Source organism: Neofelis nebulosa, chromosome 5 (assembly GCF_028018385.1).
Source record: "Neofelis nebulosa isolate mNeoNeb1 chromosome 5, mNeoNeb1.pri, whole genome shotgun sequence".
NCBI classification, from domain to species: domain Eukaryota; kingdom Metazoa; phylum Chordata; class Mammalia; order Carnivora; family Felidae; genus Neofelis; species Neofelis nebulosa.
Window position 1 is genome coordinate 38,233,970 of NC_080786.1, and position 72,089 is coordinate 38,306,058.

Consider the following 72,089-nt stretch of genomic DNA (forward strand, 5'->3'; position numbering starts at 1 on the left):
TGCGCGTGTGTATGTGTGTGTGTGGTGAAGGCATGGTGAATTACAGTGTGCAGCTCCCTTCCCAGAAGGCCCTTGTGGCTCACCTCCACTGAATTGTTGCCAGACTCCCATTTTTCAAGAAAAGCCGGAAACCCTGAGTATAAAAGAATAATAAAATCTCCCAATTTGAAAATGCTAGCTCAAATTTCAAAGAAAAAATCTCCTTGGTTGAACCAAATAAAACACCTCTGTGGACGGCATCTGGCACTATTTTGGAATCTCTGTTGAACACAGCTGCAGGGAGAACAGATGACAGGTGTGGGACTAGAGACCGAACACAACAGCCAGAGACAAAGAGCCTGGTTTTAGTGTGATTGTAAAAAAGCAGTACTAATTGTAGTAAATTCTATGATTTTCTTACCAGTTATGTGTTGTCCCTTGGCAATAGTAATTGTGAATCTAAAAATTTCAGATTCTGTAAAATTCTATTTGTATGATTCATGCTGTCATCCTTTTTAATTTGTGGTTTGAGTAATAGGGCCAACTTCATGACGTATATGTGTGGAGGACAACTTTGCTCATAACCACGATTGTGAGTTTTTTAAAGTGTACTTAATTAGGCCTTAATAAAGGCCTATGTATTACTTCCTGTCAGGTCACATTTGTCTGGCTTCCTCTGGGATCTTACTGTATGAAAAAGAAGAGAAGGAGGAGGTCTGTGTTCCCTTACTTCTAACTCTTTAGGAGTAGAAATTTGGCAAAAATTATTTTTGTGAGAAGTAGAACTTTGAGGATTTTAATGAACAGCATGCAGTTATTCACTTTATAGTGATAAAGTCAGCCTGCAGCATGTCAGAACATGATGAGGTACAGCCAATTCCAATCCTTCTTTCATTTCAGCTGATTTCACTTTCTAACCCTAGACTGTAACCAATTAAGTGTGATGAACATTTGGGGTGGGAAAGTATAGATTCCTATGGAAACAGAATCAGAGTCTCTATCTTAGGCTTGATGGGGAAGGGAGGTCTGTGAGACTTCTTGGAGGAAGTGACATCTTCAGTAAGAGTGTAAAATTGATTCACTTTCAATTAGAGGCCAGGGTGAGGGTGGGGGAAGTAGAAGCCCAGAATTAAAAAAGTGTGACAAAACCCGAGATTGGAAATAAATTCAATTGGACTGGAGGTTGCAAATCATTCCAATTTAATTTCAAGGCATAGCACTTTTCACTTTCTGATCATGTCTTGTTTGCTCATTTATTTACTGTGTGTTCTGCCACCCCCATTCACCCACCCAGAACAGGAGCTCTAGCCTGCTGATCCCTCAGTGCCCAGCTATACGACAGTTAATCTTTCCTGAGGCCTGCCATGGGTCAGATCCTGTTCTCAGTGCTTCCCTCATGCACCCTACCAACCTCCCTTCCCTCTCCCCCCAACACCAACCAGCAGACAAAATTTTACTTCTTCAGAGTTGGCTCAAATGTTCCCTTCTTTGTGAAACCTCCCCATCTCTTTACAGCACCCTTACTCTCAGAATTACTGCTTTCAAAGTTCCCACAACTATTGATCCTTCCTTGTGGCATCAGTTTAATTCTGCTCTTTCTCTCTCCCATTCGTCATTAAGTTTTAAAATCATATGAAGACAGTGATTTTTACTTGTCTCTTTAAACCTCTCAAAACTTTGGGCAGGATTTTGTACACAAAATTGGGCTCAAAAGTATTTCAAGTAAATGAATTAAGGAGAGAAAGTGATGACTCCTTCCCTTCCTGCAGTCCTAAGAGCAATTTTTTAAAACTTAAAATCTGACACCACAGCCCTACCTAACCCTTTTGAAGCCCACTCTTCATCTTCAGACTAGAATTCTAACTCCTAAGCATGCCGCTCGCTTCAGGGCCCTATGTGAAATTGCTCCCACTCATCTCTCCAGCCACAACCCTCTCTATACCTCTTCTAATAAAACTTGACTGCTTATGGTGGCTACACAACGGGCTGTACTGATTCATGTCACCAGGCTTTTATTTCAACTACTCCCTCTGCCTGGAATGCCCTTTCCATTTTTCTTGACTGGCTGGGTTCAGGCATGACCTTCTCAAGCAAGTTTTCCTTCTTTGAATACAGATCCTATTAAGAACTTAAAGAAAGGAGGCGCGTGGGTGGTGGAGTCCGTTAAGCATCCTACTCTTGATTTCTGTTCAGGTCATGATCTCACGGTTTGTGAGTTCAAGGCCCGCATCAGCTTCCGTGCTAATGGTTTAGAGCCTGCTTGGGAGTCTCTCTTTCTCTTTCTCTCTCTCTCCCCCTTCCCCACTTGTGCACACACGCTCTTTCAAAGTAAATAAATAAACTTAAAAAAAAAAAAAGAACTTTAAAAAGATATTAAGTACAGAAAAGTTTACGGTCTCCTCTCCATTTGTGATTAAAAAGGAAAAGAATACTAAACCATGAAATATTTTATTTTTAATTTTTTTTGAAGTTTATTTATTTTGAGGGGGGCAGAGAGAGTGGGAGACAGAGAATCCCAAGCCGGCTCTCGCTGTCAGCGCAGAGCTACCCGGGCTTGAACTTGCAAAACCCCCAAATCATGACCTGAGCCAAAGAAACCAAGTCGTGTGCTTAACGGACTGAACCACCCAGGCGCCCCCATGAAATGTAATTTTAAATGACACACAGCTTACATGTATGCTAGATTTAGAATACTGTCTACTTATGCTTTTCTCTCACTTTGCCTTTGTCTGCATGTACCCAATTGTAGATACCTCCAACAGTCTATGGGATAACTCCACTGTCAGATTCTCAGTTTGCGTCAAATGCTCTTTTTCTTCGCTTTCCAGGCACCGTTCTATCTGAACGTAACGTGCAAATTCCAAGTTTGCCTTTCGCACTGTGGTGTAAGCTCCAGAGCTGGCGCAAACACCGTCTTTGGCCAAGGAAAGCGAGACCCCCCCTGGCCCCCCAGTCAGCTCCCTAGCTGACCAGTGCACATCTTCTTTAAGGAGCCGTTCCCTCCTCACCCACGAAATTCAACTGGCTCGCACCTACTAAGGGCTGGCGCCCGGAGGACAAATGAAATATCAGCCAGCCCTGAAAGTTAAAAAAAGGAGATTCTCTAAATTCCTGGACCGTGATATACGACGGGCAACCGAAACTCACAAAATTCAGCGGAGTGGGCGGGGCCGGGGAAATTACTGACACCGGAAGTCAGGTGGCACAGCTCCGCCCGAATTCCCTATCTCGGCAGTCGACTATTCAGCCTTGAAGGCGCCTCTGGCGGGCTCCGCTGAGATCCACTGTTTCGGCGTTCGACTCGCCCGTGCTGCTGCGGCCGCCGAAGGAGGGGCAAAACTCAAGATGGCGGACAAAACGCCAGGCGGATCTCAGAAGGCCAGTTCGAAGGTAATTTCTTAGAGGACTTCATAAGTCAGTGAGTTTATCACTGTCATCTGGGGCCTACAGACTCTTCTGGCCAGCGGGAGGAGATTGGGGTGGGAGTCCGCGTTCTGGTCACTACGGTAGGCCCGGGCGCCGACGCACTGTGGTGCGCAGGTTGAGAGGCCTGGTGTCTCCCCTTAGTCCTAGCCTGGATTTGGTTGGAGGCTGGCGGGCCCACGGCGGGTGGCGGGAGTAGTTAGGCCTGCGTTTGGCACTGGAGGGAAATCCGGGATTTAAACTGAGGTCTGAAGCCGTGAAAAAGCGCCCCTGTATCCCTGTTTGTGGCGCTCTAAGGCCGCCGGACAGCACCTGGGAGAGGCGGGAATCTCTTCCCGGTGCTTAAGTGTTTGCCTCTCTGTCCTCGGTTCTTTGGTCCTAGATTTCACACGCTTCCGGCTTCTTTCAGTTTACCTCAAACCCTCTCCAGGGAATAAATAACATCTAGGGCTGCAAGTTGTGAGGGGAGGACCAATGGTGGAAGGACGCGGGGTGGGAAGTGCAGAGGCGGGAGCAGTTCTCCTTTGCAGAGCTGCCTCACCAAGGTTAACGCTACGCTCTACACGTGGTCTTGTATCACTTACGAGGAAGTATAAAATGAGCGCTCCTTTTGAGGGTTCACTTTCAAGAGCTCGGGATCCCCTGCATCTCCATGTTGTGTGTTCTTCCTTCCATAGACTTGGAAGCCACTTTAGATTATTAAATTGATTTTGAGTTAACAGGGAAACGTGTGCACATACTGTGAAACCATTGAGCTGTACAAGTAGTTTAGCAGCAGTTAGGTGGTGGTTACCATCAGGTCTTAGTTGCCGTCTTGGGCCGATCACTGATTGTTTTTTTGCTTTGAGTTTCTCAAGTCCAACACGATATTAAAAGTAGTAAGTACTGCCTGAAGTAGTTCTTAAGCTTTTGATGCCAATACAATAAGTTGTGTAACAACACTTAAAGGTTCTAGGGACTGTTATATCTTGCAGACGTGTATGATTATAAGTTGGTTATTAGGAAATTAAATTTACGGTAGACGGGGCGAGCCTTAGTTCTGAGAAACATAACCAGCACATTTTATACCTGCTTTATCAGTTTCTAATAAATAGAATCTTTGTGCCATTTTGTGGATGATGTTTGTAATTAGCTCGTAACTAGTAATGGCTTTAACGGTCAGCCTTTAATTTTGTAGAAACTATGGTTAGAGGGCCAGTTTTGGCTGTTTTACATCCCACTTTTACTCCTTGTCAGTTTCTTCCTTCCCCAGTACGTTTCCTGTCGGTGTGGAGGGGAATAGTTGGGTACATCACTCGGGCCACTTAACAGATTCACAAAAACAGGCCTGCTGTTAGGGAACTATTGGGATAGTTCGAGCATAAGCTTCATGATTTTAGTTTGTTTTCAAAGTCGTATTTTAAGTATCTCCTATTTGAGGTTTTGGATACATTGAAAACATTTTAATGTGTATGTTCAGGCTTCCTCCTAAAATAGCACTTCTCATGGTTGTGAGGGAGTAGCTGTTTCTATAAGTAAATTGTTGGATCTTCCAGTAATAAATCTTTTCAGTTTATATATTGCTTTAGGTTATCATTAGTTCATGCTATTACGAGATTCTCTACCAATGTCTGTGAAAGGAATCAGGGTATCTCAGGACTCAAAGAATATCGGTGTAATTTTCCCCATTAGTATGGAGGGCTGTACGATGCAGTTAAAGATTATGGATTTTGATGACAAGCAAAAGACCTTTGGGTTCAAATCATGACTTCGTAATTAATTGTATTTGTCTTATTAAGGCAAATTGCTTAAACTCTTGCACTTCATTTTTCTCATTTGTAATATGGATGTTATTTTTTACAGAGTTGATGTAAGGATTAAGTGAATTACTGTCAATAAAGTACATAATAAACCTTAGTTCCTTTTTCCCCTCTCCTTTTTGTCCTTAGAGGAAATAGAAAGTACTTACTTTTCAAAATGTTGTATAGATTCGAATCCTAAGATTTTAGAATCTAAGTCATCAACTATCATATAATGATGCCCAGATTGCTGCTTTCTATTTCTCACACAAGTGCTGAATTTATTGGAGAGAGTATCAGATCATTTTGGCTAATACTGTAGTATTTGGAATTTCTAGTCTTGATCTCTGTGGTTTGGTTTTCCTTCCTCTGGCAGAGCAGATGAGTGACCCATTCTACAGTACAAATGGAACGTACAGCTTCTTCTGTTTCTTGCTCATTCTTTGGTAGTTAAATTCCCATTGATATAGTTCAGGATGCCTGTTAATCATGTTTCTACACATCGAGGAGAGTGTTAATTCAAATATGTACAAGGGAACGGAATGTACAGCATGGTAACTATGGTTAATACTGTATTGCATATTTGAAAGTTTCTAAGAGTAGATCTTGAAAGTTCTCATCACAAGAAAAATTATGCATGGTAACATGTTAACTAGGCTTATTGTGGTTATTAAGTTGTATATCTGAAAATAATATGCATGTCAATTGTACTTCAATAGAAATAAATTAAAATGTACGATATGCAGGATTTTGATGGCAAATTATTTGATGTATCTTAATTGTTTCCTATGCATTTATTTCTGTTTATCACCAGATGAAAATACTGCTTTAAAGGAGAGGGGTGTTGGTGCCATGTTGTAGCTTGATTTTGGGAGGAGAGACCATACTCGTTTCCTTAGAAAATTGTTAGACGCATTTCCTTGGACTTTAGTTTACAAAAATTAGTGTATTATTTTGATTTTAAGGATTTTGTTTGCTTGTTCAGCAAAATGAGGATAGGCAGAGAATGCGGTATTTTCTTTCCTTCTGCATTTCCTGTGCTGGTTACACTTGCTAATATAGTGCAATTATGCACCCTTTTATTTCCCTCTGTGACAGGTTTTTTTTTTTTTTTTTTTTTTTTTTTGCCATAGTGTAAAAAATTGGGTTAGGTAAATTGAGCAGGTAGAGCATACTTCCTTGGACTTCCTTGGCTTCCTTCGACGTTTACTGCTGAATTGTTTAGAAAACTGTTAGAATTGCTGATTAACAAAAGTATTTTACTTCTTTTTTTTTTTTAAACTTCTTTTTTTTCTTTAATTTTTTAAAAAATTTATTTATTTATTTTGAGAGAGACAGACCACATGAGTGGTGGAGGGCTAGAGAGAGAGAGACGGGGAGAGAGAGTCCCAAGCAAGTGTCCACACTGTCAGAGCAGAGCCTGATGTAGGCTCGAACTCACAACTCACAAAACAGTGAAATCATGACCTGAGCCGAAATCAAGAGTTCGACACTTAACTTAACCAACTGAGCCTCCCAGGTGCCCCAAAAGTATTTTGCTTCTAAGAAATGAGTAAAATGAGATTACATTAAAGGCTTGTGACCCTTAGATATTTATTACTGTCTGTGTTCCTTTTTTTTTTTTTTTTTTTTAACACTCTTTTTGAGAGAGAGAGTACACGTGCGAGCCAGGGAGGGGCAGAGAGAGAGGGAGACAGAATCCCAAGGAGGCTCCAGGCTCTGAGCTGTCAGCACAGAGCCCGACACAGGGCTTGAACTTGTGAAGGGTGAGATCATGACCTGAGCCAAAGTCGGATGCTTAACTGACTGGGGCGCCCCATGTGTACATTCTTTTGATGGTATCTGAAAATATGTAAGGTTTCGATATGGTAAAACATTCCAAACAAAACACAAACCTTGAAAATTATGTTCTTCATGGTTTGCCATTTTTAGTTTAGCGTGAAACTTTATTATGTTATGATTGTAACTTTATCTTAAAATATAAGGTGGATAGTTTAATGAGTGGAAGGTTGTCTTTTTGGGGGGAGAGTGGAATTATGAACTTGCATTTTCTTGGTTGGTGCTCTTTAGAAACTTGAGTATTTGCAGCTCTGGTGCTTGAATATGACTCGATACGGTTTTTAAAAATTCTCATCGGATTGATTTCTGAAAGTCCAGTTTTAATTTTCTTTTGGTTTTTATTCCTGAAGCTTTATTCTTCCTGGAATGTAAACTTAGGGAAGATACTCATTTGCCTTAGAAAGAGAGGCTCATTTGGTATGCAAGTTGAAGACTCCTGCCTCTCTACCACTTTTTAACAAAGAGCATCATTTTTTAAAAATAAAAACAAAAACTTGCTACGGGATATTAAACTTGAAAACACTAATGTTATAGATAACTTGTCTCTTATACTATCATTAAGCTTTAACATTTTATTGCAGACCAGCCATGTGTTAGATATTTTGTGAAATAACTTTTCAAAAAGGAAGATGGTATTTGCCAGTAGCATTTGATGCTATTTGGTCCTGTTAGATGTCTCTTCCTTGAGTTAAAATTTTTTACTGGCCTTTCCTCAGTTTGGCCTGATTACAGGACATTCAAAATGTTCTTAAAACTTTTCATGTATTGATATGGTTTTGGATGTAATTTTAAAGATCATTTCATGGGGTACCTAAGTGATCCAATCCGTTAAGCCTCTGACTTCAGCTCAGGTCATGATATCACGGTTTGTGGGTTCAAGCCCTGTGTCAGGCTCTGTGCTGACAGCTCAGAGCCTAGAGCCTGCTTCTGATCTGGGTCTCCCTGTCTCTCTGTCCCTCCCCCACTTGCGCTCTGTCTCTTTCAAAAGTAAATAAACATTTAAAAAATTGTTTTTTTTAAATAAAGATAATTTCAGGTTTGTTATTTAACTTTATCATATGTGGTACATGTCTCAGTGATCTTATGGTGTTTTTTGAGAGGTAGGCCTTAGTTTAGTTAGCCTTGGGAGAGCGATATTAAAATAGGTAGTTGCTACACTTGTTAGTGAGTGGACAGCATAGTATGTTGACAGTGGAGTGTAACTTAATTTTGTTGGGTACGTACTTGTTCCTGCAGGTTAGGTCAACAGGTATATTGAGGCTCTGTCACTTGGCAGATCTTGTGCTTGACTTTGAGGAAGAAAACTTTAAGTAAGACTATACAAACTGGGGAGCATGCTGTTTAGTGAAAAAAAGTCAACACATAATAGTACAAAGCAGAGGTACCTAAAAGTTTAGAGACAGAAGTGACTGCTGGTTAAATGGAGGGTGGCAAGGAGGAGACTTGAAGAATAGAAGAATTTGTGTTCTTTTGAACAATAAGCAGAGGTTATAAAGAGATGGGTAAGGTAAAGAAAAATCCAGGAAATAGATTCGTAAATGGTCTCTTATTTAGCCAGTGCATAGGGCACTTGCATAGGGAATAAAAGTTGCTAAGATGCAAAGGTAGGTTTGAGATAAATAGTGGAGATTTTGAATGCTGTGAGTAAAATTGGAAAGCCATGGAAAATTTGAGGCAGGAAAGAGATTATTGGGACATACTTTAACAAGGATCTGGGAGTGAGGAGGACCAGTTTAAAGATTATTGCAGTGCTCCTGATAAATTTTGAGGATTGTTTCAGAAATCTCACCTCAAATCTTCTCTGGGAAGCTTTTCCTAACAACTTCGCCACTCCCATTAAGATTTACCTTGCCCCTGGGGCGCCTGGGTGGCTCAGTTGGTTGGGCGGCCGACTTCGGCTCAGGTCATGATCTCCCTGTCCGTGAGTTCGAGCCCCGCGTCGGGCTCTGTGCTGACCGCGCAGAGCCTGGAGCCTGTTTCAGATTCTGTGTCTCCCTCTCTCTCTGACCCTCCCCCGTTCATGCTCTGTCTCTTTCTCTCTCAAAAATAAATAAACGTTAAAAAAAAAAAAAAAAAAAAAAAAGATTTACCTTGCCCCCTGTGCTTTTGTGGCCATTGTTTTACTTGAGTCTTTTATTAGCTCCTTAAGACAGGAAGTATGTCTTATTTTACTTTATAATATCTCTACTGTAAGACATAGTACCAGTAGATAGTTGAATTAAGGGAAGATCTAGACCATAATGGTGTGTTTAGAAAGGAAGAGTCCTGGGGCGCCTGGGTGGCGCAGTCGGTTAAGCGTCCGACTTTAGCCAGGTCACGATCTCGCGGTCCGTGAGTTCGAGCCCCGCGTCAGGCTCTGGGCTGATGGCTCGGAGCCTGGAGCCTGTTTCCGATTCTGTGTCTCCCTCTCTCTCTGCCCCTCCCCCGTTCATGCTATGTCTCTCTCTGTCCCAAAAATAAATTAAAAAAAAAAAACGTTGAAAAAAAAAATTTAAAAAAAGAAAGGAAGAGTCCCCATGGGAGAGCTGTATTAGAAGTGGGATGAACAGAATTTGACTCACGTGATTATGAGGGGATAAAGGAGTCCAGGATGATTCTGTTATAGGGCTGTTGCTGGCCAACACTTATTGAACAGTTATGCACCAGGCACTGTTCTAAGTATGTACTTTACCTGTTTTTGTCCTTCACAACAATCCTGTGAGGCAGGGTGCTCCTCATTTTACAGATGAAGGAAGTAGGGCCAAGGTTACAAAACTGGTAAGTGTTAAAACCAGGAAGTCTTATTCCAGAAACTGCTCTTAAAAACATTTTACTACTTCCATATTATGAGTGATTGAGAGATACAATCCAGTATCAGACATAAGGCTGATAGGAGAAGCTAGTTTGGAAGGAATTTTAAATATATTGGGTTTGAGGAGCTTGCAGACATTCAGGTGAAAATAACCAGATGGTAGTTTGAGAACAGATTGGAATCCACCCGAGGTACTAAGGTCAAAAATAAGGAATTAGAAGTCATCTCAGTGCAATAAAGGTGTTGATATGCCACCTATGGAGAGATTGTTAAACTTGTGGAGATGCAAGTTGTTGCTTTAGAAGATGAGAGGAGAAAAGACATTTTAGGAGTCAGTAAAGGGAATGGAAAGCTCAAGGGGCAGAATGGCAGTGTTGGAGGAGTGTTGCTGTGGCTAGCCTGCTGAGTTGAACCAAGTTTTTATTCTCAGCCACTAGGATGTAGTGCCATATGGTATAGAATAGTTGGTTTCACCTTTTAACTCCTTAGCAATCATGAGAACAAATGATCCTTTTTACTTTTGGGTGTTCTTGCTGTCTTTCATCATATCTGTACTATCTGCTTTCTCTATCCTGAGATAAATTTCTCCTGTGTCTGCTTCTTTATTGTCTCAAGCTTCCCTTATTATGCCCTTTGATTTCTTGCTTTTGGGTCTTTTTCATTTGGATAAAGAATTGTGCTGTAGACCTCGGAAGATCTTGAAGCATCATTAATTTGTTGTTCTTCAGTTAAAAAACATAAAAACCAAACTCAGGACAAATGGTAGTCAGTTCTAGGTTAGGAAGAGGGAAGGTCAGCTTCTGTAGTAGCATTACATTTACTGTTTACTAGGACCATTAGCTTTAGAAGTTGGTTATTCTTTTTAAAATCTTATTAAGTACTGTTTGTATATCTCTAACTCTTCTTAAGTCTAAAGAAGTTCCAATCTGAATGCAGTGTAGTTATAGCTCCATATCAGTGGGAAATATCTGGTTTGCAGTAAATGTGACCAGTGCCATCTTAGGTTAATTGAAATCAGCTAATGCGTCTTCCTAAGCCATGCTGTTATTTTTAAGTCCTAGAAATGATTTGAATATGGTGGCATAGAAGTTTAAATAGCGCTGTCTTATAAGGTCTTGAGTGTTTACTTATGTGGGTGAACTTTAGAATTATTTTTGGTAACTTTGTCCGAATGCAAAGATTTCCCTTTGGGGTATTGAGCTGTTGAAATTGCATTAAATATATAAATAAATTTGGTTATAATTGACTTGTCTTAATAATGTTTATTCCCATCCAGGAATATAATGAGTCTTTTCAAAAGGTAACTTGAATAATTGAAGCCTTCTATAAAGTTTGTGTTTTCTTCACCTGGGTTGTGTACATTTCTTTAGTTGGTTTCTAGGCGTTTTCTGCTTATTGTTACTATTGTGATTAGGATACTATTTTTGTTACCTACTAGGTTAATATAGTATATTGGCAAGCAGATAAATTTTTTTTTTAAATGTTTATTTATTTGGAGAGAGAGAGAGAGAGAGAGAGAGGGAGAACTAACATGCATGCTCTCACATACCCGTCTGACTCTGCAAGGGCCAGAGAGAGGGAGAGGGAATCCCAGACAGGCTCCTACTCAGCACAGAGCCTGATGTGGGGTGTGATCTCATGACGATGAGATCGTGACCTGAGCCAAAATCAAGTCAGATGCTTAACTGACTGAGCCACCCAGGTGCCCCTCTTGGTTTCACTTTAAACGTTTAAATACATATAGAAATAAGTCAAATCTCATTACCTAATACCTCGCAAAATAAAAACAGCTCAGTGACAGAGTTAAATTCTGCGACTCCTAGTAAAAATTTCAGACAGATATCACATGTTATTTAGTTAATAGTCTTGCAGCTTGGCTTTTTTGTCTTTACATGCATAGTGGAAAAAAATAATATTGTATGCCGTATATAATTTGATCTGTAGATCAGTTAGGAAAAATATGAAATTTTACCAGTTGCCATTGTCAGGAAGTGCCATTATTTGAAGACTGAACTCCTTCTGTGCAACAATCAGCAACAGTGGCATGCCGAATTAGGAGCAGCCCCCATAAAACCAGTTGTAAATGGTGGCCAATTGTGGATTTGATAATAGGGTTTTCTTTTTCTTGAACTATTTGTGCAGTAGCATTTGTACCTTTTACATTCAGGGTTTATGTGTGGATTTTCTTGTTATTAGAATCTGCTCCTTAAATGACTGGGTAGTTGGAAGGAGGGGAAGTTTCTTTGCTGTATAGCAAGATGTTGCTGTTCTGTCAGTGTTGTGGCAGTAAACAGTGTATCTTATGACTTGGGAAGAGCTTTTACACAAAAATTCTGTTGTAAAATAGTGGTTAGTTTTCCAGTCTACAGTTTAAAAGGTTTAACTATGCTTCAGAGATACCCCACTCTCATTTACATATTTTGGCCCATATGCTTCCTCAATTTTAAAGAATTGACTTGCACATTTATTTTGGGTCACAACCTTTTTATAAGTCATAGATTGCCTTTGGTTTTATTAGCTGAGGAGAAATTGCTACAAGTTTGGGAAGATTAAGTCTGTATAACCTGAGGCACCCTTGTTTTGTTAGCATAATATATTTTAGGATCATTTAAATACTGACTTTCTTTTGTAATAATTGCAGACCAGATCATCAGATGTTCATTCATCTGGATCTTCAGATGCACACGTAAGTGTAAAAGGTGATCTTTGTCTTCTTTCTCTTTTCCTTCCTTCCTTCCTCCCTTCTTTTTTTCTCTTCCTCCTTTCTTCCTTCCTTCCAGCTCTATACCCAATGTGGGGCTCAAACTCATGACCCCCAGATTAAGAGGTACATGCTCCACCAGCTGAGCTAGCCAGGTGCCCCTTGTCTTTTTCTTTAACATTTAATTTCTCTCTGTGTATATTCCTACGTTTATGATTTTGCTTGATAAATAGATAACAGTTATATTCTATGTGTCCTTTTCTATCATGTTTTTAGCTAGGTGCACTCTTTTTTGTGTGTTCTATTTGCACAAGTTGGCCCCCACAGACCATGTTAGAAACCAAGTATATATTGCACAAGTATATATATGTGCTTATAAAGTTCTGTACATATACAAATGTGTGTACTTGTACATTGACTATGGTTTGCATTATACACACTTGTTCTTTTCTCACTGCACAATAAATATACCTATTGGAAATCCCCGCAAGTCAGCAGTCACAGCTCTAATCTGCTGGCATCATTCCATAGGGGAAGGTACAAATTATTAAGCTGTTTCTCTATTGATGAGCATATACCTGTTGAAAAGCTTTTTGATACTTTGAATAATTCCTCAGTAAACATTCCTTTACATGTTATTACAGCAGTGCTCAAAATCTGGTTTCAGACCCTTGGGGGTTACTGAGAATTTTCCAGGGGCTTTGTGAGTTCAACTATTTTAAATAATACAAAGATAATATTTGCCTTTTTCATCATGTTGACATTTGCATTAATGGTGCAAAAGCAATTGATAAACTGTTGGCATCTTAGCATGAATCAAGCCAGTGTTGTCAAAGTGGACCAGTAGTCATTGTATTCTTCCCCACCTGGCACAGTAAAAGTAGAAATATGCTAGTTTCACTTAAGAATGTTCTTGATGAAGCAGTAAAAATTATTAATATTTTGTCCTTGCGTATGGGTCTCTGTAATGTTCTGTATGATGAAATGGGAAGTACATATAAGGCACTACTGCTTATCAGAGTGTGATGTTTGTCTTGAGGAAAAGATAATTGCCAGATTATTTAAGTTGAGAAATGAAAACTGGCTCCTTTTTTCATGGAATACCGTTTTTACTTGAAGGAACAACTGACAAACTGGTTAATCAGACTTGGGGGTTTAGCAGATATTTTCTTGAAAACTTAAGGGAACAGATCTGTTACTTCAAAGAAAATAATTATTTGTTGCTGATACAAAATTTGAGCTTTTGGGTCTAAGTTAGAATTTTTGGAAACTTTTAAGGACTTTTCTGATAAAATCAATAGTGATATTAAGGGATGAGAGTTTTGATAGTGTATAGTGAAATTTGTCACTATTTGGACATTTGGGTTATTTGTACTTTTAGTACTACATATGTGATTTTTAAAAACTCGTTTTACTTTTCCTGAAGATGGATGCATCGGGACCCTCAGATAGTGACATGCCAAGTCGGACACGACCTAAGAGTCCAAGAAAACATAATTATAGGAATGAGAGTGCCCGTGAAAGCCTTTGTGATTCTCCTCATCAGAATCTCTCAAGAGTAAGTGTTGATAAAGATGAGAAAAGATTAATGATTTTAATCTGCTTGATCAAATTTGGTAGTTGAATATTTTGGTACTGGTTGTTTCATCTTGCACTATTTGGAAATAGCATTCTTTGTTGTTTTTGGGTTAATGATAAACAAGTTCATGTAAGGAAATGTTTTTTGTAGCTAATATGTGAGCTAGATTTCACTTAAAATTTAAAATTTTATTGAAAAAACCAGAGTGTTTTTGATATAAAATGGTTAATAGTCAGATTTATTGTTCCTCCCTTATAACATTTACTGAACCAAGTGCCACATGACAGTCACTGGAAATAAACAGATGATTAAAACACAGTTCTTGCTCTTGGAGAGCAAATAGTCTTGCCCTGGGAAGTAAACAGGAACAGGTACTGTTCACTCTGGTTCGTGTAGTGCCCAGGGCAATATGAGAACCCAGAGAAGGAACTTCTTTACTATATGTATCTGCAAAGTGTTCTCATGCTCTTAGTCTTTTCTATTTCAAATAATTTTTCTTGTGATTAAATTTGGGATGCTAATATATTAATAAAAATAAATTTGGAAATATAATAAGACAGTTATCACCAGCCAATATTAAAATTCGTAACACTTAATTTTTCTTGTTTAATGTTTTTAAGCATAAATATATTTTCATGGATGATTGTATTTCTTTGTGTAAACATTCCATAATTTCCTTAACTATTTTTCTGTTAAGTGTGTAAATTTAGCTCTTAGGATATAAATAAAATTGGAACCCTTCCAATTTTTTTTTTGTAAAATTATGGTTTTCATTGAATTTGTATGTAATTTTGCTGTTTGAACTTCTTTTTAAATGTTTATTTATTTTGAGGGGAGTGAGAGAGCGTGAGCAGGGGAGGGGCAGAGAGAGAAGGAGATAGAGAATCCCAAGCAGGCTCACTATTGTCAGTGCAGAGTCTGATGTGGGTCATGAACTATGAGATCATGACCTGAGCTGAAATCAAGAGTTGGACACACTTAACTGACTGAGCCACCCATGCACCCAACCATTTGTGTAAACTTTTGAAGTTAAAACCATAGATGCTGGGGTACCTGGTTGGCTCAGTCGGTTGAGTATCCAACTCCTGATTTTGGCCCAGATCATGATCCTAGGATCCTGGGATCAAGCCCTGCGTCAGGCTCCACACTGAGCATGGAGCCTGCTATGGATTCTCTCTCTCCCTCCCTCCCTCCTGTCCTCCCTCCTGTCCTCCCTCCTGTCCTCCCTCCCTCTCTCTCCCTGTCTCTCCTTGTCTCTCCCTCTCCCTCTCTCTCTCTTCCCCCTGCCAAAAAATTAATAAATTTTTAAAAAGTGCCAAAAAAGAGTCCCCAAACAAATCCAGAGATGTTGAATGATGAGCAAACATTTTTCTTTCTACTTTGGGGAAAAAATTTAGTTTGAATCTATTACTGAAACCTCTTTTTGACTTTGGGGTTATAAACGGTTTTATTTTTTTCAGTGACTTTAATGTAACTTTAAAATAGTTTATAGCATTTTACTCTTCCATTTTGCTTCTCTCAAGGTCAAGCCTATTTAATAATCAGGAATTTGATAAAGTCTAATTTGTTATTGGTTAACTTGTCATTTTGGTAGGCAAGAGTGAAACCTTTGGATTTTAGTTACAGATTGATATTTTAGGTTGTATTTAATAGACATTCCTCTTAAGTTTATGAATCAAAGTCTAACATTCAAATGAATAACTGAACAGCTAAAGGTCAACAACAGTTTTACTTCTGAAATCTGAAATTCTGTGATTATGTTTATAAAAACAGTGTTGTTGATGAAGAATGAGTTAATTTACTGAATTATAAAAGGAAGTGATGTGATGTAGTACCTGAAATGGGGGTTATAGATGGTATTTAGATTCTTGCTACTGAACTTTGGAAATATATGCTGCCTTCTCCCTCTTTGAATGTCTGTTTTCCATCACTACTTCTTTTCCTCAGAATCATCTGTACTTTTTCTCAAGTGCTTTTCCAGCAAGTAGGTTGACTGAGTCATAAGCCTTGGCGTCTCCCTCTCTGCTTTATTTTTACCTTTTTAAAAGAAAATGGCTTTTGTGTGTTACTGACCTTGAGTTAGCCAATGAAGACATACTTTAAGGAATAATTTACATCAGAATCAAGCCCAATGGAGGCACTTGATGCTTAAGAGTAGCCTCAGCTTTTCTGCTTTACAGTGAAATTTCTTTTTTAAAAGTCATCTAATCTGAAGACTTGATTACCACTTGAGAGCTGTATCAGTTAAGTTATAGGTAGCATTAAGAATGTGTATGTAGTAAATGTATGCTTTTTACTTCTTTTCACAGCCTCTTCTAGAAAACAAACTTAAAGCATTCAGTATTGGAAAAATGAGTACAGCTAAGAGAACTTTAAGTAAGAAGGAGCAAGAAGAATTAAAGAAAAAGGTAATGTTTAAATTGCATTTTGAGTTATCCTTGGAAATGTGTCTAAATAAGTGCATGTACAAATAGAGAAATGCTTTTGAAAGTTTCTTGACCTCAGGGTATTCTCAGTTCCCACCACCAAGTCAAGTCTGTAACACAGGGTACGTTCAGAGGAGTCTAGTTTGTATCCCTGTCCCCTCCACCATTTCTTATATGTAAGTTTTGGTTATTCTCTGGTCTGTTCTTTTTGTATAAGTAACTCTGTATAAATATATACTGTACTCCTCTTTCCTAGACGATCAATAATATGCTATATACAGTGTACTTTTTGCATTTTGCTTTTTTCACTTAACATATCTCAGAGGTTACTGCAGGTATATTGAAATAACCTTTTTAAAAAAAATTGTTTTTAATGTTTTTATTTATTTTTTGAGAGAGAGACAGAGTGTGAGTGGGGGAGGGCATAGAAAGAGAGGGAGGCACAGAATCCCAAGCAGGCTCCAGGCTCTGAGCTGTCAGCACAGAACCCGATGCAGGCTCAAACTCAAAAGCTGTGAGATCATGACCTGAGCCAAAGTCAGATGCTTAACTGAGCCATCCAGTACACGCCCCCCCCCCCTTTTTTTTTTAATAATACCTGTGTAGACATACATTAGTTTGTTCATTAAAATTCTGTTGAGGGCATTTTTATTTTGGTCTTTTGCCATTACAAATAGTGCTGTTAATGGATACTGTTATGCATGTGGGTTTTTTTGCTAGTTTATCTTTGGGGTATATACGTTTAAAGTTCATATATTTTGAGAGAGAGAGAGGGAGCGTGTGCATGCACACTGAATGGGAAGGGGCAGAGAGAGAATCCCAAGCGGGCTCTGTGCTGTCAGCATGGACTCTGTGGGGCTTGATCTCATGAACCATGACATCATGACCTGAGCCAAAATCAAGTATCTAACACGTAACCAGCTGAGCCACCCAGGCGCCCCATTGGGATATATTTCTATAAGTGAAGTTACTGGGTTGAATGGTAAATGCCTAAATGTAGCTCTGTTGGGTATTGTCAGATTGCTCTTTATAAGGGCAGAGCCATTTTGCATCTCTGTCCGTAATGTATGAGAGGTTGTGTCCCTATAGCCTTGCCAACAGCGGATGTTTTTGAAATTTTGCCAATCTGCTAGGTGAAAAATGTTATCTCAGTGTAGTTTTAAATTTTTATTTCTCTTGTATAAGTAAGGTTGAACAGCTTTTGTGTTTGTATCTGTGAACTATCTGCCTGTATCTCAACCAGTCTTTCCAGAGATTTGTAGGTCATCTCTGTTTTAAAAACTTCACATATTGAATATATTAACACTTCGTGACACAGGTGCAGTGTTTTTTTTCCCAGTCAATTGTCTCTTTATTTTGTTTCTGGTGTTTTTCGGTGTAGAAACTGTTTATTGTTAGGTAATCAGATTTATCAATCTTCCCTTATGATTTCTAGTATTCCATTATTGTTCTCACTCCTAGCTTATAAAGGAATTTCCTCATTTTTTAAATACTTTATATACAGTTTCATTAAAAAAACTTAAATCTGATTCATTTGCAGTTTCTCCTAGTATGTGTTGTGAAGAATTGGCTCATTTTTATCTTTCTTTTTCAAATAGTTATCAAGTTATCCCAATATCATTCATTGAAAAGTCCATCTGTTCTCCCTTGAGTTGAGCTATTCCTTTTATTGAATACTAAATTTCCGACTGTTATTGGATTTATTTCTTTGTTTTCTATTCTCTTCCATTGGCCTTTGATGCATACATATTTTGGGGACATTGTGAAGAGTAATAACTGCAATTGTCAAGGTTCTTTTGAGATTTTTTTTTTTTTTTTTTTTTTTTAACATTTTTTATTTATTTTTGGGACAGAGAGAGACAGAGCATGAACGGGGGAGGGGCAGAGAGAGAGGGAGACACAGAATCGGAAACAGGCTCCAGGCTCCGAGCCATCAGCCCAGAGCCTGACGCGGGGCTCGAACTCACGGACCGCGAGATCGTGACCTGGCTGAAGTCGGACGCTTAACCGACTGCGCCACCCAGGCGCCCCGAGATTTTTTTTTTTTTAATGCCGGCTGTGGAGATATTGCTACTTCAGCTTGTAATACTCATGTCTTTGGTGGTTTGTAAAGGAAATCTTTATAATCACTGAATTAAATCATCGTGCTTTGGAAATGTTAAAAACATTAATAGAGTAATATATTTTATATAGTTGTCATACAGTTTGACTCCTGCTGTCTCTTTTTTAATTTTTTTTTTTTTTTTTAACATTTATTTATTTTTGAGACAGACAAAGCATGAACAGGGGAGGAGCAGAGAGAGAGGGAGACACAGAATCTGAAACTGGCTCCAGGCTCTGATCTGTCAGCACAGAGCCCAACGCAGGGCTCGAACTCACGGACCGTGAGATCATGACCTGACCTGAAGTCAGACGCTTAACCGACCGAGCCACCCAGGCGCCCCTGACTCCTGCTGTCTCTAAACAGATTTACTTAGGGGGTCTTTTTCTGGTTCCACAAATTGCCAGTAAAGGATCAAAGTCTTTCAGTTTCAATGTTAATATCTAATACCTACTAAAGATTAGGTGTTATTACTTATTGGGACTGCCTAACCTGCTTTTCCCAAGTGAAGGGAAAGGTTTTGTTTACATTATTACTTGATGAGTCTTACCCTGTGAACAATAATTTTCATATTAAGTGATACTATTTTCATGTATATTTAGGAAGATGAAAAGGCAGCAGCTGAGATTTATGAGGAATTTCTTGCTGCTTTTGAAGGAAGTGATGGTAATAAAGTGAAGACATTTGTGCGTGGAGGTGTTGTTAATGCAGCTAAAGGTTAGTATGAATATTACAGTCCTTGAGCAAATCCAAAATGTCCTAGTAGAATGACTGTAGGTAATTATGAAAGATGTTTGTTGTCTTTAGAATTTCACATTTTCTTTCTATCAGCACCCTCTAGTGTTGATATTAATCGTTAATTAGCAAAATAAATGGCCAGATATGGGTTAGAGAAATTGGAGCCAGAGAAGTTTTAAAAATATTTAGTGCCTTTCAAGGTTGAACACAGCAGTGCACTTTGCAAAAATTTTAATGTATTTCATAGTTTCACTATAAAATGATTAAATTAGTATTTTGTTGGAGAGTAAGGTGGTAATAAGAACTTAACTTCATATTTTGTCACTAGTATATCAGTGCTAAACACATTTTCCTAATTTTTGTTTATTTTTAACTAAAAATAATAAAAGATCAAATAATATGAAATTATTTTTGAAAATTAGTTTTGAAGCTTAGTATTTTAAATTTCAGAAGAACATGAAACAGATGAAAAAAGAGGTAAAATCTATAAGCCGTCTTCAAGATTTGCAGATCAAAAAAATCCTCCAAATCAGTCATCCAATGAAAGACCACCATCTCTTCTTGTCATAGAAACCAAAAAACCTGTAAGTCATAATCAAATAAGTGGCTTTATATGTTCAGAGATGACACTGCCAATGATATTTCAGTACTTCCATTGTAAGCAGGACTTTGGTTTCTTGTTTATAATTATTTTTGGAATAGATGTTGAGTTTTGTTGCTTAATCTTTCTAGAGAAGAGATAATAAATTAGAGTAGGACATTTAGACGATATTCTTATGTTCTTTGAGCGATAAACATTTGGTGTTACTGTACTCATTGCATACTGCAAGTAAAAAGTTGACTGTATTTTATTTTTTTTAAAAATTTTTTTTATGTTTATTTATTTTTGATAGAGACAGAGCATGAGTGGGGGAGGGTCAGAGAGAGAGAGGGAGACACAGAATCTGAAACAAGCTCCAGGCTCTGAGCTGTCAGCACAGAGCCTGATGCGGGGCTCGAACTCACGGAGTGAGAGATCATGACCTGAGCTGAAGTCAGACGCTCAACCGACTGAGCCACCCAGGTGCCCCAAAAGTTGACTGTATTTTAAATAAAAAGTAATGGGATTTTTGTTTTTAAACAGTTCTAAACTGAGGTATTTAAATAGTACCAGCATGTGTAGTGGCAGTTAACTTTGGAAAACTTATGTATTCCAATAATGTATCTTTTGCCTAGAACATTTTTGGTATTTATTTGGAAATACTGTCAACCTAGTGGCACTTTCTTTTAAGTATTCTTGGTATTAGAAAAATTTTTATTTTTCGATGAATTTTTCATGGTAGTTGGTATATAGATATGGGTCATGTCATTTGGAACCATACTTGGTGAAGAAATATGATTACATTGAAAGGTGACACTGACTTTCCTTGCATGACTAAAATAGCTCTGGATGAAAGGAAAAAAAGCAGTTTAATTGAGATATAATTCACATACCATAAAATTTACCCTTTTAAATTATTCAGTTATTTTTTAAATTATATTCACAATTGTGCAAAAATCACTAATTTCTAATTGCAGAACATTTTTATTATCCCAGAAAGAAACCTTATACCTATTTTAGTCATCCCCAACCCCTGGCAATTACATTAATCTCCTTTTTATCTGTTTGGATTTGCCTGTTTAAGACATTTCATGCAGATGGAATCATACAATATGTAGCCTTTTGTTTCTGGCTTCTTAGCATAATATTTCAAGGTTCATCTGTATGTTCTGGCACATGTTAGTACCTTATTCCTTTTTATGGTTGAATAATATTTTATGGATATAGCACATACTGTTTATGCATCTATCACTTGACATTTGGGTTGTCTCCACTTTTTGGTTATTATGAATAATGTTGCTATAAACATTTGTGGGTAGGCTTTTTTTGTGGACTTACATATTCAGTTCTCAAATATATGATATATGTATTTTATATCCCTACATACACATACACCTAGGAATGGAATTCTGGGTTGTATGGTAACTATTTGTTTAATCTTTTGAGAAACTGCCAAAACTGTTTTCCAGATTAGCTGTATCATTTTATAATCCCATCAGCAATGTATGAGGGTTCTAATTTTTCCACATCTTTACCAACGCTTGTTGAAATTGTCTATTTTTAAAATTTATTTTAGTCATCTTAGTGGGTGTGAAGTTGTATCTAATTGTGATTTTGATTTTCACTTCCCTGATGATGAACATCTTTTTATGTGTTTATCATCCATTTGTAGTCTTCTGTGGAGAAATGTCTTTTCAGCTCCTTGGCCCATTTTGTAATTGGGCTTCTTGTTGTCTTTTTACTGTTAAGTTGTAAGAGTATTTTACACTTCCTGGAGTCAAGTCTCTTATCAGCTATTTGAATTGCACATGTTTTCTCCCATTCTGTGAGTTGTCTTTGCATTTTATTGATAGTGTCCTTTGTAGCCCAAAGTTTTTAATTTTGATGAAGTTTAGTTTATATGGTTTTTTTGTATGTTGCTTTTGCTTTCGATGTCATATCTAAGAAATCATTGCCTTATTCAAAGTCATGAAGTCATGAAGATTTATTCCTATGTTTTTCTCTTAGAGTTGTATAGTTTTAGTGCTTCAGTTTAGTTTCTGTGAGTCATTTGAGTGAATTTTTGTGTATGGCATGAAGAAGTTCAACTTCACGTTTTCTTGCATATGGATATTCTAGCACTATTTGTGAAAAAAGGCTATTTTTCTCCATTGCGTTATTTTGGCACTTTTAAGAGAGGGATTTCAAAAGCAGTTTTAAAAGAGGAATCCCAAAGATGTTACTGATTGTTTTACTAATTCATAGTCCTCCTACAGTGATTGTTTTGAAGAAGGGCATATTTTTGGTAGTTGTTCATGGTACTTTAGTTGGCAGTTCAGTTACTTTATGTTGATTAGTTTTGCTTCCTGTTATTCTCTAACAATATTCAGGCCTAATTATCCCAGGCTTTTAGGGGATAAAGTTAGAGAGTCCTTTACTTTAAGACTGTAGTTTGTTATTTTCTTTAATTGCTTTAATAATTGTTAAATTCTTAGTTCAAGAGAACAGGAAGGAAGTGCAGTGAAAACAGAAGTAATTTAAATAATTAGAACATAATTGGCACTAAAATAAAAATTATTTAAAACGATCTGATTATTGAACCATTTGCTTTGTTTAATCTTGTTTTGTATGAAGTATAACTTGTTATATCCTTCATAGCCACTGAAGAAAGGGGAGAAAGAAAAGAAAAAAAGCAATTTGGAACTCTTCAAAGAAGAATTGAAACAGTAAGTTTTATAGTGTGGAGAACAGCTATCATAGGTATTTTGCATTATTGGCTTAGAGATGCAGGTATGAAGAATGTAGTTTACTGATTAGTTACCACTAAACTGGCTTACCTACTATGAGGTTGTTTTAGATATTATAGTGATTTTTTTTAGGATATGTTTGAAAGTGAATTAGCATTTCATCCAGCACCTGGGTTGGTTACATCATGTAGATGCAGTTCAATTGATAGTATCTAAGTATTTAATGTCCAGAGTCATGTTTGCAGTGGAAACAATGTAGTCACTGAGATATGGGTGAGGAGTGAGCAAACTTAACCAAGAAAGAACAAATTCTGTGTTCTTGATGTTGAATTTCCACCTTGGAAGTGGGCTTTGTATTCTAATGCTTGTTTGACATAGCAGAAATTTGCTCATGACTTATAGCTATGGGACTCACTGATCTCGGTTGTTAGTACTGGCATTTAATTATTCACAAATATTTCAAGTTCTGTGAACATGGTACCTGGGTAAGTTGTATTCTTAACAGATGTGAACGAACAAATTTTGGCTCATTGTTAGTGATTATAAATGTTTTCAACAGAATTCAGGAAGAGCGTGATGAGAGACATAAAACAAAAGGCAGGTTAAGCCGATTTGAGCCTCCTCAGTCAGATTCTGATGGTCAGCGTCGTTCTAGTAAGTGGCATTTTTTTTAATGTTTATAGTTGTGATTAACTATTCTAAAAACTAAGAATTGTTTTCTTTTCCCCTTTTAAAGTGGATGCGCCTTCAAGAAGAAATAGATCATCTGGTGGTAATACAGTTTTTTGCTTTTTTTAACTAATAAAAATTGTCCATACTTTGTATTTTGCAGGTTATAATTTTTTTTTTTCCTCTTTGTCCTAGTTCTTGATGATTATGCACCTGGCTCACATGATGTAGGAGATCCAAGCACTACTAATTTATACCTTGGAAACATTAATCCACAGGTAATATTAGAAAAGTTAGATGAATGTTGACTTGTATTCTTTTTTTTTTTTTTTTTTAATTTTTTTTTCAACGTTTTTTTATTTTTGGGACAGAGAGAGACAGAGCATGAACGGGGGAGGGGCAGAGAGAGAGGGAGACACAGAATCGGAAACAGGCTCCAGGCTCCGAGCCATCAGCCCAGAGCCTGATGCGGGGCTCGAACTCACGGACCGCGAGATCGTGACCTGGCTGAAGTCGGACACTCAACCGACTGCGCCACCCAGGCGCCCCTGTTGACTTGTATTCTTTATAATTATGGAAGAAAACTGCTTTATCAATAAAATAAAGTCAAGAATCTAAAATAAGAAAATTTGATGGACCTTAGGGACTATTGAAGTCTCTAAAATTACCTTATAAAATTAAGTCTTAACTGGTATGGGCTGAATTATCTTGCTGCAGTTCTTAAGGGTTTACCTCCTCTTTCTGTAACTGGACATCTGAATTTGAAATGTCTTACTATGTGCTGATTTTATTATTTATCAAAATAGGATATGACCAGTGCTAGACAATGTTCTTTTGAGACTACCCCCTTCTGATGCATAGCTTGCTTCCTTAATAATGTATTTCCTTTTTCTTTCTTCATAATAGCAAACTAGTGATTTGTGCCTGTCTTTTATATTTTAATTCTTTTCCTCATTTTAGTGTTACTTGTGTTATGAGGAATGTAGTGGTTGTAATAAATAACATGCTCTTTTTAAAAGTTACATCTGTTTGGACCTCATTGTGTATTTACCATTTTCTCTTTTCTCTCTCGATTACATAGGGTGCTGGAAAAAGAAAAAGTGATTAGATTTTTTTTCTTTTATCACCAACATATATTTTCTCCTTTTCTTAAATGCGATAATCACTGCTGCCTGAAAAACATTGCTAAATGCCTAAATAAATCACTGCCGAAAAACAGCTTATTTTATTTTTTTATTTATTTTTTAACGTTTATTTATTTTTTGAGACGGAGAGAGACAGAGCATGAACTGGGGAGGGTCAGAGAGAGAGAGGGAGACACAGAATCTGAAACAGGCCCCAGGCTCTGAGCTGTCAGCACAGAGCCCGACACGGGGCTCGAACCCACGAACTGCAAGATCATGACCTAAGCCGAAGTCAGATGCTTAACTGACTGAGCCACCCAGGCGCCCCCCCCCACCTTTTTTTTTTTTTTAAATTTTAAAACAGCTTATTTTAGATGCAGGATCTTAAAAGGAGCAAGAGGGGATGTAGAGGTGTACTTCTGATTTCTTTAGCCATTGGCCTCTTCACCCTGACCACTTATTTGTGTTTCTGGTATGAAAAGATTTGTGAATGTCCCATGAGGGCAAGATTTTACCTGTATAGATAGAGGTCCTAGTACTTGAATGGAAAATTGTAGCATTAAAATGTCTTTTTGTTAAGTTTGCAACAATTACTTTGCTTTCTGTTGCATAGAATTTCCCTTTTTTCGCATACCAAAAAACTCTCAATCTTTTTAATAGATGAATGAAGAAATGCTTTGTCAAGAATTTGGAAGATTTGGACCATTAGCCAGTGTGAAAATTATGTGGCCTAGAACTGATGAAGAAAGAGCAAGAGAGAGAAACTGTGGCTTTGTGGCCTTTATGAATAGAAGAGATGCTGAAAGAGCTTTAAAAAATTTAAATGGTAAGAAAGTTTTTATTGTCTCTTAATAGAATTCAGACTTTTTCTCGTTCTGGAAATACTTACGAAAACTCTAGGGGAAAAATAGACCAGAAATGGAAAGGTTAAAATTAATTCAAATTATCAGTCATCTTTTATTTTCTTTTGAGAGTTACTAGGGTGACCTTTCTTTTCTTTTTTTGTAGGAAAGATGATTATGTCTTTTGAAATGAAGCTAGGTTGGGGTAAAGCTGTGCCTATTCCTCCACATCCAATATACATTCCGCCTTCTATGATGGAACATACGCTTCCCCCACCTCCATCAGGACTGCCTTTTAATGCGCAGCCTAGAGAGAGGTTAAAAAACCCCAATGCTCCAATGTTACCGCCACCTAAAAACAAGGAGGATTTTGAGAAGGTAATTTAAAAAATGTACATAGGGCCGCATCTAATTTGTAAATACTAAATCTGTGGTAGTATTTCTTTTCAATAATTTTATAGAAAATGTGTGTGTAATTTTGTTTGGCAACTCTTAAAGAAATAAGTAGATGTGTTCCCTGCCTTAGCCCGTGGAAACCCTGTATTGAAATACTAGGTCATATTTTTATTTGTGGCTACCATTCCTTTTTTGACCACTTAAGTTTTTTTTCCTTTGTCCACTATTGTATCCAGGTTTGCTTAAGTGCAATATCTAAATTAACATTGTTCTGAGAAAGTGATACTTTGTATTTGGTTAAGTGACTTTTCAATTAGAAAGACCTAAATAGTTAAACTGTTTGGATGGCTGCTAGCTAATTTAATTCTCAAGGTCTGAGGCATTAGAGTATTTGAGAGCATATGTGGTTTTTTTTAAAAAAACAGTTAACTACTCTAGTAAAAGCAAAGGGTGAGTATTTTCTTTTTATTAAACATAAAACCAACTTAATTTCAAGTTTATAAGAATTTGTTGGTTCTATTATGAAATAATTACACTTAAAATGACAGGGCTGGTTTTAAAGGCTTGGGAACAAAGTAGCAAACTGTATGGTCAGAGGCAAACAGTTAATTATTTCACAAATTAAAATCTTTATCTGATAATTCTCAGTGTAGTACCTATTTCAGTGCATTGATGTGCATTCTGGCAGGAATGTTCTGATTCTTTGCATTTGGTGAACATTTATTGTTCACTGAACACATCCATTTGCATTTATGTAATTGCTTAGTGTATAATTACTTCAAATGCAGTCATTGCCTGCAAAACTTGTGATTAGATGTGTAGTGTTTTCAATGCATTATGTATATTTTTGCTTGTTACTTGTTAACAATACTCACATATTCTATGTTTATTATCTGATGTGACTTCATATACAGACTCTGTCGCAAGCCATAGTCAAAGTGGTTATCCCAACAGAAAGGTACATGTTTTTCTTTATTATTACTGATCTAAATATAGACAATATCCCCTTCTGAATTAAAAAAAAATGGTGTTGAGGAAAAGGTAATATCTTGACTGAGCAATGGTTCCTTCCCAGTACTTTTTGGGGGGGATATGTGACTAACTTTAGTGTACTTTGCAATTTTATGTCCTTATCTTTTTGTTTTTATTGTTACCAATGTAGGGGATTTTATAGCTTTAGTAGTTAGAAGGTGTTCAATAGATTTAATATGGAGTTGTTAGTCTAATAATATTAGACTATTGTGATGGGAAAATAGTATTTTAAATGTATCTTAAATTGTGTATAATGTTACATTTTGACCCATCTGTTTTTTTTTTTTCTCTTTGTTCCTGAATGATCTGTGTTTATGCAACTTTAGTTTGAGTTCTCCTTACTGAAGGGCATAGCTTTGGTTTTTTTCTAATTGATTAGGAATTACTACCAATTCATTTCATGAACACTGAACATACTAGAAACTTTTTTTCATGGTAACAAAGGTATTTGGAATTCTTTTATTTTCCTTTCTTCCTTTTTTTCATTTTCAACATAATGATAAAGCAGAAGAATTCATGCTCTAGGTATGCTCTTGCTCAGTCAAGCTAAGCCTTTTCCCAAACACAGGAACACAACACTGGTTGAATAATAAATGAACACAAAAGAATACCAAATTCTCTTTGACATTGGCCTTGGTGAGCAACACCAGCTGAACTGTCTGCGGCAGCGGGGGACCAGGAAAACATCATGGGATGGATTGGGAAAGTATACAGTTTTTGACCAGACATTGGTACGATCGACTCCAATAAATGTGGTTTTATTATAACTGAGAGACAATTTTTTGGTTTTTTTTTTTTTTTGGTTGTTATTGCCCAGAGTAAGATAATTGCCATTTTAAAATAAAATAATGCACTTTAAAATATATCCTCTTTTTGTACTACACTGTTTCATTCTGATAGAAAAGTCACCCTTTTAAAAATGATGTTAAATACACAATCTTTAAGGAAAAAGCTGTGTGATTACAATTCTTTAATAATCTTGAATTCGGGTTAGCAACAAACTAATTGTCAGATTTTGATTTTAAATAATCACATGAAACGTTTAAATATTTTTAAACTTTAAATTTTCTAAAATAGATTTTATCAGTTTACAAGCCTATTTAAAACTATAGTGGGTTTTTTTTCCACTGATAAAAAAGCACTCACAGGAAAGTATTTTTGTAGCATTTAAAAAGCATATATCCAGTAGTAGCTTTACACGTGGCTCAGCTTATTTCAAAACTAAATTTTGAGTAAATATTTTGTTGAAAAGTCTTAACTCACCATTACAGTGAATCCTTTGTTTTAAACTTGCTAAACCATTTTTCATCTATAATATTCAAGTCAAGTTGCATTTGACTTAATTCGTGTAAGTTTCTGGATGTATAGCATTTGTCCCCCTAGTAATTGATTTTATATATTATGATATTCACATAAAATTTCCCTCCACTTCAATTTGGCACATACCAGTGGGAGTTTTGGAACTGAATCATAACTTTACATTATCTCCCTTCCCTCAAAATGATATCATTAGCTGTATGGATGCCAAGAATACATTCTTATTTGGATATCAAGAACTGCATATTTGCAGAACTATTAATACTAGTTTTTAGATTTAAAATTGATGCTTTTGGTTTTTTGTTTTAACAGTTTTGAGGTTGAATGAATAGTTTTAAATATAGTTTCCCCTTTATTAAAGATTTAAACTTTCATATAATTTTTTTGATCTAAAGAGGTCAAAAAAATTAATTTTTTTCACTATGTTGAAATTTTAGTGTCCATTTAAGTAGTTTTGTTTGAAAACTGTAAGAAAATAATTATAATGACCATGAGATAAATTATTTTACTGTTTATGTACTCTGAAGCAGTGCTTTATAGAGCCAAAAAAATCTGTCTTATTCTATAACTCTATTCATATTCTAGCAATTATATGAACTTAATTTGAGCTGGGAATGCTAAAGGTGTAATTTAGTGTGTGCCTTGTACCAAGAGCCAATATCCTTTTGCTTTTCCCAATTATTATTTGCCAACTCTGTATGTTGGGGGACTGGTGAAGTGAGAAATCAAAAGCAGCTTATAATAAGCTGAGTCATTTTTGCTTGATGCTGTAATCAATGTCTAAAATAGTGTTATATATCACATGATTTTAGGACCTAGAGTTTGAAAATAAAGATTTTCTATGAGCCCAACCAATAAAATGTACTAAAAAGTTACAAGTTTCTTTTTGGCTTAGATATTGGAAAGTAATTGTTTTGAAAAGTGGGAAAAGCATCTCACCATGTCCCTGTTTTTGGAATATTTTGGAAAGCGGACTCCATTTAAGTCTTTGGCAATATAATTGCTTCATTGAGTCATAATATGCAGCAGAATTATACATGTCATGAGTGGTGTGAACTAGTTTGAAGTGTGATCCAAAGGGATGTTGCCTCATTAAAGGTCAGATTCAATAAAAACTCCATCTGCTATATGTGTACCAGAAAAGCACAGGAGTTGGATGGATTTTTTATTAAATCAGGCCTTAAACTTGTTAAATAGTTCTGCTTTTTTATAAATTATAGTTATGTATATAACGTTTCAATACCACCACAAAAGTGCTTGGTTTAGGAATATTTTCTTTTAAAACTGAGATAGTATGTAAGTTTTTAGATGGCTATGATAACATGTAAGCTCTGAGTTTACTGATTTTATATATTTGCAGCTTTCCAATTAGTTGTGATTCATAATTTAATGTTTTGCATTTTGAAAATAAAATTAAGTGGCATTTAAAAAATTAAAACTTTATTGCTAAGAAGCTGTGTTGTGGTTTCCCACCCTCCCTTCTTCTTTCCTTCCCCTCCAACTCCCCTGTCCCCATTATCCCGCTCCCTCTTAATGCACAAGGAAGGCATTAACATATGCTCCAGGTTATTTTTTTGGTATAAAATTTTGTATTAGTCAGCAGAATAATCTTTTTCTGCACAATTATAGTAACTTAGGACAAGTATAGTTTTATGTAGTGGTAGGTCTGAATCCATTTTCTTTAACTGTGTTGTTGTTGTAGGAATTTACTCGCCCTGATACATCGAATGATAGAGTTTGTTGTACGTGAAGGGCCAATGTTTGAAGCTATGATTATGAACAGAGAAATCAACAATCCTATGTTCAGGTGTGCTTTTTTTCTTTTAAAAAAATTTTTTTTCCTGTGGTAAAATATACATATAACAAAATGTATCATTTTTGCCATTTTTACATGTATAGTTGAATGGCGTTAAGTACATTCATATTATTGTGCAGACTACCTCGTATAAGTGGAATCATTTAGTATTTGTATGTTGAGACTTGCTTATTTCATTTAGCATAATGTCTTCAATGTTCATCCATGTTGTAGCATGTGTCAGAATTTCCTTACCTTTAAAGCTGAATAATAGTCCATTGCCTGTATAAACCACATTTTGTTTGTCCTCAGGTGTGCGTTTAAAAAAAACTTTTAGGGGCACCTGGGTGGCTCAGTCGGTTAAGCGGCTGACTTCAGCTCAGGTCATGATATCGCAGTCTGTGAGTTTGAGCCCCGCATCGGGCTATGTACTGATAGCTGGCAGCCTGGAGTCTACTTCAGATTCTGTGTCTCCCTCTCTCTCTGCCCTTCCCCTGCTCATGCTCTGTCTGTCTCTCTCTCTCTCTCTCTCTCTCTCTCTCTCTCCCTCTCCCTCTCTCTCAAAAATAAACATTTAAAAAAAAAAACAAAAACCTTTGTTTTTTGGAATTAAAAATATTTCCAAGAATAAAGTTCTAGAAGTTTGGGGTTATTTTTGTCGTAGGATGAGAAGACAGTTTTAGTAAATAGGATGCACTTGGATCAGTTTTCCATCTGATTTTGATTTAGTTAACTGCATAACATTGTTTTTAGCAGTCTCTAGGAGGAAAATACTCTGTGCTTTTCAATGAAAGTCCTTCATAAGTGAGATATAGTAGAATAATGGAGATTTATAGAAAATTGCGTATCTTCTGAATAGCTGTGGTATCTAAGGCATTCATTTAATACTCTTAAGTCTTTAAAATACACTGCTTTTGAAATTTCTATCTTTGGAAAATCTCTCCACTGCCACATACAATAGCCTACATGTAAGCGTTCAATAAAATTGATTGTAAGATGTATACATACCTTCTGAGTACTAACAGTTAGTCACAAAGGCTGTCTGGGGGCTAGGGTGAGGAAGGGGATAGATGGCAGAAGGCAATGGGTAAGTATTTTTCTTCAGGGATCTTTGCTTTTGGTTTTTATTTTAAATGAAATAGGCAAGTAGTATTTCTGATTTGTTTATATTTACTTGAAGACGCTTAATATGATTAATTTTTGTTTTTTGGGTTTGTTTTGTTTTAGATTCTTATTTGAAAACCAGACACCAGCCCATGTTTACTATAGGTGGAAGCTTTATTCTATTCTGCAGGCAAGTGGAATCAATCGCTTTGTTAATTTTGACTCTGATCGGGGCGCCTGGGTGGCTCAGTCGGTTAAGCATCTGACTTCGGCTCAGGTCACGATCTCACTGTGAGCTCGAGCCCCACGTCGGGCTCTGTGCTGACTTCTCGGAGCCTGGAGCCTGTTTCGGATTCTGTGTCTTCCTCTCTCTCTGACCCTCCCCCGTTCATGCTCTGTCTCTCTCTGTCTCAAAAATAAATTAAAAAAACGTTAAAAAAAAAATTAAAAAAAATTTTGACTCTGAATATTTCACCATTCTAACAACATTCTGTACATTTATTAGGGAGATTCTCCGACTAAGTGGCGGACGGAAGATTTTCGTATGTTCAAAAATGGATCTTTTTGGAGGCCACCACCATTAAATCCATACCTGCATGGGATGTCAGAAGAACAAGAAACAGAAGCTTTTGTAGAGGAGCCTAGTAAAAAGGGAGCACTTAAGGAAGAGTAAGAATTTTTTTCCTTTTCTGTTAACATATTCAGAAAAGTCACTTTAATAATTGCTTTAATTAATATCTTATTAAGATGTTAACTCTAAAATGTGAATTGTTTCTTTTACTTGTGAATGTTTAGAATACCAACATTGTATTGCTTTGTAATTTTAAATATCTTGGTAAGTATAAGTATGTATTCTATTGACCTTTGTCTCTTCCTACTGATGAAGAGTAGTGATGGTCTCTTAAGCAATGATTCTCTAACAATGGAATACTTGTGGTTTTTAGAGAAATTATATTGGGACCCTTAGAATTCTTGCCTCTCTGAATGCAACATTAAAGAGGAAAAATTACTGTAGAGCTTTGTGAAATCATATGGTTGACTATTCAAAGCCTTTCCACAAGAGTTTACAATGTGTGGCCACCATGGAAACATATTTATCAGTGCTCAGTCATTATGGGTACAGTGAAGTTAGACTGGTTTAAGAAGCAGAAACAAATACAGCTATTAAATATTAAGAGGAGGTCCACATGGAAGAAAATTGGCTAAGAGGTTATGGCATATAGGAGTATATACTCAACTGTGTAGAATAAATCTTAATGCTAGCTGCATTGATTCATTGTTTGTGAAAGCATTTGCTAATGGAGAGCTATATATTTTTGAAGCCTGTTTGCTTCTTAAGATGTATTTTCATCATTTTTTCCAGGGATCTGCAAACTCAGCCTATACGCTAAATCTGGCTGCCTCCTGTTTTTGTAAATAAAGTTTTATTAGAACACAATCTGCCCTCTCCCCTCCTTTTTTTTTTCTTTTTATTTCATTTTAACTTGTTGTCTATGGTTGCTTTGGTGTTAATAGCAGTGGAGTCGAGTAACTACTAGAGAGACTATATGATCTGCATTGCCTGAAATATTTATTATCTGATCCTTTACAGACAGTTTGTCATCCCCTGCTTTTAGCCTGTTGTGATCTGATGCAGAAGTGCTAAAGTAACTGACTTCCTTCAAAAGAAAGTGAAGAACATGAAGGCTTTTTTCCATTGTAATGGGATAATAGGACTGGGACACTCACAAACACTTCTTGCAAAAAAATGCCCATAATTTAAAATTTACTTTATTTGAAAACTAAAAATCACTGAATTATTTATTTATGAGAAAGTATTCTTCCCCCATGTAAGTTCTTCAAAGAAATGTAATGTATTTGGGGGACTCAAATCAGACTTAACACAATTTAGTCTTCAGAATTTTATCTGAGTGGGTTTTAAAGAAATTAGTTTGTGAGCAGAAACTATAATGGCATTTGAAATTTATGTCTATAAATATTTATGTTAAAAACATTTGTATTCAGACAGAGGGACAAATTAGAAGAAATCCTGAGGGGGTTAACTCCAAGGAAAAATGATATTGGAGATGCAATGGTTTTTTGTCTTAATAATGCTGAAGCTGCTGAAGAAATAGTGGATTGCATTACTGAGTCATTGTCCATCTTAAAAACACCCCTCCCTAAAAAGGTATGGGCATAATTTCTCTTTATGGAACATTAAGTAAAAGAGAAATAATAGTTGACTTCATTTTGGATTGAAATTGGTTTCCTTTTTACATGAAGAACTTGACTGAAGAAATCTTTCCTATGCAGTCTTATTTTCCTTCTGTCTGGGAAACTTGTTATGTTAATTGATGTGCAGATTATCAACCGGTTGAAATAGAAATGAGTTACATATTTTATCCCTGCCAAAATAGTGGCTTCAGGAATGTTGAATTTCTTATAACCCTTCTAATTAGCTGTGAGTGTTATAGCTAAACATTAGCCTTATGCCACTAATTGCAAAAAATTTCAATACGGATTTTTTTCTAGCTATATTATTTGCTGCTCGTTTTTATTTTTAATCTCATTTATGTTATCTTTTGGTATTCTAGATTGCCAGATTATATTTGGTTTCTGATGTTTTGTATAACTCTTCAGCCAAAGTTGCCAATGCTTCATATTATAGAAAATTGTAAGTATAATGTTGTAAGCTGATATTCCTGAAATAATATTTAAGGGTAAGGAATTCAGAAGAGAGAATTATTTTGTTAATGTTAATTAATTTGAATTTCTTTATAGTTCATAGAATTTTCTAAAAAATCAGGTTGCATTCATTAATCCACTTTAAACTAAATGTTTTCAAAGTTTTCATATTTTTTGATAAATTACACTGGTAGAACAAATAAGCGTTAAAAAATAACTTTATATTTCTATTGCATATTTAGCCAGTTGTGTAGTAAATAAACAGAAACAATAGAAATAATGGAAGGCATAAAGGAAGAGACCAAAGACAGAACATGAACTGTTTTAATCTAGCTGTTCAATCTAACTAGTTTTTTTTGCCTTGGACAAGTCACTTAACTTTTCCTAATATAAAACAGAGGTCAGTTTAGGTAACTTAATGTATCATAAATGTAAAGTTCCTTGTTTATCAAGGAAACTAATTCTTGGCATAACCATACAGAATAAGGAGTTCAGTGTTAAGAGTTTAGACATCTAGTTATTGATTTTTGAAGAGTTACTTGATTAATCTATGAGGTTTTTTTTTCTTTTTTTGAGTTTAAGAGTTTTTTTCATTTGCTAGCATGCTGAAGTAGAATGGGGGTTTTTAAATAAATTCTATCATAAATCTATATTCTTTGAATTTCAGTTTTGAAACAAAGTTATGTCAGATATTTTCAGACCTCAATGCTACCTATCGTACAATTCAAGGCCATTTACAGTCTGAAAACTTTAAGGTATGTTTATTTTATTTTTTTCCCTAGTGTTAAGCAGGGGGTAGGGGCTGGCAAGCACATTGGCGGGCTAGAGAAGTACATAGGACAAGTATAGGACATGATGCGCATCTTTCAGAAATTATTGTTTTAAGATTTACTGCCATTTTATCTTCAGTATCAGAAATATCTGAAATTTTGAAATATTTTATCTAGTGTTTTGTTCGGTGTTAAGTTTGAAGTATTTTATTTAAATGTTTTAAATATTAGTCTTTCCACAAAAAATTCAGAATATCACTTGTTTTAGAATGGTATATATAATTTGGCTGGAATAGGAACATAATTTTGGTTATTCATGCTTAGAAAATGTATTCAGTTACTTTTTATAACCTCTTTCTTTGTAGGTCATTGTTAAAGCCAAACAAAAAATCTTGCTTATAATGGAATAAATAGATATTACTTTCATGGGAGGAAGACTTTTCATGGAATGAAATTTTTAGCTATGGGAGGGTGCCTGGGTGTGGCTCAGTAGGTTAAGTGTCTGACTCTTGATTTCAGCTCAGGTCATGGTCTCACAGGTGTGTGGATTCCAGCCCCGTGTTGGGCTCTGCGCTGACAGTTTGGAGCCTGCTTGGAATTCTTTCTCTCCTTCTCTCTCTGCCCCTCCCTGGTGCTCTCTCTCAAAATAAATGAACTTAAAAAAAAAACAAAACAACTTTTTTTTTCTTTCCTTTTTGTTTTTAGGAAATTTTTAACTTGGGAAGATGCCCAGTGACCCTACCAATTAGGGAATTTAAACAACTACATTTAAAAATTTTGACTATAAATTAGAGCTTGTAGAAAGGTTTAGGGATGGGAAGAGAAAAGTATATCCAGAATCAAGAAAGTACTTCATTGGACCATAAAGGAATTCGGGTCAAAACTTGGCTACCCTGGTATCCAACTGTCATAAATTTCTAAGTTATTCCCAGATTGTGGCCTCGTGTACCACTTGTGGTATGGGGCATTGATCTTAGATGGTCAAGAGCAAAATAGTTACTGTTTCTTTTTCATTATTTTTATTTCTAATTCCCTTTTAGTTAGAAGGTGACATGGATTTTTTAAAAATATAATGATAGTTAAATTATTTTTTATCAAGAATCTTGGTTTAAAGGAAATACAGCAAATCGTGATGGTCATTTTCATGAGATGAAGTTTGAGACATTGCCCTAAAATAATAATTTGTTGTCTTTTTCCTGTTTATTTAGCAACGGGTAATGACCTGTTTCAGAGCATGGGAGGATTGGGCAATTTATCCAGAACCATTTTTGATCAAACTACAAAATATTTTCTTAGGACTTGTAAATATTATTGAAGAAAAGGAAACAGAGGTAGGTACTCAATGTATTTGTCTGATTATTTTAGAATTGATTTCTGGGGATGCTGTATGTTACAGATGTGAATAGTATTTCTTTGTGAAAAATACCTAGTATTTACCACTAACTTGTGGATTTTTGTTCCTGGAATTGCTGGAGCCCAGGAGAGGAAATTATGTATAATAGTAATTCTCTGTTTTGTTTCCTTATGTGAAAATTGGGTAACTGGGCACCTCCACATTTTTTTTTTTTTTTTTTTTTTTGGTAATTATTGAGTATAGTGACATACAATGTTATATTAGTTTCAGGTGTACAGTGTAGTGATTCAGCAATTCTATACATTACTTAATCCTCACCATGATAAGTGTAGTTACCATACAATGTTATTACGATATTATGATGTTCCTCATGCTATACTTTTCATTTCTGTGACTTATTTATTTTATAATTGGAAGTTTGTACATCTTAATCTCTTTTTGCTTCCTTTTTGCAACTACCAGTTCTCTGTGTTTAAGAGTCTATTTTGTTTTTGTTTTTTACATTCCGTATATAAATGAAATCGTATGGTATTTGTGTTTCTCTGAATTATTTCACTTAGCATAATACTCTCTAGGTCTATCTCTGTTGTCACAAATGGCAAGAATCCATTCTTTTTATGAGTGAGTAGTGTGTGTGTACGTGTGTATACCACATCCATTCATTTGTCAGTAGATACTTTGGTTATTTCCATATCTTGGCTATTGTAAATAATGCTGAAATAAAAATAGGGGTGCATATATGTTTTTGAATTAGTGTTTTTGGGGTTTTTTGGGTAAATATCCAGCAGTGGAGTTACTGGATCATACGGTATTTGTTTTTAATTTTTTTGGGAATCTTCATACTGTTTTCTACAGTAGTTTCACCAGTTTACATTCCTACCAGTAGTACATGATGATTCCCTTTTCTCCACATCCTTGCCAGCACTTGTTATTTCTTGTCCTTTTGATACCTGCCATTCTTACTGGTGTGAGGTGATATGTCTCCTTGTGGTTTTGATTTGCATTTCCCTGATGCTTAATGATCTACTTTCATGTTGAGCCTACTTTCATGTGTCTGTTGAGCAATTTGTATATCTTTTTTTTTTTTTAAGTGTATGTCAGATTCTTTTTTGCCCACTTATCGGATTGTTTCATTTTGGTGTTGAGTTGTATAAGTTCTTTATATATTTTGGATATTAACACCTTATTGAATATATCATGTGCAAACACCATCTCCCTCTGGTAGGTTGCCTGTTTGATTTGTTGAGTTTCCTTTTCTGTGCAAAAGCTTTTTGTTTTAGTGTAGTTCCAGTAGTTGATTTTTGCTTTTGATTTCCTTGCCTGAGGAGACCTATCTGTAAATACGTTGCTAAGGCCAGTGCCCAAGAGATTACTGCCTGTTTTATGGAGTTTTATGGTTTTGGGTCTCATATTTAGGTCTCTAATCCATCTTGAATTGATTTTGTGTATGATGTAAGAAAGTGGTCCATTTTGGTTTTTTCATGTAGCTGTTCAGTTTTTCCAGCATTTATTGAAGAGACCGTCTTTTCTTCATTAAATATTCTTGCCTCCTTTGTTGTAGATTAACTCTGTAGGTGTGGGTTTATTTTTGGATATTCTGTTCTGTTAATCATGTGTTTATTTTTGGGCCAGTACCATGGTTTTGATTACTGTAGCTTTGTAGGTATCTTGAAATTTGGGATCGTCCCACCTCTGTCTTGTTCTTATTTTATTTGGCTGTTTGAGGTCTTTTGTGGTTGCATACAAATTTTAGGATTATTTGTTCTAGTTCTATGAAAAATGCTATTGGTTATTTTGATAGGGATTGCATTGAATCCATAGACTGCTTTGGGTAGTATGGATATTTTAACAATATTAATTCTTCCAGTCCGTGAGTATGGAATATCTTTTCATTGCTTTTTGTCATCTTTGGTTTTTTCCATCAGTTTTTATAGATTCCAGAATATAAGTATTTTACCTCCTTGGTTAAATTTATTCCTAGGTAGTTTTTGCTTTTGGTGCAGTTGTAATTGGGAATGTTTTTGTAAGCACTCTTTCTACTACTTTGTAATTAGTGTATAGACATGTAACAGATTTCTGTATATTTTATATCCTACAACTTTACTGCATTCATTTATTCTAAGAGTTTTTTTTGGTGGAGTCTTTAAGGTTTTCTATGTATTGTGTCATCTGCAAATAGTTTTATTTTTCCCTACCTATTGAGATGCCTTTTATTTCTTACCTCATTGCTGTGGCTAGGACTTCCAGTGCTATGTTGAATAGAAGTGTTGAGAGTGAACATCCTTGTCTTATTCCTGTTCTTAGAGGAAAAGCTTTCAGTTTTTCACTATTGAATATGATGTTAGCCTGTGGGTTTTCATATATGTCCTTCATTATGTTAAGGTATGTTCCCTCTAAAGCCCACTTTGCTGAGTTTTTATCACGAATGAATATAGTATTTTGTTAGATGCTTCTTCTGCCCCCGCTGAGATGATCATGTGGTTTTTGTCCTTTTTTGAATGTGATGTATCACATTGATTGATGAGTGTTGAACAATCCTGACATCCCAGGAGTAAATCCCACTTGATTATGGTGAATGATTGTTTTAATGTATTGTTGGATTTGGTTTGCTAATATTTTGTTGAGGTTTTTTGTATCTGTGTTCAACAGGGATATTGGCCTGTAGTTTTCTTTTTTTAATGTCTTTATCTGATTTTGGTGTCAGAATAATGCTGGTCTTACAGAATGAATTTGAAAGTTTTCCTTCTTCTATTTTTTGGGATAGTTTGAGAAGAATAGGTTTTGACTCTTTTAATTGTTTGGTAGAATTCATCTGGAAAGCCATCTGGTCCTGGATTTTAATTTGGATTTTTATTTTGATTACTGATTCCAGTTTTGGAGATTGAATGTTTTTGGGGAAGTTATCCATTTCTTCTATGTTGTTCAGTTTGTTGGCATATGATTTTTTCATACTATTTTCTTATAATTCTTTGTATTTCTGGGGTATTGGTTGTTATTTCTCCTTCATTTTTTATTTTATTTATTTGAATCTTCTTTTTTCTAGATGAGTCTGGCTAAAGGTTTATCAATTTTATTTATCTTTTCAAAGAACCAGCACTTGGTTTCATTGATTTTTAAAAAAAAATTTTTTTTAGTTTCTATTTTGTTTGTGTCTGCTCATCTGTTTTAGTCCTACTAGCTTTGGCCTTTGTTCTTCTTTTTTTTAATTCCTTTACATGTAAGGTTAGAGTGTTTATTTGATATTTTTCTTGTTTCTTGAGGTAGGCCTATATTGATATAAACTTCCCTCTTAGAACTGCTTTTGCTAATGTCCCAAAGATTTTGGACTTGTTTTTTTGTTTTTTGTTTTTTTTTCCATTTTCATTTGTCTCCATATAGTTTTTGATTTCTGATGACTTTTTAAAAATGCTTATTTATTTATTTTGAAAGAGAGAAACCACAGGGAGGGGCAGAGAGAGAGGGAGAGAGAGAGATGGGCTCCATGCTGTCAGCGCAGAGCTCAATGTGGGGTTTGATATCATGAACATGAGATCATGACCTGAGCCAAAATCAATGGTTAGACACTTACCTGAGCCACCTAGGTGCCCCCTGATCACTGTTGTTTTGTTTTTTTTTTTTAATTTGATGACATGAAAAGATGCATGATGCATTAGTTGAAAAAAGGAACTAATAAAGCAATACATATTGCATGATTTAATTTTATTAAACTAAAGTAGCTATATAAGTAAATATGTACATGAAGAGATGCACCACAATGGTAGCAGATTCTGTTCATCACGATTCTGTTGCTTTTCACCTCATCATTGTTTCATGAATCCTTTGTCTTCAGTTCTACCATCCTCATCCAGTTATCTTTTCACTTTCATTCCTATGAGATTCTAATTAGCCCCCCTGTTCCAAGCACATGGTCCTCGTTTCAGTTTCTTAAGTATACGTTTCCTTCTACCATAAACCTTTGTAAATATTTTTGCCTCTCTCTGAAACATCTCCTGTTTACCTGAGATCCTTCAGATGTCAATTTAAGACTCAGTATCATTGAGTCTTCTCAGACGGCTTTAGGTGAAACCTACTTATACATTTGAATAGTATGATATGCCTCTTTGTTGTAGCAGTCATTATAGTCACAGTTCTTTGAATATTGTGATTTTATGATTGCCTGCTTCCTCCTACCCCCTGGTCTCCCAGAAAATTCTAGTAAGACCTATTACTTGAGGGACCAAAGGAACAAACTTGTTTTTGTTTATTATTGTATCCTCAGTGCCTTACATGGTACCTGGCATCAAGAAATACTTGGTAGATATTTCTTAAATAATGAAAGAATGACTGCTTCTTTGTCAGACAGGAGGATGAAGTATATCCTAGTTATAGCAATATGCCTTTAGTAAAGGAAAGTGTTACAGCAAGTACGTATGTTTCTGTAGGATGTACCAGATGACCTCGATGGTGCCCCCATTGAGGAAGAGCTTGATGGTGCACCTCTAGAAGATGTGGATGGAATTCCTATTGATGCTACTCCCATTGATGATCTTGACGGAGTCCCTATAAAGAGTCTTGATGATGATCTTGATGGAGTGCCTTGTAAGTTCAAATTTCAAACTGATGAGCTAATAAGTTTGATTCCAAAACTCTTTAATTTCCACACATGTGGATATGGAAAAAGTTTAAGGTATCAGTCTTTAATTTGTCTTTTATTTCTGACATTTCAAAATTCAAATACCCAGTAATACGTTTGACTCTGCCAAGAAAAAGGTTTTCTTTCTAGTCACGTATCTTTATTGGGATAGTCTCGTATAAGTAAGTTTCTCTTTTTGTCTTAATTGTCATGAAAACTATAGGCGCAATCTTGTTCTCAGTTATATTCATAATCCTAGATGCCTTGTTTTGTCAGTTCTGTTTTTATTCATAATTTATGGGTTCATGTTTCTTAGATGCCTAAAGTCACTTTTGGCCATAGGATGTATACAGAATCTGTAGTATATTTCAATTGCATGAAAACATTAAACAGTATAAGAATTGTATAGTTTAAATAGTGATTAGGTAAAGACCTTAAAGATTTTTTTACTGCCCCAACTTCTCCATTTGCTTGAAATCATAATAACTTGTATATTTTGTATTGATGTATTTGTGTTTAAACATCGGACCTCAGGTGTAGAGAATTAGATTAGTCATAATCCTTGTTCTTGACACTAGCATTATTAGTCCATGTGTGGCCTTATTTTACTTTTTAATAGTAGAATGAATACCCGTGAACTCTTTAAGTCATCTAGTAGTAGGGGTTAATGGCTTATCCTTCCTCATTAGTGGATGCAACTGAAGACTCCAAGAAGAATGAGCCCATATTTAAAGTTGCCCCATCAAAATGGGAAGCTGTAGATGAATCTGAATTAGAAGCACAGGGTGAGTAAAAGTACAATAAATATTAAGCTTTAGAAAATTGAGTACTTAAAATCAATTATTGGTGTGTGTGTGTGTGTGTGTGTGTGTGTGTGTGTGTGTATGTTTTCTTTTTATGTTTTACAACATTTCAACTTTAAGACCCGGAGTTACTATATTTTATGTCTAGTGGCTAAGTTTTCATTATGGTTGTTGTTACAATTTTCGTACATCTTTCAGTTTGGATGCTTTGCGAGTAATCAAAGAAATTACTAATACCTTTCAGGGTAAGGCATTTCAGTAGAAAATGTAGATGGAAGTTACACCTGTTTGGAAATCTACTTAGAGGTCAGTTTCAGAGAAACCAGGCTTTGATCCTCCCATAATGCTTGACTTTTTAGACGCAGTTTAGACCTGCCTTTCATACTTACTTGGATTCGTGTCCTTAAGTGCTTATAATATGTAATTGTTAATATTTGTAGGTTCTAATGAATAAATCTTAACCATTCAGCACACAAATAAAAATGATAACATTATTTGTCACCTCATGAATTTGAATAAAATTATAGCATAGGTGTGGGGAAAGAAATATAGCACATAGAAATGGTTTTCAAAGAAGAGATAATTGGCAGATAATTTCTGTAATGTAAACTTTGAATTCTAGAGCTGGGCTTCTATACTACTGCAAAATGCTAATTTACCTTAATGGAATTACATCCTTTTCCTTCCCTTTAGCTGTAACAACTTCTAAATGGGAGTTATTTGACCAGCATGAAGAATCAGAAGAAGAAGAAAATCAAAAGTAAGAATCTAAGTTTTGAACTTACTCAGTTTCTTATTACATATAAGCTCCCTTTTTCATTAAGAGGTATGCTTGAAATAATAGTGAAGAGGAAAACTTCACTCTTTAAAACCTTGTTGGGAGGATCATTTTTAGTTCTTCATTGTTTTTCCAGTGAATAAAGAGCTTTTGGTTTCTGGTCTGATGTACCTCGTTTCACTTTGCTTCTGAGTTGATTTTTCAATGCTAGGTTTATATATTCTCACTTGGTAGTTACTAAATGGTCAACTGCATTTATTTCAAATCTTTGTCATGAAATACTGTTTTGGCTTTACAGAAAGTGATTTTTAAAATGTGAATGGGAAATTATGCTGCTTTTTATTTGGATTGTACATTGCTAAAAAAAGCAGTGCATTATGGCTATTCTGTTATGTTATTTAAATGTAAACAGGGGTGCCTGGGTGGCTTATTTGGTTAAAAGTTCCACTCTTGGTTTTGGCTCAGGTCGTGATCTCACTGTCCTGAGATCAAGTCCCGAGTCCTGTGTTGGCTCTGCACTGGGTGTGGAGCCTGCTTGGGATTCTCTTCTTTTCTCTCTCTGCCCATCCCCTGGTTGCATGAGCTTTCTCGTTCTCTCTCTTAAAATAAATAAACATAAAAAAAAAAAATGTAAACATCTCAGAAGAACTAAGAATGAATTAAAAAAAGCTTTCCTTTAACATGTAGAGAAATTATAATTTCAAATTTTGCTTTTTGGTAATCACCTCAAGATTGTTTTTGCATACTGAATGCGATTATAGGAATCTTGCTCCCAGATTCTCCAGCAAGTTTGTATTGGTAGATTTTAGGTAGAACCTGACAGCTTTTTAAATCATTGCAAAGGAAATTAATTTTTTTTAAATAGAACAGATGACCTCAAGAACACAAAGCAGAGGTTTCTGCTTAAAAAAACAAAAAAGAAAGAAAAAATCTTTGTTCTTTTATCCTTCTCAAATGGAAGAGTGAACAAAGGGAAAAAGTCCCTTTTGTGTCCCAGCACAGTTTGGGCATTGTATGGATTCAGTAAATGGATATTAGTAGCATTTAGATTGCTGTTAAAGAAATGTGATTGTGGGAACACAGTTTGATATACTGAGGAAAACTTCGCATCAGTGATGTCTTTCCAGAAACATTGGTGTGATCAGAACAAGTCAGCAATGATGATGATGGAATATTAACAAAATATAGATGTGGTTTGCTGATGGAAATACCTCTCCAAGGCTGTTGAAGAATACAGGAATTGGGATAGTCCAGTTTGCTTTAAAATAGTGCTTTAACCTTTTTAATGTCTACAGTACCACATTATTAACATCTCTGACTATTGTAGCATCACTGGCTTAAAATACATTTGTTAATTCATGAGATAATTAATTTAGGGGAAAGGAAGGGTATAAAAGGCCATTGCAGAACTCAAATGTTTCTTCAGTTTGTTTTGTTTCTATAGGTATTAACTTTTTTTGTGTAAATTTGAGATTAGTGTTAATGTTTGGATTATGACTGCATTTCAGTGTTGAAAGTAAAATAATCAGTGAGAATAGAGTCAGTAGAATACAGTGAGGCATGGATCACTGGAAATGTAATTTTTATTTTCCTTAAGAGCTCTAAATAAATCATGGTAACATAAAAATAGCTTTATGCAAGTATAAAGCAAGGCAAAGATAATTTTCACATACAACTTTCTGGTCCTTGAAATTTTTTTATGCCTCACTACTGCTCTCTAGTGGCTGAATCCAAAATGCTTTTTTGAAACTAGTAATTATTTTTTATGGCAGAAAAGTGATTAAACAAATACATAGCACTACTCTTTGTAGAAAACTTCCAAATAGTAATTTAATTTCATTTATGATGAATTCTATATGGTTTTATAGACTTGAATTTCCATTTCTTTAAAAGAATAAGTCCTGGTTACCTAGAACTGGTAACTAAGAGCTAAAATCAAAACCAGTTAGAATGGACTGCTCAGGGACTGCAAAATTAAAATAGAAATCATAAAATAAATATGTATCTCAAATTATCAAGTATAACTTATTTTAAAAGTAAATAATATGGTTAATGTTTGGTATCTAGTCATCTAGATTCTTTCTCTATATATAGAAAACATAAACAAGACCAACTTTACAATAGTTGCCTGCCTCTTTGTACTGTATTGCTCTGGAAGGATAGGAGAATTTTTCCTCTTTGTATCCTTACCATGGTAGTCCCTTAGTTTTTCATTTTCTTCTTATCTGACATAGATTCTAACAGTATAATTTTCAGAATCAACTATGATATTGAGTACTAATATGTGATAATATTTAAAATTTACACATTTATTCCTGGGATTATGTACTAATCAGATAAGGTCTTTACCTACTACCTTGTTTCTTAGTTAACTATGTATGACACAGACTCATGTATTTTCTAGTGTATAGGCTCTGCTGAAAAAAGGGTAAACATTTGGCCTTTTTAACATGAAGTGTTCTGAAATCACTCTGAACTGGAAAGTATGGGGAATCATTGATTATTCATTTGACTTAACACTGCAAGGAAAGTTGTAGAATGTTGTAGATAACATAGAAGTTGTTTTTAAATGATTATGTTGAAGCTCAAACTTTTTATGTGGAAGAAACAGAAGAGTTTTATAGAATTGTCTATTTGATAAAATATTTTATAAAAACGTTTTAGTGATGAACTGTCCTGTTTTGTTAACACTATTTACAGACTAAGACAGTGAAAAATAAAAAAAAGCCAAACTGTAAAATGTAACATTTTTTTCTGTCTTGACATACGATATATTCTGCTTATTTCCAAAGTCAAGAAGAAGAAAGTGAGGATGAAGAAGATACTCAGAGTTCCAAATCAGAAGAACATCATTTGTACTCTAATCCAATCAAAGAAGAAATGACGGAGTCTAAGTTTTCTAAGTACTCTGAAATGAGTGAGGAAAAACGAGCTAAACTTCGTGAAATTGAGGTCAGTATTTCAGTGAAGTTGAAACTATTTCACTGGCCTTCTTTAACTTTTCCACTGACCTAGGCTCCCTCTTGGCATCATTCCTTTGTGCATTTTCTCGGTGCCTAGAAACCTTCATACCAGCTGACTTCCTACAGACCTCTTAGTTCAAGCATTTCTTCTCTCCTGCTATCCTTTTCTTATACTTGTGCATTTGCTTACTTCTCCCTATTTACCTCTCTTGTTATTTTACATGTACTGTGGTGTGTGTTTTATTTTGTTTTAGCTTGCTTGTTTAATGTTTCGAGTCCCTACTAGGTGCTGATTTACATGAGGGGAAAGAACCATGTCTGTTGTCTGTTCATCATCATAAATCCAGTGCCTGGCACATGGGAGATCTTTTGAAGATATTGATTTTAAGAATAGATTACACTGGCATTATAAAATTATTACATTTGAGTGTACATAGTATGTAACGAGGAAAAGTGAGCTATTTTCTGGCACCTTTAGGTTATATCTGCATTTTATTTCAGTGGGGAGAGCAGACATTAAGTGAGACTTAGCAGTAAGAAGGGGGAAAAACTTATAGGAATGAGTCCAAACTGTCTCAACCTGACTTTTCCCTCCCTCAGTCCCCTGTCCTTTTTAATACCTTTTTTTTTTTTTTTTTTTTAACTACCAAAAGGATACCTATCAGACGGAAGGGTATTGTAATGGGAACCTTCCTTATTCCTTGTTGCAAAGTGATGAAACATTCCCAGTAGTAAATGTTAGTGTAGCAGTCAGTCCAGAGTCTCAGAAGTATATCTGAGAGTGTATTTTAATACTTTGTCCATTGATTTAACAGTATTTTGGATGTCTGTTATGTATCAGCACTGTTCCTCTTACTAATTTATAATTCCCACCATAGCAATTACCTTATTTCCAGTTCTCTAATCACTGTTGGGCTGGTACAAGTTTTTGCCCAACTCTTTCTCAGATATCATTAAGCCAAAGTAACTGTTAACAGGGAAAGTATTTCATTTTAACCTTACACAGAATCAGTATACTGTCTGTAATAAGTGAAGAGGAGGGATTTTCAGAGTTAACGTGTTGGATATATTTTTTTATATACAATCCTTACCAATTAAAATAAATTATTTCTTTTACTCAGGGGATGGTGGGGAGCTCAAGCAGGGGAGAGACAGAGGAAGGGAGAGAATCCCAAGCAGGCACTGCACTGTCATTGTGGAGCCCAGTGTGGGGCTTGAACTCATGAACTGTGAGCCGAAATGAAGAGCTGGATGTTTAACCAATTGAGTCAGCTAGGGCACCCTTGTTGACAAATTTTTTAGGGGACTATATCAGTGACCTCACTCCACCTGTGGATTTTTTTTTTCCAAGTTGCACATGCCCCTTCTTAACTCTCAGAACTCCTCCCAAGCTTACTGAACTCTGCCTTTCTGGAGTTAAATAAAAATATATTTTCTTGATAATGAAGTTATACCGTTTAAATGCCAAAACAGACTACTGGATAGTTTTAAGATGTTCTATTTACCCTGATAGAAAAAGGGCAAAAATTGGGGAATTTGTGAGAAATGTTCATGAAGTCAAAAATAGTGAAAATAATACTTTGAGTGGAAGAAAGTTTTTGTAGTTTGTTCCCATTCTATGGGAAAGCCTCATAATATTTATAGTAGTATTTAGTTCATTTAAAGGACCTATCAGTGCTCAGTAAAATAGGTTAAGATGTTTGCATATACAATAATCCTGTCAGGCCAGAGTGTTTTCTTCCCCTCTTTGGATGACATAGGGTGGGCAGGTTTGATGCTGCAACCGGTGGATCCATGTGCTTTCCATTTCCCCCTCCAACAGCCTGAGTCCTCATGTATTTCATCTTACTTGTTCTCCCTTCGTTTAATAAGGTTATATATAGATATCTTTATGTAATAAAACATTTTTATATATGTGTACATACAAATATATGTATTACTGTATAACTGTATTAACATAATTAAAGTGTGGAATATATATTATACATACACACAATGCTGTATTGGATGTTTTATACAAATGGTTTTCTGCTTGTGTATAAATTACAAGAAATGGAAGTGTTTCTGATTTTTTTTATTAGTACATATTCTTACTATCTTAAGTATATTCTTTTTTTTTTTTTTTTAAATTTTTTTTTCAACGTTTTTTATTTATTTTTGGGACAGAGAGAGACAGAGCATGAACGGGGGAGGGGCAGAGAGAGAGGGAGACACAGAATCGAAAACAGGCTCCAGGCTCCGAGCCATCAGCCCAGAGCCTGACGCGGGGCTCGAACTCACGGACCGCGAGATCGTGACCTGGCTGAAGTCGGACGCTTAACCGACTGCGCCACCCAGGCGCCCATTATATTCTGATATGATTTAACCTTTCCTTGATGTCTTGATATTCAGTGATTACATTGTACTATAAATAGAGTGAAACATTCAAATTCTGTAGTTCTGTGTTTGGTCCTACATGAACTGTAAAGAATGCTTTAAAAAAAATGTGTCCTGCTGGCTGTCATATCTTGTTGGAAGTATGCTTGCCTGTATAGCACCCTTGCCTCTCACATTTGGGGAGCCAGATAGCAAATTCATTATCGTTGTGTTGAGATAATAAGTAGGTTCTTAAGGGTCTGAACTATATATAGTTCATGGTTTTTGAGTCCTCTCATGTGGCTGTGCAGAGAGCCTGTGGGCCCATGCCTGATTGCTTGAATCCTGCATGGTTGGGCTTGTCTGCCAAATGGTCTTCAGATAAAGGGGGAGCTTTATGTTGATGTTATATTTTGACTGAGTCCCAATCAGATATTGCTTTGCTGTGTTTATATTTTTCCTTTTTACACATTTATTTCAAAGGAAAAAGGAATTTTTTAAAGGACCAAAGCACTGCTTGAAAGCTATAATGATGAAAAGATTTATTTTTAAAATGTCTTATTTCACAGCTCAAAGTTATGAAGTTTCAGGATGAATTGGAATCTGGAAAAAGACCTAAAAAACCAGGCCAGAGCTTTCAGGAGCAAGTAGAACACTACAGAGATAAACTTCTTCAACGAGTAAGGAATAAGTGTACTCAATAATGCGTATTTTCCGAAGTAATTTGTTTGACTACCTAGAATTTTGGTATATTAGTACACTAAAGGAAAAGTATATCTCAAATTATATCCTTTGATGTGCAAATGCTGAATACTGGTAGACCGGAACATTAGAAATTTGATGTTTTGCAATAATTTCAACTTGGGAAAGGGTCTGAAAGCAATAGCGCACCATTTTATTCTGGATATACTACCTGTGGACTAGAAATTCCATGCTTTCAAAGCTGGAAGACCTTATATGAAGTGCCAACATTTGTGACAGTAAAACACCAACAACCCCCTGAGAAGTGGCACAGGGATAAAGATGGACTTAGAATTTGGGACGTTCATTTAGGACTCCTTTTCCATTGTTTACAAAGAAGGACACCAAGGGGTAACATACTTCATTGGTGAACTCGAGTACATAAAAAATTTGTGGCGATATACAGAGAATTTAGAACAAGAAAGCCCATTTGTTAATTGTTGAAAGAACCCAGGAATTTTATTGGGACTGCTATTAAGTTTTACCTTGATTGTCATTGTAGAAAAGACTATATAGAGAGAAAGAAAAGAAAAGGCTAGACTAGAACACTAGAACTTAGACTCACTAAAGCTATTAATGGTGTAGAACCAGTGAGAGGAGCAGCACTATGGTAAAGTAGCTTCGGTGCCACACAGACCTGTGCACTCCTGGGGCCGCCTTTTGCTGTGTGCTCCCAGGCAAGTCCCGGAGGCCTGCTTTTCTCTGTGAAACTAGGTTGATAGTCCCAATTTTGCAGGACTGTGAGATAATCGCTACTTTTTAAATTGGATTTTAATTACTTTTTTATTGGATTAAATTGTTCAAAATATTTTAAGTATTTCAATCAGGAAAATATATCCTACAGATTACCAGATGAAGACAGTGTCCTTGGAATCGCTATCTATCTATCTATCTATTTATTCATTTTCTAATTTTTTTAAATCTTTATTTATTTTTGAGAGAGAGACAGAGAGAGAGAGAGACAGAGTGCAGGTAGGGGAGGAACAGAGAGAGAGAGAGACACACACACACACACACACACAGAATCCAAAGCAGGCTCCAGGTCTGAGCTGTCAACACAGAGCCTGATGTGGGGCTCGAACCCATGAACTGTGAGTTCATGATCTGAGCTGAAGGTGGATGCTTTACCAACTGAGCCACCCAGGCGCCCCCTCAGCATCACTTTTTAAATCTGTACTCTAGTTGTATTTCGAAAAAAGAAAAATGAGATTTTTTTTTTTTTAACATTTTTTATTTATTTTTGAGACAGAGAGAGACAGAGCATGAACGGGGGAGGGGCAGAGACAGAGGGAGGCACAGAATCGGAAACAGGCTCCAGGCTCTGAGCCATCAGCCCAGAGCCTGATGCGGGGCTCGAACTCACGGACCACGAGATCGTGACCTGAGCCGAAGTCGGACGCTTAACCGACTGAGCCACCCAGGCGCCCCGAAAAATGAGATTTTTAAAAAGATGTATCTGTACCCCGAGTCCCTTTGGAGTTGGTGGCAGGGATTTGATCTGCATTTAAGACTATACTTTGAGATACTCACTGGTCCTGATGGTAGTAATACCTGTATTACATTTTACTCTCTGCATTCTATGATTGTAATTGGAGAGAAGGATGTGTTTCTTGAAGGTATATACTGAGGGTCAGCAGACTCATCACCTCATCATAAATCAGCTTGTTGGAACACATCCATGCCCCTTCAAGCTTTTGGACTATCATGACAGAGTTGAATACTTGGGACAGAGATCCTGTGTGGCCCATAGAGCAGAAAATACTCACTCTATGACTCTTTACAGAAAATGTTTGCAACATCTGGTGTAGGCATTTTATCAGTTACCAGGTAGCTTTCTTGATGCATACAAATCGTAGAGAGATTCAATTCCTGGTAATGAAGACCTAAGTTGGCTTTGTGGGTTCATTGTTTGTAGCCACTCCCTTAATTATTTTATCAACAGAAGTCATAATTTCAAGTGAGAAGTGGCAGTAGTAGCAGTGGGGATAAGCAGATAGGTCATCTTTCTGGTTTATATAAAGTCATATAGTCATTTTGTACTTGTAGAAGTTAGGGTTTAAAATTTCCAATACAAATGGTACTTGTTACTAATTAAGATTTTCTGATGGATGATTATTGTGAATAGCTGTATTTCCTTTTAAGCCTTTTGCTTGGAAAGAGCTCTCCTTTGATTAAATCAACTTGCTGTAGGAATGCTGCTGACTATTGTAGTCTAAGATAGAAAGGCCAGTCTCTTACCTTTTTCCTTGTTTTTTTTTTTTTTAAGTGGAGGGACAGAGGGAGTAGTTAAGAGCACTGGCTGTAGAGCTTAGACTCAGATCCTGACTTCTCCATCCATTATGACTATGAGCATGGTACTTAACCTTTCTGAGGTGTCATTTTTCATCTCTAGAATGAGGGTAATAGCAAATTTCTATTTTCTGTTTTGAAGTGTTACATGAAATGGTATATGGCAAGTTGTTTAGTAATTGGTCTTTTGAAGGGATTCAACCGTTTAGCTGCTGTCACTGGTATTAGTATTTTCACTCAGTGTAAGAAGAAATGACTACTTTTCCTGGAAGAGTAGGTATTTTTTAAAAAATGGCATTGTACCTTCAGTAGTGATTTTAAAAAGTGGTTAAAATATTGTTGCATAAATGAGATTAACCCAGATTGGTATTTTTTAATGACTAACTGTTCTTTCTTTAAAAAAAATAAAACAGGAGAAAGAGAAAGAATTAGAAAGAGAACGAGAAAGAGATAAAAAGGATAAAGAAAAATTAGAGTCTCGATCCAAAGACAAGAAGGAGAAAGATGAATGTACTCCAACTAGGAAAGAAAGGTATAACATTTCTCACTCAGTTCCTATGCTGGTTTCAAGTTTTGAAATGATGTTTCATTTTGTAATGTTTTCATCACTGATGCCAACAAACTAGAAAAGTATTTTTTCATGATAAATGTGTTTGGCTCCTGCCTGCAGGAGGCGGAATTAGCTGAGAAATGGGGCAGTTAGCTGGCACTTGGCTTAGCTAACTGGGACATCATCCCTCTGCGTGGGTCGTATGGTACCTTAGCCTTAGTTAAGTGCAAGAATTCAGTTACCGTATTAGGTATCAGGCCCAAGGCTTAAATAACTAAACAGCTTGCTATATCTTGCTTGTTGTCTCTGGCAGCAGTTGAGGCTGCTGCCTTTGAAAACTTGAATCTCCCAATCCTATCTAAAAGGAGTTTGTGTACATGGACCATAGGGACTTGCTCCTCATTTTAAGTCTTCATTCTAATCAAAATCACTTCTTTTTTAGTTTTTATTTTACTTTCAGTTCCTAAATGTCTCATTTAATAGAGAAAATTGCTTTAGTAACAGAACTGAGATTTTCCTAATAAAAACCAAGTGAATGCAAATTAAAAAAATTCTGGCTTAGTTACTCTACAGATAGTTACAAATAACATAGGTATACTAATTGGTTAAATGCTAAATTTATCATTTGTCTTGTATTTATTTTTTTGATACATTTTTTGATTCATAGAAAAGTTGCAAGGATAGTATAAAGAATTCCCAGATATCCTTCACGCACACTCTCCAAATGTTGAAATATTTCTACTTTTGCTTTATTTTTTTTCCCCTTCCTTTCCCTTCCTCCCAACCATTTAAGAGTAACTTGCCGGGGTTCCTGGATGGCTCAGTCGGTTGAACATCCAACTTCAGCTCAGGTCATGATCTTGTGGCTTGTGAGTTCGAGCCCCACATCCGTCTCTGTGCTGACAGCTCAGAGCCTGGAGCCTGCTTTGGATTCTGTGTCTCCCTCTCTCTGCCCCTTCCCCAGCTCATGCTCTCTCTCTCTCTCTCAAAAATAAATTAACATTTAAAAAAAAAAAAAGAGTAACTTGCCAACATGATGCCCCATTTTCTTTTCTTTCTTTTTTTTTTTTTCCAACGTTTTTTTATTTATTTTTTTTGGGACAGAGAGAGACAGAGCATGAACGGGGGAGGGGCAGAGAGAGAGGGAGACACAGAATCGGAAACAGGCTCCAGGCTCCGAGCCATCAGCCCAGAGCCTGACGCGGGGCTCGAACCCACGGACCGCGAGATCGTAACCTGGCTGAAGTCGGACGCTCAACCGACTGCGCCACCCAGGCACCCCCCCATTTTCTTACATAACCACAATAAGTTTCAAGATTGGAGAACTAACATTAAAAAAAAAAACAAAAAACACTATTGGGCACCTGGTGGCTCATTTGGTTAAGTGTCTGATTCTTAGTTTTGACTCAGGTAATGATCTCATGGTTTGTGGGTTCAAGCCCTGCTCAAAATAAACTTTAAAAATGAGTGAATGAATAAATAAGTAAAGTGTTTAAAAAACACCTCATCAGAGACCTTAATGAAATTTTATCCATTGTTCCAGTGTCTCATAGAAAAAGAAAATTGAACTTAGTTGAGTTCAGTATTTGTTTTGATCAACCTATATTTAATTAATTAATTAATAATTTTATTTAAATCTACTCTAATTAACATATAGTGCAATAATGGTTTCAGGAGCAGAATTTAGTGATTCATCCCTTATATCTAACACCCAGGGTTCATCCCAACAAGTGCCCTCCTTAATGCTCATCACCCATTTTAGCCCATCCGCCCCCACCTCCCCTCTAGCAACCCTCAGTTCTCTGTATTTAAGAGTCTCTTATGATTTGCCTCCCTCTCTGTTTTTATCTTGTTTTTCCTTCCTTTCCCCCATGTTCATCTGTTTTGTTTCTTAAATTCCACATGAGTGAAATCACATGACATTTATCTTTCTCTGACTGACTTATTTTGCTTAGCATAATACACCCTAGTTCCATCCATGTTGATGAACCTATCTTTAAGATATTCTTTATAAAGGGCTTTGAATGTTGTTGGAAAATAACATTAATAAGGTTAAGTGAAAATAAAGTTAGTATAAACTGATAGGAATAAATCGCTAATTCAGTAGAAGGAAAATGAATACTTGATCCTTTGCTCACTTATGTAATGTTTTGGGGGCTTTGTTCCATAGGAAGAGGCGACACAGCACATCCCCTAGCCCATCTCGAAGTAGCAGTGGTAGACGAGTGAAATCCCCTTCACCCAAATCGGAGCGATCAGAGCGTTCAGAAAGATCTCATAAAGAGAGCTCACGGTCCAGGTCATCTCACAAAGATTCTCCTAGAGATGTTAGCAAAAAGGCCAAAAGGTAAATGCAGTTATTTTTTTGGTAATATTTCAAATGCCAGTTTCCTTGTCATTTTACCAGCTTTTGAAAATAATTTGGCTGGCAGCCATTTTTTTAAAGGGTGTTAGAGAACCAGAGAAGTATACTTTCATTTTAGATTATTCCTTCCCACCTCCCCACCCCAGTCTCATAATGACTTAAAGCATAAGAAGGCTTCCAACAAGTAAAGACCAGCCAAGAATTTTAAACATTACATCCAGTGTTCTCTGTGGACTAGGGATAGTAGCTGCTTTACTTTTCATTTTGTTCTTCAGTTTCTATAGAATATTCTTTGATTTTGTCAAGGCTGAAAGAAAAATACATTACCCCCTTCCTCCTGCCCCTGCATCTTATTAGCAAGTTCTTGGGTAGAGACTTGTGGAATTAAATACCATTCTTCAGTGTGTAGTTTTAGTGTGTTACATACTTCTTTTCCTTGTAGTTCTAGAAAAATGGTTAAGAAATGTTTTATTCATCTGGTGTTACATAGTGGAATTTTCCTGTGAACTAGAACTGCTTTATGTCCTAAAACTTTACTATTGTAACCATTTTTAGTAAATTCTTTATAAAAGAGATATGTTTCTCCTTTTCTAAGTGGTACTTGGATATATCTATAGATATATATATAAAGTATCTTTATTAGTTTTGGTAATCTTCATGAACTGCGCGTACAGAATTATGGTGTCTTAAATGATTTCCTTAACAATATGCAGTAGTTGGTGCTTTTCCTTCAAGAAGATAGGCTGCAGAGCTGCTGTGCTTTAAAAATCGTGTGAATGATTTTAGATGCCATTTTGAACTTTATCTTGTAGATTTAGAGGTTCAGACTTTGGGGGTATATTAGTAACCTGGGGAGCTTGTTAAAAATGCAAATTCCCAGTCCTTACCTCTTGGGATTTTGATTAAATAGAACAGTGGTGGGGCTCAAGATTTTGTCTTCGTAAGCAAGCGCACCACTGATAATCATGGGTGCTGCACACCAGAGGTGCAAACTTGTGTGTATGTGTGTTTCTGTAAAGTAGGCAAAGTGTAAATTTGGGAAGTTTACAACCTGTTTTATTTCTGACTTTGTGCTCTGTTAAAGATCATTTTAGGTAATTGAAGGATGGTCCATTTTGATCACATGAGTACTTTGATAAATTGTTTTCATTTGTTTCCACAGATCACCATCTGGTTCCAGGACACCTAAAAGGTCTAGGCGATCACGGTCTAGATCCCCTAAAAAGTCAGGGAAGAAATCCAGATCTCAGTCCCGATCTCCACACAGGTCTCATAAAAAGTCAAAGAAAAACAAACACTGACATAAATCTTTAAGATGCTGTCACTTATTGGAAATGCAATTTTGTTTTGTGCCTGAATGGTCTGTTTTTTTTAAAAAAAAAAAACAAAAAATCAAATGAAAGAGCATTCCTGGATTTTTTGTTTATTTGTTTGTGAATGCATGTGTAAACTCATGAGTAACTACATCTGTAGACCTGTCATTGTTTTATATTGTATAAATTACTTTCATTGTGGCTGTTTCTCAAGATGAAATTTTTATTGTGCTAATGAATTTCATCAGAAATGTGTATAATGGATCTGCTGGCAGTAGTAGTATTTTGTTTTAGGATGTTGTGACTTAGCAAAAATAATACAGATGTCTTCCCCCCTTTTGTAGCTTTGACAATTTGAATTAGATTTCAAATAAAATCTGAACAGAAAACTATAATGTTGTTTTTTTGCCCCATTGGTGACATCAAGTCCCTTAAAGTCCTACTGAGTTTAGCACTTCTGTTGTGTTTCTTATACTTAATGCACTTTATAAGCTCCATTGTTCAAGTAGCTAAAGTTTTATATTTACTAAGATGACTATGAAAATTAAGGGACCTGAGACTCCTATTTGGTAGGCTTGCCAACCAACTTCGATGAGGTTATCTTGGATAATACTAGTACCCAGAGATCAAAAGACTAGGTAAAGGTGGCATGGTCTTTTTTGTTAATGGAATGCCTGGCTACAATATTTTTTCTTTTTTCAAAGAAGCAATACGATTTCAGTATACTCAGCCTATGTCCTGAGCAACTACTTATTTTTAGGGGAAAATTAAATCTCCATCTTCTGACTCATCTTCTATCATGAAAGAAGTTTATTTATAAAAGAAATTTTCTAACAAGAGTTGGCCATAGAAGTTTTTTGTATGATAAATGCCCTTTTATATAGCCCTCTGTAGATTACCTTTCAAACGCTTGTATTCATGTATTTCTACAAAGTTCTGTTTAAAGCACCTTAGTTTTTTGTTGTTTTTTTAAGAATTGAATTTTAGGTTTAGCTTTAGGTAAAACTTAAAAGTAAAATAGTTTTCAGGAAACTTAACATCCAATAGTTTGTAAATTCATTGTGCAAAGTTGATTTAAGCAATTTGCAGAGTTAAAATCTATATACAATGGGAATAATTGCTGCAGTATGAGGAAGAAATAAGGAAACTTGTGTAATGTTGATCATAATATTGCTATAAATATGTAATAAAGGGTTATGTAGACTTGAACTGACACTACTACAATTTGTGAATTTTTCAGTTTTTTATTTAGACACTTTATGCAGTGGTTTGATATTTTCCCCCCTTCATAGAGTAGAAAACTGTTCTAATAATGGATTGTTTTGAGTTAGATTTTAAAACTGTATTTTCCAGTTGTTTTACTTACTGTTGCCTAGTTATAAAATAAGCTATACCAATGGTTTGAGGAGTAGGTATATTAGCTGAGCAGTGAGGTATGCTGTTTCCAAACTGGGCAACCTTAAAATACAGCTTTAGAAAAGAGCCAATCACATTGTTTTACTTAATGGTTCTTGTCAACATGCAATATTGCTTGAAAGTTACTCCCTTACTGTTCACTTCACTCTTTTGTTTGTCCATAATGTTAGGGAATGTTAATTCCTAAATGTTGCTCAGAATAATTAAACATGAACATTTGGTGCTGGTTTTTAAAAACCTACAAATATAGCCATTTTAAAAGCAACACATTTTTTCTCCTCTGTTCATTGCCTGGGAGAAGGGAAATTTATATATTGCTTTTTTCTGCAAATATAACAATAATGTTGAGTTGCTAGTGATTTGGGCATTCCATTATTAGTTGGTATCTAGTATAGTTTTATAAGTAATTGGTCAGGTTATGATTTTCCCAGCCAAGTTACAAGGAGTGCTTATTTTTTTCTCTTTAAAAAAAAAATACCCTGGGGAAGGAGGAGTGAGTAGAAATAGTTACGTCAGTTTTGGGTGCTTATTTGTAGTAGTTTTCCTACTGCAATGGAAGTTTGCAGTCCCTTTAATTTGGATCCAGATACAGCAAATATTCTTTTGGGTGTGTTGGGGGAGGGGATTGCTTAGGCTTGATAGAATATGTATTCTGTAAGTTAGCTAAATGTGTGTATTGGATTGGATTGGATTTTTTTTCCTGGAATTGCAAATGGTATTGTTACATAGGTTATTTCCAATTTTACTTAATGAGAAAATATCTAGAGTAAGCCTGTTTAATTCTTCATGGATTCTATGAAAGTTTAATAGGATCATAAATTGGTAAATTCTTAGTGGGGGAGATAGTTTACCATTTTTTAAATAGCATATTATTCATCTGTTTCCTATCTAAAGAACACTCTTCATTAGACAGCAAAATTTCCACAGGTTAACTAAAATGTTTGTAGGGTGGCTTTCTATACAAGTTACAGGAAATACACTGTTCCCGCTCTGTAATAGATGGTTATGATGCTCTGTCATAGCTACAAGTAAGAGTTACCTACTCTTTTTATAAAGAAGATCCTACTCTTCTTATAAAGGCTTATTCTCTTTACCTTCGATCCTAATAACATTTATACACGGGGATTTCTTACCAGTTTAATACCATTTAATCTCCTTCTCCTACCCTGAGAGAAAACACACAAATAAATGGTGGTCTGTTTCTTACCAAAGAGAGACCTATGATTGAAAAGTATCATGTTTGTGAATCTTTTCTTTGACATTGTATTTCCTTATTACCATTAGCAAGCATATGGGCATTTCTAAACTGTAAATGTTGAGAAGTTAGAGATTAAAGACTAAAACAACAAAAAGCTCTTTTATGATGCTTAGAATGTTTTTGGCTTTTCTGCTAAAGTTTGCAGAGATTACGCTGACCTAATTTTTCTTTGTTACAGACCATTCGTGAGCTAACCCTGAGATTTTTATCCCAATTAAAGAATCTTAGAAGAAATACTTGCTTATGACTTCTGTATTTTATCCCCAAAATTTAATATTCTTGAAAATATTTTTAAGAAGTTCCAATCGATTTAAGTATATTAGACATGTTCTCTACACATTTGCCTTCATGATCATATAGATTATGAAAAGTTTTATGGCCATAATAGTCTATCATTATGATTCTTAAAAAAATGAGAGCAAATAAATCGCTGTATTGCCAAAGTGACCTCGGCTATTCTGATGACCACATCAGTGTGATTTCTTCAACAGAGAAGGTTGTTTTAAAAATAAATAGTAATGCTATTCTAAGAGTGTACATTTACAAAATAAGAGCTTTTTTTCTTTGTTGTTTTCCTCTTTCACTTTAATGGAAAAACTAATTACAGGAAATTCAGCACAGATACTAATGACACTAGTACAAGTTTAAAAGAACACGTGACTAAAAACTCACAAAGTGCTTGATTTCTTCATATTTCACATGTAGATTTTAGGCAAATTTTAGGGGGTATTTCATTTCTTGTCATTTTGCTTTTTTTCTTTATTTTTGTTGTGAACTTCCCAGGACTCAGAAAATACACAGATACAAATCCCAGGGGAAGTGTTGTGATGCTAGACTAAAAGGTGGGAATGTGCTGCTGTTCAGAGTGAGCCATGTTCCATTGTTGAAAATTCAACGCCTCAGTGTTTATTCAGTACCACCTCATGGAGCTTCAGTGTAAATGGGTTATGTGTATAACTGATTATTTATATAGTTTTGTAGATCTATAGATAAAATGCCCTCATTCATTTTCACATGTAATTGTGCTTGGAATATTTGTTTTCTCCTTTTACTTCAACAGGCTCTTGTACGTTACATCTCTGCTGATTTGAAATATCAGGAAAGACAATTTTTCAGGAATGAGAATAATCTAGTTGAAATCAGCTCAGCTGAAATATTTTATAGCAAGACCTTTTCTTTTGGGTGAACTGATTCCATAATTTAGTTACTCTTGATGTAAGGATTAAGTTTATTGTGGAGCTGCTTTCCAGACTGTCACTTTATAGTTTTTCTACATAAAGATTATATAGTTGCAAAGGTTGTGGAATTTCCCTTTGTTGTTGTTTTTTGACTTTTAATTACTTTAATAAAAAAACATTGTTTTCATAGCAAACTTTAGCCTGTTCATGTAATTTTCTCCATGTAGTTTTTCTAATGCAAGCTCAGTAAACCATAGCTGGTTTTCAGCAGCTTTCTTTCAAGTGAAATAAGTGATGTGTCACATTTATCAGTTGTAGCTAAAATGTTACATCTTACATGTTTAAACTATAATAAAATATTTTTATGATAGATGATTCTCTTGATTAGGAAATTTTATTGTTCCCCTTCTTTGAAGAGTTATTTTGTTCATTTTATTTCACGGCGGGGGGGAAAGGTTTCAAACATACAAAATTGTAGAATGAACATCCCAAGTATCACCTTGTTAGTATGTATCTCTGACTGAATGTTTTGTTTTTAAAACAACGTAGTCACAATATCATTATTACACTAAAAATAATCCATTGGTTTCTTTTAAGACTTAATGTTTTAATTGTGGTAAAATACTCATAACAAAATTTACCATCTTAACTATTTTTAGGTGTATAATCCAGTCGTGTTCAGTGTATTCACATTGTGCAAGCAGTCTCCATAACTTCATTTTACAAAATTGAAAATCGAACAATTAACTCATGTCCTCCCCATCCCCTATTTTCTTTTTATTTCTGGGAGTATCACTAACTACTCCAGATACCTCAAATAAGTGGAATCATACAGTATTTGTCTTTCTGTGACTGGCATAATTCACTTAGTATAATGTCCTCAAGGTTCATCCATGTGGTAGCTTGTGCATTGGTTCTTTTTTTAAAACCTACTTTTTCTTTAAAGTTTCTCTGTTTCCTTACAGAATTTGAAAAGGATTTTCCCCAAATGGCACATTAGCATTTTCTATTTTGAGTAAAAACTTCAAAAGAAAACAAGTAATACCAAGTATATATGCCAGCTATTTCCATATCACTTTCTTTACCATTTTTACCACTTTTTGTGCTGTGTTCTCTTTAATGGTTATGTATAATTTCACATCAACATTTCATAGCATGGGGTACAAAGTATGCTTTCAAAGCAAGCCATGTGATTTTGAAATTGTAGTGTATTAATAGTAATTACCACACTCAAATGCTTTTTTTTTTTTTTTTTCTTCCTGCTGAAAAGGAAACTAAAACTTTGGCATGTAGTAAACGCAGTTTTTGGATTGGATATTCATTTGCCACAAAGGAAAGAAGAAAAACTCTATTCTCATTTCTTTTATTTGGCGCTAAGAAAATGCAGAGCTTCAAACTGTTTACAGTAAGGAACTTGCTTTTTGATTTTTAAATGAGATGTGGCAAGGCCTAGTGTGGAAGGGGAGGAAGAGCCTGGGCTGTGGAGTCCTATTTGGACTGGAATTCCCAGCTATTCACCATTACTAGCTGTGTGATATTTCGGAATCTAATTTTCTCACAAAATGGGTACTGACCTTGGGTGTTTATTGTAAACATGAAATCACATGTAAATCACTGACACATAGTTATACAGTGGTATTTAAAATTAATAGCCGTATTTGAAAACTAATGATGGGAACATCTTTTAACTAAAAATAGAGTTATACTCTAATTCCATAGCACTGTAATACGTTTTATAAACTTACATTGGGGATATACATTGTTTTATTGCACACTGAATATACGTATATATTCTGTCCCAGTCTTACAGGTGGCATTTAATTCTTAATATTTTTATTTTTATTTTTATTTTATTTTTTTCTGTTACAGCAGCTTTTTTTTTTTAGTTTAATTTAACTTTTTAAATTTACATCCAAGTTAGTTAGCTAGCACATGGTGCACAATGATTTCAGTAGATTTCTTAATGCCCCTTACCCATTAAGCCAATTCCCCCTTCTACAACCCCTCCAGTAACCCTCTGTTTGTTCTCCATGTTTAAGAGTCTCTTATGTTTTGTCCGCCTCCCTGTTTTTATATTATTTTTGCTTCCCTGTCCTTATGCTCACCTGTTCTGTGTCTTAAAGTCCTCATATGAGCGAAGTCATAGGATATTTGTCTTTATCTGACTAATTTTGCATAGCATAATACCCTCTAGTTCCATCCACGTAGTTGCAAATGGTAAGATTTCATTCTTTTTGATTGCCGAGTACTACTCCATTAGGTATATATACCACATCTCTTTATCCATTCATCCATCAATGGACATTTGGGCTCTTTGCATACTTTGGCTACTGTTGATAGTGCTGCTATAAACATCGGGGTGCATGTGCCCCTTCAAAACAGCATACCTGTATCTCTTGGATAAATGCCTAGTAGTGCAATTGCTGGGTCATAGGGTAGTTCTATTTTTAATTTTTTGAGGAATCTCCATACTGTTTTCCACAGTGACTGCATCAGCTTGCATTCCCACCAGCAATGCAAGAGATCCTTTGTCCACATCCTCACCAACACCTGTTGTTGCCTGAGTTGTTAATGTTAGCTATTCTGACAGGTGTGAGGTGGTATCTCTTTGTGGTTTTGATTTGTTTTTTTTGTTTGGTTTTTTTTGTGTGTGTGTGTGTGTGTGTGTGTGTGTGTGTGTGTGTGTGTGTAAGGGGAGATTTTATTTTAAGAAAAAACAAAAATTTTTTTTTTTTGTTTTTTTATTTTTTATTTTTTAATATATGAAATTTACTGTCAAATTGGTTTCCATACAACACCCAGTGCTCATCCCAAAAGGTGCCCTCCTCAGTACCCATCACCCACCCTGCCCTCCCTCCCACCCCCCATCAACCCTCAGTTTGTTCTCAGTTTTTAACAGTCTCTTATGCTTTGGCTCTCTCCCACTCTAACCTCTTTTTTTTTTTTTTTTTTTCCTCCCCCTCCCCCATGGGTTTCTGTTACGTTTCTCAGGATCCACATAAGAGTGAAACCATATGGTATCTGTCTTTCTCTGTATGGCTTATTTCACTTAGCATCACACTCTTGTGGTTTTGATTTGTATTTCCCTGATGAGTGATGCTGCACATTTTTTCATGTGTCAGTTGGCCATCTGGATGTCTCCTTTGGAGAAGTGTCTATTCATGTCTTTTGCCCATTTTTTCACTGGATTACTTGTTTTTTGGGTGTTGAGTTTGATAAGTTCTTTACAGATTTTGGATACTAACCCTTTATCTAATTTGTCGTTTACAAATATCTTCTCCCATTCTGTCGGTTGCCTTTTAGTTTTCCTGATTGTTTCCTTCGCTGTGCAGAAGCTTTTTATTTTGATGAGGTCCCAATAGTTCATTTTTGCTTTTGTTTCCCTTGCCTCTGGAGAAGTGTTGAGTAAGAAGTTGCTGCGGCCAAGATCAAAGAGTTTTTTGCCTGCTTTCTCCTCGAGGATTTTGATGGCTTCCTGTCTTACATTGAGGTGTTCATCCATTTTGAGTTTATTTTTGTGTATGGTGTAAGAAAGTGGTCCAGTTTCATTCTTCTGCATGTTGCTGTCCAGTTTTCCTAGAACCCCTTGCTGAAGAGACTCTTCATTCCATTGGGTAGTCTTCCCTGCTTTGTCAAAGATTAGTTGGCCATATGTTTGTGGGTCCATTTCTGGGTTCTCTATTCTGTTCCATTGATCTGAGTATCTGTTTTTGTGCCAGTACCATATTGTTTTGCCGATTACAGCTTTTTTAAAAAAAATTTTTTAATTTTTAATTTTTTTTTTTAACGTTTATTTATTTTTGAGACAGAGAGAGACAGAGCATGAACGGGGGAGGGTCAGAGAGAGGGAGACACAGAATCTGAAACAGGCTCCAGGCTCTGAGCTGTCAGCACAGAGCCCGACGCGGGGCTGCATCACGACCTGAGCCGAAGTCAGACGCTTAACCAACTGAGCCACCCAGGCGCCCCAGATTACAGCTTTGTAGTACAGTTTGAAGTCCGGGATTGTGATGCCTTCCGCTTTGGTTTTATTTTTTCAGGATTGCTTTGGCTATTCGGGGTCTTTTCTGGTTCCATACAAATTTTAGGATTATTTGTTCTAGCTCTGTGAAGAATGCTGGTGTTACTTTGATAGGGATTGCATTGAATATGTAGATTGCTTTGGATAGTATTGACATTTTAACAATATTTGTTCTTCCTATCCAGGTGCATGGAATATTTTTCCACTTTTTTGTGTCTTCAATTTCTTTTATAAGCTTTCTAAAGTTTTCAGTGTATAGATTTTTCACCTCTTTGGTTAGATTTATTCCTGGATATCTTACGGTTTTTGGTGCAATTGTAAATGGGATCGATTCCTTGATTTCTCTTTCTGTGGCTTCATTGTTGGTGTATAGGAATGCAACTGATTTCTGTGCATTGATTTTATGTCCTGCAACTTTGCTGAATTCATGACTCAGTTCTAGCAGTTTTTTTGTGGAATCTTTTGGAGTTTCCATATAGACTATCGTGTCATCTACGAAGAGTGAAAGTTTGACCTCGTCCTGGCTGATTTGGATGCCTTTTATTTCTTTGTGTTGTCAGATTGCAGAGGCTAAGACTTCCAATACTATGTTGAATAATGTGGCAAGAGTGGACATCCCTGTCTTGTTCCTGACCTTAGGGGAAAGCTCTCAGTTTTTCCCCATTGAGGATGATATTGGTGTTGGGTCATTCATATATGGCTTTTATGATCTTGAGGTATGCTCCTATCCCTACTTTCTTGAGGGTTTTTATCAAGAAAGGATGCTGTATTTTGTCAAGTGCTTTCTCTGCATCTACTGAGAGGATCATATGGTTCTTGTCCTTTCTTTTATTGATGTGGTGAATCACACTGATTGTTTTGCAGATATTGAAGCAGCCCTGCATCCCAGGTATAAATCCCACTTCGTTGTGGTGAAATAATTTTTTAAATGTATTGCTGGATCCGGTTGGTTAATATCTTATTGAGGATTTTTGCATCCATGTTCATCAGGGAAATTGGTCTATAGTTCTCCTTTTTAGTGGGGTCTCTGTCTGGTTTTGGAATCAAGGTAATGCTGGCTTCATAGAAAGAGTTTGGAAGTTTTCCTTCCATTTCTATTTTTTGGAACAGCTTCAAGAGAATAGGTGTTAAGTCTTCCTGAAATGTTTGGTAGAATTCCCCTGGAAAGCCACCTGGCCCTGGACTCTTGTTTTTTGGGAGATTTTTGATTACTAATTCAATTTCCTTACTGGTTATGGGTCTGTTCAAATTTTCTATTTCTTCCTGTTTCAGTTTTGGTAGTGTATGTGTTTCTAGGAATTTTTCCATTTCTTCCAGATTGCCCATTTTGTTGGCATATAATTGCTCATAATATTCTCTTATTATTGTTTTTACTTCTGCTGTGTTGGTTGTGATCTCTCCTCTTTCATTCTTGATTTTATTTATTTGGGTCCTTTCCTTTTTCTTTTTGATCACACTGACTAGTGGCTTATCAATTTTGTTAATTCTTTCAAAGAACCAGCTTCTGGTTTCATTGATCTGTTCTGTTTTTGTTTTTTGTTTTTTTGTCTTTTTTATGATTTCAATAGCATTAATTTCTGCTCTACTCTTTATTACTTTTTGTCTTCTGGTTTTGGGTTTTATTTGCTATTCTTTTACCAGCTCCTTAAGGCGTAAGATTAGGTTGTGTATCAGATCTTTCTTCCTTCTTTAGGAAGGCCTGAAAGACCTCCTTTGCTGCGTCCCAGAGGTTTTGGGTTGTGGTGTTATCATTTTCATTGGCTTCCATGAACTTTTTAATTTCCTCTTTAACTTTTTGGTTAGCCCATTCATTCTTTAGTAGGATGTTCTTCAGTCTCCAAGTATTTGTTACCTTTCCAAATTTTTTCTTGTGGTTGATTTTGAGTTTCATAGCGTTGTGGTCTGAAAATATGCACGGTAAGATCTCGACCTTTTTGTACTCATTGAGGGCTGATTTGTGTCCCAGTATGTGGCCTGTTCTGGAGAACGTACCATGTGCACTGGAGAAGAATGTATATTCCGCTGCTTTAGGGTGAAATGTTCTGAATATATCTGTTAAGTCCATCTGGTCCAGTGTGTCATTCAAAGCCATTGTTTCCTTGTTGATTAGTTGATTAGATGATCTGTCCATTGCTGTGAGTGGGGTGTTGAAGTCTGCTACTATTATGGTATTACTATTGATGAGTTTCTTTATGTTTGTGATTAATTGATTTACATATTTGGGTGCTGTCACATTTGGTGCATAAATGTTTCCAATTGTTAGGTCTTCTTGGTAGATAGACCCCTTAATTATGATACAATGCCCTTCTTCATCTCGTTAACAGTATTTTAAAGTCTAGATTGTCTGATACAAGTATGGCTACTTGGCTTTGTTGGCCGTTAGCATGATAGATGGTTCTCCATCCCCTTACTTTCAATCTGAAGTTGTCTTTAGGTCTAAAGTGGGTCTCTTGTAAACAGCATATAGATGGATCTCGTTTTCTTATCCATTCTGTTACCCTAGGTCTTTTGATAGGAGCATTGAGTCCATTGACGATTAAAGTAAGTACTAAAAGATACCAATTCATTGCCATTATGTTGCTTGCAGAGTTGGAGTTTCTGGTGGTATTTCTCTTCCTTTCTAGTCTTTGTTGCCTTTGGTCTTTATTTGTTTGTTTGTTTTTTTCTTTCATCTTTTCTCCCCTCAGAGAGTCCCCCTCAAAATTTCTTGCAGGGTTGGTTTACTGATCACAAACTCCTTTAATTTTTGTTTTTCTGGGAAACTTTTTCTCTCTCCTATTTTGAATGACAGCCTTGCTGGATAAAGAATTCTTGGTTACATATTTTTCTGATTCAGCACATTGAATATATCCTGCCACTCCTTTCTGGCCTGCCAAGTTTCTGTGCATGGGTCTGCTGCAAACCTGATCTGTCTTCCCTTGTAGGTTAGGGACTTTTTTTCCCTTGCTGCTTTCATGATTCTCTCCTTGCCTGAGTATTTTGTGAATTTGACTATGATATGCCTTGTTGATGGTCAGTTTTTGTTGAACCTAATGGGGGTCCTCTGTGCTTCCTGGATTTTGATGTCTGTGTCTTTCCCCAGGTTAGGAAAGTTTTCTGCTATGATTTATTCACATAACCCTCTACCCCTATTTCTCTCTCTTCCTCTTCTGGGACCCCTATGATTCTGATGTTGTTCCTTTTTAATGAGTCACTGATTTCTCTAATTCTTAAATCATGCTCTTTTGCCTTCATCTCCCTCTTTTTTTGTGCTTCATTATTCCCTATAAGTTTGTCCTCTGTATAGCTGATTGTCTGTTCTGCCTCATCCATCCTTGCTGCCACGGCATCCATCCGTGATTGCAGCTCAGTTACAGCATTTTTAATTTCATTCTATTTTTTTACTTCTTTTATCTCTGCAGAAAGGGATTCTAATCTATTTTCGACTCCAGCTAGTATTCTTATTATCGTGATTCTAAATTCTGGTTCAGACATCTTGCTTGTATCTGTGTTGGTTACATCCCTGACTGTCATTTCTTCCAGCTCTTTTCTTTTGGGGTGAATTCCTTCATTTCGTCATTTTGAAGGGAGAGAAGGAATTAATCAGGTAAAAAAAATTAAAATAAAAAAAAAATACTAAAATTAAAAAATTAAAAACACACACACATAAATTATGCTAGATCCTAGGTGTGTTTTGGTCTGGGTGTTGAAAGGGTCTTGATAGATTAGAGAAAAAAGAGGAAAGAAAAAAAAGGAAATTGTCTGAAAATTTGAAAAAATGAGTACACCGAAGTAGAATAAAATGAAATGATGGAAGTAAAATATATTTGAAAAAATTTACACAAAAGTAAAAAAAAATATATAGTAGAAAAATATTTAAAAATATTTTTAATACAAATTGAAAATAAAAATGAATTTTTCATCTTTCTGTATTCATGAAAACAAAAAGAAACAAAAAAGAGAAAAAAGAAAAAAAAAGAAAAACTGAATATATGGACTGGCAAACAGACTGAAATATGACAGAAATTACTTCGTTTTCCCCTAGAAGTCAAACTGTGAAACGCTTTATAGTCCATAAACTAAGCAGGTGGAGAGACTTGTGTTCCTGAAGAGCTTAGCCCAGTTGGGTGGAGCTTAGTGTAATGGCTCCATTCTCCACTAGATGGCGCTGCCTAGCTTATTGGGGTGGATTATTGCGGTGCTCGTCGGTGTGTGTGCGCGCACGCGCATGCACGCGTAGGGCGAAAATGGAGTCACCCAGCTGTTCAAACTCTAGTATCGGAACTCTGTTCTTCCCAATCAGCAATCGCGTACCAGTCCTTTGTTTTCGGCTTCTGTCCACTCCCCGCTTTTACACTGTCTGTGACCAAGCGCCAGGCAGAACCTCCCTCCTGAGTTTTATCTCAGATGTGGCTGTTTTTCCTGACCCCTTATTTCTGAGGGACTATGGCTTTGACCCTTTCTGTCCCTCTGCTGGAAATGACCGGGTGCTGGCTGCGCCCAGGAACGTTTGCGAGACTATGCTGCTGCTGATGCCCAGAGCCTGAGGCTGGGTGCCAGCCGGTCCCAGAAGAAGTTTACGCGGTCATGTAGCAGCAGCGTTTCAGGGATTATGGAAAATCACAACACGCATCTGGCACCAGGCTTCACCCTTAACGACCTTGTTCCAGCACCAGTGCATGTGGTTGTTCTCCCGGGTCCACTGGGGCCTTTGTCTTTGGGGGAATCACACAGCCTCTACCAGCTGTCCTCCCAGCAGGGGAACTGGCTCTCCCCGCGGCCCCAAGACCTCCAGACTTCACTCTGCTCCTGGGGATTCACCCTTGTCACCAGAGCACCGCCAGGTATCGAGCTATGGAGTTTCAGACTCTGTGATCCCTCTATTTATAGAGTCTTAATGGAATTTAAGCCCTCTTCTTTCTCCTTTCTCCCTTTTTTGTTCAGTCCCTGCGGCTGTTTCCGCTTTTCCACTTTCTCTCAGCTGCTTTTGAGGGGGGGGGGGTGCTTTTCCCATTTCCCCACTTCCCCCCCATCTCAATCCTCTCTCTGCACGCAAAAACAGCTCCTTGCCCTCTGTGGCTTCTCTCTCCCCCAGTTCACATCTCCATGCCGTGTACCTGCTGAATTGTGTGATTCAGGTGGTGCAGATTGTCGTGTTAATCCTCAGATCAGTTTTCTAGTTGTGCAGGATGGTTTAGTGTTGGTCTGGCTGTATTTCATGGATGGGAGACACACAAAAAACTTCCATGCTATTCTGCCATGTTGGCTCCTCCCACCTTAATATTTTTATTAACTAGATTTTTAAAAATACTTTTTATTAGTTGTCATTTATTATTGTAGAGTTCCATGACAAAAGTTTCTGAGAGAAAGCCCATAAAGGAATATTTAATTGTGAACAACTTAAATAGGGTATATGGTGAAGGAACATAGAGAACAGTATGAAATATGATGAAGCACTAGAATTTTTGCCCAAGTTCAAAGTAAAAAAAAAAAAATCACATTAACAGAACTGAGCTGCAATGTGGGAATTTTCACAAGATGAATGGACAGAGAAGAGTATCCTGAGAGAAGACTAAGGTTAGTGATGTGAGGAGACTTGAACTCCTGTATTTTGTGTATATGTGTATGTTACAGTTGGTATTTTCAGATTATGCAGAAATAAGTAATGTACCCTAAAAATACCCTTTAGACTGGAGAACTGAAATGATAAAGAATTTGAAAAGGAAATGACACTTTAAATTCTGCTCAGAAATAATGGCTTTGTAGTAATGTCCTCAGGACATTTGTAAAACTCTTCAGAGTTCTTGCAACTTAAACAAACATGAAGCCGGAAGAGCAAAACTTTGATTCAAAACACTATTTGATCCTCCATAAAGCGGAAGCATTGAATTTGAAAAGAATAAGCACCTCACTATATGTTGGCTACCTTAGCAGCTAAATAGTCCTATTCCATGAAGTGCTATTAGATGATTTTTCTTGTTTCAGCATATTTTGTTTTATGGCATTGCAATAGCCAACAGGTGTGAGCGGTTTATTAAGAGCATTTAGGAAAATGAGTTTCAGATGGTTTTTGGCCATGCTAGCATTGTAGTAAAAGATCTGTCAAACTGTTCACTTACTTCTGGAAAAGTAAACTATTTGGGTCTAATATAGGTCTTCCTCACAGGGTATAGTGAGGTATCAAAACTCAAATGGTGATCTAAGTAGATTTTTTATCTATATTCTCCAATCACAACATTCAGCTAATGTGAATGTCAACTCTAAATTTCAAAATCACGTATTATGTGTACCCTCAGGTGCTATTTCATCGGGTGCTTAGCCACAACTTCTTATATATCCCATCTTATTTTAAGAATGTGTCCTCCCTAGAAAAATCTACAGCATGTTCAGCTCTGTGCCAAGTACTGTGTATGTGTAAGTGCCACCAAGCAGAAATATCACTCATCAAGTACTTCTTAAGAGGCATCAACTTCTAAAAATACTGGTTTAAGTCTGCATTGATCTCTCTAAAAGCATGTTTTATTTTACTTAAATAGCAGGTGTACGTTAGAGAAAGTCTTTAAGCAGGGAATGATCTGTTTACCTGTTTGTTCTCCTGACTCAATGTAGAAATTGTCAAAACCTCTCAGAATATCCTTTATTTGCATATACTTTGTAATGAAACCTAGTATATTCTTAACTTTGTTGTATAATAAAGCCATGACTAACAATGTATGAAGGAGAGAAAGTTTTGGTGCTAAGATAAATAATTACTCTGTCTACTATATATTTCAGAGCTTATAATACTATTAGTGGTAAGGTGCAGAATTCACCTATCTAGATCTGTTTAGAACAGTTTATCATCTTATATGGCACATACACTGATAATTGTCCTATCCAGTGAAGAGTGCAAATGATTCTCTTTAAGTGCCGTAGCCTATCACAGTGGAATTCAAAGTACTGAGCTACACAGATCACCACCTCCTCATAGCTTTGCTTGAACCTCATACAACCTTATATAACTTGGACTGTAGAAAAAAAAACCTTCAAGCTATTTTTAGTGCCTGAGTACACTAATGCCTACACCTCTTTGTGTCCTTACATGCACCCATTGGGGGTCCAAAGGTCCTTGACTTTGCAAAGCTTCTTGTGTCTGTGTGGCAGATGGTTTACCTCTATTGAAACAGGACCCCCCCCCCCATTAAAAAAAAACAAAACTGTTTATTTTGAGAGAGAGAGAGAGCGCTAGCAGGGGAGGGTCAGAGGAGAGAGAGAATCCCAAGCAGGCTCCTTAGGGCTTGAACTCATGAGCTGTGAGATCATGACCTGAGCAAAAGTCAAGAGTAAAATGCTTAACCGACTGAGCCACCTAGGTGCCCCAGAAACAGAACATTTTGATGAAAATGGAGGAGAATATAATATGCTTTTGGCAGAAATAGAGGACTTCCCCTGCCCTCCTTACCTCCTCTGATTGACCTCCCCACTTTCTGTGAAGCTTTTAGTTCTTTCCTTGCAGAATGTGTTGCAGACAACAAAGTAAATATGACAACATGCCTGATTTGGGCTAAAGTGCCTTCTCTCTGATTAATTTGTACAGATCCTTACCTTTGACCAAACCACTGCCCAATGCAAGAAGAAAGACTGGAGCAAGGGCATGAAATATTAGATGTAATCACTTCCATAATCTCCTGTATGAATGTGTCCAGTTGTCAAACCTTAGGACCTTAGAGTTCTTTGGATATTTTGGGTAGAATATGATTTCTAAAAATGAATTTCTAACCTTGATCATCTTTTTTTTATTTTTTAATTTTTAAAATTTTTTTATGTTTATTTATTTTTGAGGGACAGACAGAGACAGTGGATGAGCAGGGGAGGGACAAACTGAGGGTAAGACACAGAATCTGAAGCAGACTCCAGGCTCTGAGCTGTCAGCACATAGCCCCATGTGGGGCTTGAACCCACAAACCATGAGACCATGACCTGAGCTGAAGTCGGACGCTCAACCAATTGAGCCACCCAGGCGCCCCTAACCTTGATCATATTTAATAAATCTAGATTATTTCCTATAGGGCTTGACAGGCACAAAGTTCACAGAAGGTGAGTGCTTCCTGGAAAACCTAGTTCTTTGTATTGTGTGGCCCAGCAGGACTTGGCCAGCCATACAACATAATAACTGGACTCCAAAGACTCTTTTCAGGCTACCGTCATTGCAAAGCATGGGTTCTGATCACTTTCCAGCTGTGTGGCCTTGGTCAAGATGCTTAACCAGGGCATTTTGAGCCCATTTCCTCATCTGCAGCATGAGTATGCCATCCAGGTTACAAGGGTCATCAACACACTGAGCATTTACTATGCACCAGGCACTGTTCTAGGTCCTGGGAATATAAGGTGATGAATAGCACAGACAAGGTCTTTTGGAATTTACATACTAGTGGGAGAGTCAGACAAAAAAAAAAAAAAAGATAATTTCAGATGGTAAAATGGACTGAAAAAACACAGTGGTGAGATAGAAAGTGGGTGAGAGGTACTTTCATAGATAGGGTAGTCAAAGAGGGCCTCCCAATGGCACTAACATTGGGAGCTGAGCTGAATAATAACATGGAGCTAGCTATGTGAAGATAAGGCACTGAGTGCTCTGGGCCAAGGGAGCTGCCAGTATGGAATTTTTAAGCGGGAACAATGTTGGTGTGTTGAGGAATGGAAAAGCACTTGAGGAAAGCAGTCAGCGTGGCTTGAGGGCAGTGAGGAAAGGAAGGTGTGGCATGAGATGAGGTTCAGTGGAACTTGACAGTTTAAGCAAGGGGGTGACCTGATGTCGTTTCAGAAGCTCACTCGGTCACTGAGCAGGGAGAATGGGAGAGGAGCAAGGGGAGAAGCAGGGAGACCAGTTAGGAGGTTCTTGGCTGTGGAGATTAAATGGTCTTATAAGTAAAGTATCCAGCATCGCCCCAAGCAAACAGCAGCTCCCTGATAAATAATTCACCCTTTCCTCTCATCATGTTCTTGGATCTTTGATTTCTTTTCCCCCAACAGAGGCTCAGTATTCACTGTAAGATTAACTTCACTTGGCCTCTCTTAAACCAAGCTGGCTACATCACGACAGAGCATCCCTGTCGCTCTTGGGCTGGTAGATGAGGAACTGATAAATTGTGAAGACTGCATAAGCATTCTTTCATATATTCGGTGTGCTGCCGGCCACTGCTCCTGCTACCTACTGCCCTGCACAGTGAAACTAGGTGTTACTTAGAAAAAAAGAGTCATGTGGTTAAGTAAATTGGAAACACTAGGCTAATAGGCTTTTTCAGCAGAACTTCTCATAAAGGACTGAGACTATGTACTCTGTATCCCCAGGCAGGAGACATTATGTCATATTTCCCCAACTTAGCTGATCTCGGAAGGCTAAAGTTCTACTGGAAAGACTCTGGAAAACACTTTCAAGCTGGGATTGGGCAACTATTTTTCAGAGTCTGATGATCTGATTAATGGGTTAGTTAGATGTGTCAGTGTCCTTTGGCACAAACAACAGAGGACATCTCTAGCGAAGTTAAGCAAAAAGGAATTCAGTGGAAGCCTATGGAATCTCTGAGAATTGACAGTGTAGCTGGTGAGCCAAATGTGGGAATCAGCAGGACAGGAGAAAGCAGTGGGCTGAGGGAGCCAGAATCCAGCGGTGGGCAATCTGGCCAGGCTACCCACCCAGACGATCACAGCTCCAGTGTTCTGCAGCTGCTTGGTCTTTCGGTTGGAGGTGTACATTCCAG

At 36.4% G+C, this 72,089-nt stretch overlaps 1 protein-coding gene across 3 annotated transcripts; it reads left to right on the forward strand.

The window, feature by feature from the left end:
- The first annotated feature begins 3,173 nt into the window (after nt 1-3,173).
- On the forward strand, nt 3,174-58,543 carry U2SURP (U2 snRNP associated SURP domain containing). Of its 3 annotated transcripts, none has more exons than XM_058730119.1 (28): nt 3,174-3,369; nt 12,452-12,496; nt 13,938-14,069; nt 16,400-16,498; nt 19,220-19,334; nt 19,806-19,939; nt 22,573-22,640; nt 23,221-23,315; nt 23,398-23,433; nt 23,526-23,608; nt 25,115-25,280; nt 25,463-25,674; nt 26,607-26,650; nt 29,744-29,848; nt 31,064-31,134; nt 31,450-31,609; nt 32,945-33,107; nt 33,514-33,593; nt 34,272-34,359; nt 35,583-35,705; nt 40,150-40,306; nt 41,030-41,125; nt 41,837-41,903; nt 44,714-44,873; nt 47,809-47,919; nt 50,683-50,801; nt 52,990-53,166; nt 54,347-58,543. In XM_058730119.1, exons 1-28 carry the CDS (start codon nt 3,325-3,327, stop codon nt 54,483-54,485), a joined length of 3,090 nt encoding a protein of 1,029 aa, XP_058586102.1. In that variant the 5' UTR covers nt 3,174-3,324; the 3' UTR covers nt 54,486-58,543. The 3 variants fall into 3 exon arrangements, with proteins under 3 accessions (XP_058586102.1, XP_058586101.1, XP_058586103.1); XM_058730118.1 differs by having other exon boundaries at nt 3,232-3,369; nt 23,398-23,430; XM_058730120.1 differs by lacking the exons at nt 3,174-3,369; nt 12,452-12,496; nt 13,938-14,069; ... (7 more) ...; nt 25,115-25,280; nt 26,607-26,650 and having other exon boundaries at nt 25,496-25,674.
- The last annotated feature ends 13,546 nt before the right edge of the window (nt 58,544-72,089 follow it).

Excerpts from the sequence above, each read along its gene's own strand:
- U2SURP (XM_058730119.1), top strand. The coding sequence starts at position 3,325 with ATGGCGGACAAAACGCCAGGCGGATCTCAGAAGGCCAGTTCGAAG. Across the intron at positions 31,135-31,449 it reads TTATTCTATTCTGCAGGCAA|ATTCTCCGACTAAGTGGCGG; the intron begins GTGGAATCAATC and ends TTTATTAGGGAG. Across the intron at positions 34,360-35,582 it reads TACAGTCTGAAAACTTTAAG|CAACGGGTAATGACCTGTTT; the intron begins GTATGTTTATTT and ends CTGTTTATTTAG.